Source organism: Notolepis coatsorum (assembly GCF_963971535.1).
Source record: "Notolepis coatsorum genome assembly, chromosome: 6".
Classification (NCBI taxonomy): domain Eukaryota; kingdom Metazoa; phylum Chordata; class Actinopteri; order Aulopiformes; family Paralepididae; genus Notolepis; species Notolepis coatsorum.
In genome coordinates, this window is record NC_140170.1 from 11,015,924 (window position 1) to 11,088,012 (window position 72,089).

The 72,089-nt window shown below is 42.8% G+C and overlaps 1 protein-coding gene across 1 annotated transcript; it reads right to left on the minus strand.

The window, feature by feature from the left end:
- Positions 1 to 8,205: 8,205 nt before the first annotated feature.
- LOC311229375 (uncharacterized protein) lies at positions 8,206 to 56,804 on the minus strand (the record flags this gene model as incomplete). The annotated part of the gene is made up of 12 exons (XM_084315462.1): positions 56,669 to 56,804; positions 45,819 to 45,896; positions 43,983 to 44,087; positions 42,357 to 42,470; positions 30,606 to 30,664; positions 22,400 to 22,950; positions 22,207 to 22,304; positions 21,875 to 22,104; positions 20,338 to 20,499; positions 19,769 to 20,161; positions 18,789 to 18,869; positions 8,206 to 8,616 (listed from the first exon to the last, which is right to left on the minus strand). The coding sequence occupies exons 2-12, from the start codon at positions 45,847 to 45,849 to the stop codon at positions 8,206 to 8,208; spliced, it is 2,235 nt and encodes a 744-aa protein (XP_084171588.1). The 5' UTR covers positions 45,850 to 45,896; positions 56,669 to 56,804.
- Between the last annotated feature and the right edge of the window lie 15,285 nt (positions 56,805 to 72,089).

The following is a 72,089-nucleotide window of genomic DNA, read 5'->3' on the forward strand; positions in this document are numbered from 1 at the left end:
ATCTCTCCTCCACAGCACCGTCGAAATCACACTCTGGTGGCCTGACAAGCCCAGCTCCAAATGGTTTAGAAAATACATTTGATTACCGACATCAACAGGGTCCAATGTGCCTAGCAACAAACATGTATGGACCCCATGCTTCTTTAGCTGTACAGGATAGCCTTGTAGCAAATGAACCGGAGGTAAAATCCAGAAATCCAGTTCTAAAAAAATATCGTCGCACCAAACTGTTTTATACTCTCAACAATTCCAAATTTGTTTGGGATCCACGATGCAATGCAAGCCAAAGGGACTTTTTTGTGGACACTTAAATATTCGCAGTCTTGGTAACAAACGTGAACAGTTAGAGCATCTATTGCTTGATTCCAACATTGATTGTTTAGGTATATCGGAATCCTAGTTAAAAGAGTCTTCTCCAGAAGCCCTTGTATCCATGCCAGGATACAATGTTTTCAGGAAGGATAGGATTAAGGGCAAAGGTGGGGGTGTATTACTCTATATCAAGAACACCCTTGCCTGCAAAGAAATTGTTTGGTCAACTGATGTTAATCTCGATTGTGTTGGTGTAGAAATCACTCTGTCAAATGAAATGTCCTTTTTTATTTGCCTCTATAGACAACCAACCGCCAAAATTTATTTCTATGGTCAGTTAAAGCTCCTGTTGAGCTCCTGTGACTCTAATAAAGAGACCATTATTCTAGGAGATTTTAACATAAATTGGGACGATAAACGGATTAGAAAGAACCTCAAGCAAACCATGGATGCCCATAACCTAGTACAATTAATTGAGCAACCGACCAGAGTAACCAAAACCTCAAAACCAGGATAGACCCATTATTCACAAACAAAGCTGACAGAATTGCTAAAACCTACAATTTTCTGACCGGCCTTTCTGATCATAATTAAAAAATGTTCGCTAGGAAATTAAATAAAAAACGGTTCCTTAATGCACCAAATAAAAACTCCTCTTCTAACTTCATCCCCAAAAACATGCAACAATGCTTTGGAGATGCTATTAAAAATATAAACTGGGATGAGACCCTTTCCTCTGCCAGCACAGAGACAAACTGTAGTCGGTTTACAGATAAAATCAAGGAAATAATGTCCTCTTTCTCCAAGAGGGGAAGCCAAAAGGCCAGGAAGGAGCATCACCTCCCCTGGTGGGACCAAAGCTGCAGTTCACTACTACGGCTTAGGGACTCGCTCCTTAAAGGGGAACTATCTTATAAATGGCCTTTTTGAGTGTTTAGCATTGTTTCCTAGCTATGTGAACTTATATTAATATGATCTATGTCTCAAAATTCTCATATTGGCGCATTCTTCCAATTATCCTCTCACAATATTCACCCTCACTGAACTGAGTCGTTTGAAAATGTGCCTATATGTGATGTCATATAGTCACTGCTGCATGTTAATGTGGCTCCTCAGGCACCAGCACCTGCACCCCAGTCCACATCATATAGTCACTGCTGCATGTTAATGTGGCTCCTCAGGCACCTGCACCTGCACCCCAGTCCACATCAGCTCAAAACGGCTCGAGATAGAAAAATGCTGTTTTTGAGGACTTGATTAGAAATACAAAACAATGAATAAAAAAAATATATATATTACAGAGGTGTTCCATAGACTCACAGGAATTGTGTAAAAGTGCCCAAATAGTGAAAGAAATAGTAAAATAGTTCCCCTTTAAACAAAGCCTGAAATCTGGACTGTCGACAGACAGGCAGAAATGTACCCATGCACGCAATAAGGTGACTCGGACCTTAAGAAAGGCCAAAGCCAACTTTTTTATCAGTGTAATTGAAGATGCAAAAGGAAACGGTAAAAAGGTATGGCATATCTTAAATAAATTACTAGGTAAACAGAACAAACAGGTAAATGACATCCTGGAATTAAAAGTCAACGATATCCTGATTAAAGACCCTACTGTACTGGCGTGTACTTTTAATAATTATTTTTTAAATAGTGTATTGGAAATAACAAAACTCTTTGCCCCCTCTGGTGCATCACCCAGCCCAACTGTGGAAGCCGAGCCCCTCTTTGAGCTGGAGGAAATAACAGAGGATGAGGTAAGAAAAATCATTGTGGCGCTGAAACGCTCTAAGGCCAGGGACACTTATGGCCTGGACACAGATTTTATAAAAACACTCCGACGCTCTAGTAAAACCTATCACCATATTAGTGAATCAATCGATCAGTTCAAAGGAGGTACCATCTTCCTGGAAGGTGGCCACGGTAACACCAATTTTTAAATCTGGTAGCAGGATGACGGTAGCCAACTACAGGCCAATCAGCATCCTATCCACCATATCTAAGGTTGCTGAAAAGTGGGTGTCGAAACTTGATTAAACATCTGGACAAAGGTCACACCCCACTCCACCCACTTCAATTTGGCTTCCGTGCTCAGCACTCCACTGAGTCGGCAAACTGTGTTTTTATTGAAAAGGTTAAATATATGTTGGACAAAAACCCATATGTAGGTGCTGTGTTCCTGGATCTTAGAAAGGTGTTTGACACCGTCAACCATCAAGTACTTTTGGCAAAGTTGTCTCATTTCAATTTCTCTGCAGATATAATTCAATGGTTTAAGTCTTACCTAACAAACAGAAAACAATGTGTCATGGTTGATGGTGTCAAATCTCCTTATCTTGACAATCCAGTCAGTGTGCCGCAGGGATCGATCCTTGGGCCATTGCTGTTTTCCCTGTACATCAATGACCTGCCGGACATATGCCCTGACTTCAATGTACAGATGTATGCTGACGACGCAGTCATTTTTGTACATGGTAAAAAAACTGACCTGATCTCATGTAACCTCTCAAATGCAATGAACAAGGTCCAACACTGGTTGCCAAACTCATGCCTACTGCTAAATACAAAAAAAACTGTGTGCATGATGTTCAGCAAACGACCAGTCAGAATCACAAGATCTAATGTGTTTCTGGGGGGGGGGGAGGAACTGGAATTGGTTTCCCATTTCAAGTACCTCTGCATCATCTTGGACTTGAACCTATCCTTTAAGAAACATGTCAAAAAAGTGAAACGCACAATTAATTTTAATTTAGTTAATTTTAGACAAATCCGGCCTTGATGCTGCAAAAACGTATCTTCATTGCATGATATTCTCACATTGAATACTGCTTCACAAACTGGTTATTTGCTGGTGTCACTGTCATGAAACACATCGAACAGCTTTATCATAGAGCCATCAAGGTATTTGCCAGGAAACCATTGGCATACCACCATTGATTGCAATATTTTGAAACAATATAGCTTTTTGAGCTTTGAAAATGTCAAAGTCTTAAAAAGCTCGTTTCATCTACAAATGCCTACATGGACTAGCTCCCCCTCCTGTACAGGAATTCATCTACAAAAAAATAAACACTGGACTCTGCACCAGGTCAGACACCAGAGGTGACTGCATGGTCCAGCGTAGACTGACCACGTTTGGCCAAAACATCCTGTCCATAAAAGGCAGTCAAACATGGAACAGTCTCCGCATTTCCATAAGGGAAAGTCCCACCCTTGCTTCTTTTAGAGGGCAACTAAAAAAAATTGCTGAAGTCCAACCAGTCATGTGAACACATGCTGTTATGTATTTGTACATTTCTTTACTGTTTTTATGTGTCCTGTTTTTATGTATTTGTACATTTCTTACCGTTTCTATGAGTCCTGTTTTTATGTTTGGGGACAACGGATGGAAATTAGCCTCGTGCTAAATCCGGCAATTTTTACACTCCACAGTGTTCATTAATTTTGCATTGTCCCGTCCAAATAAACGAATAAAATAAATAAATAAAAAATAAATAAATAAGAATATGCAAATGGCCTTGTAGAAGTGGAGCAATATTCCATTTACCTAGGTATATATTTTAGGCAGATTTTCAGAAAATATTCCACGGTTGGAACAGGTTAATATAAATAGCAAACATTCTTATTCTCCATGGCAGAAGCAATAAGAGTTACTCACAACGGTGTACTCACGGCAAGGTTCAGTGATCGACTGACGATCTGAATAGTACCCAGGAAGAACATGTAAAATGAACTTAACTATACACACCAGGTACCAATTAGTGCAATCAGGGCAGATAGATAGGTAATTACCATCGGGTAACCTCAAAAAGGGCAAATACTGCCCCCTATAGTCTCCCGGATGGTATTGCATCCATTGGATTGGAGTCAATGAAAATGCATGAGAAAAAAAAATCCGGATTCCACATTTTACTTCTGAGCCATGTAACCTGAGACTATTGCATTCATTGAGGCAACCGAAAGCAGCGTGGATTATCTGTTTCGAGGTCTAACGTTGGATCCATAAACGCAATCGATATTTGGAATGGCGATCAGGAATTGGAATAATCTTTTTGCAGAACATCTGATCTGAGGTAAGGAATCTATTTTACCAGTATTGGGTTAATCAGTTTTGTTTCATAGCGTTCACAATGTGTCCCCTATGTGTGTATGTGTGTATGACGTTAGCGCTGACCAGGTCATGGATAATGGATTTTTCAGCCCGCTTCTCTAAGTAAGCATAAGTACACATATACTATCGATAATCTAGCGTTTATTTGAAAACGATTCATAAATAGGCCGAAAAATTACAACGTGTTTTGTGTATTCCACTAAATAGCTATTATCGCGGATTTTTCTGGAATTACTAGAAATCTTCAAAACTATACTCTTATTCAAAACGGTATAAAATGGAAATGTACTGATGAAAAAACAATCCGTTTCGTACATGTTGACTGCAAGCAAGTCATTGATAAGCGACAGGCGTATTAGACACATAGCCATAATTTAAGATATAGTTTATGCGTTCACAAATATCCCACGTCCTCTCATTGACTAAAGCGCTGGCATACAAGCGATAAATAGCGCACCCCCTGTCGGCACACAATGTGTTAAGGGCTCGAAATTGCCTGGTTTTTGGTCATATGCTCCCGAAATGCTCCCGCTGTTTGACTGTTTCTATGTGCAGTGAAAACTACTCCAATGCTTTATTTAGAACCTAGTCATTAATTTAATTCGGTGTAACCTAAAGTTAACCGCGGAGCTAACGCTAGCTAACACACAGAGACAGAGCTCAGGTAGAAAAAGGGTGGGGGCGAGCGGGGACCGAGGAGGGGAGCAGTCTGTGTGTGTGTGCGCACGCTGGTCTTCTGAAAGACCAGAGACAGAGAAGTCAGAGGAATAACGACCTGTTGAATGCAACTACGGTTCAATAGATTAAATTGTGCCTTCCTTACTACCAGGGGCGTAGCTGGGGGGGGTGTAGATTAGGATGATTCTAAGGGCCCAGCACTGGGTGGGGGGCCCAGAGAACACTATTATTATCTTTTTATTAATATGGTTTTATTATTATCCTAAAGTAAGTTAATGTAGATGACTTAAAAGTATAATTGCCTGTATTAAAAGAAAAACGTCACAAAAGAAACAAACAGGTGCTTTTTTAAGTTTCCATAGATTGTGACACCCCTGCATTTCTCTAACAATGGTTTGATCTACTGCCTCACGAGTCCCTCCCACCATGAGCATGAAGCTGAGTGAGTGTCGGCTGAGTGAGTGTGTCACGGTGTGTTTAAAGACGGTATGTCATTGGTGGTGGTGGCAGGCAGACCTTTCATGTAAGTTACAATGCTCAATACAAAAAAACACATTTATAATCATCATCTCCTCTTAATTTTCGCTGCTTTGAATTACAGGTCACAGTCTTTATGTTAGCTATAGCTCAGCTGTTAGCTAACGGTGTTGTCAAGATCCAGACCCCCCCTCTCCCCCTCTCTCTCTCTCCTCTGATTACAGATGTGCAAACAGCTGCCACTCCTCCATCAACTCACAACTATAATTTTCCTTCAAGCATTGACTTTCATATTTTCCATCATATACCACTTTCTGATTTCATTTCATTGGAAAGAAAAGAATGATAATAAAATAAGAATAAAGTACTTATATCTGCGTTTCAAGATGCCAGCCTTCAAGTATCTTAAGGTACAACTACCTGAAAATAAAATAAAAGAGAAGAATGCATTATAGAATGATAGAAGATAAATTATGATAGAAGCCCATCTCCTACTGTAACTAACCTGCACACTGTATATATATATATATGTGTGTGTGTGTGTGTGTGTGTAGCCAGCCAACCAGGTAGAACATGGCAGAAAAAAGAAAAAATCATGTATTCAAACCAGTTCAGTGTATTCCTAAGTGTATTGCTCTCCTGTGTAGAATGATGTGGTGACTGCAGACTCAGGGAGGAGGCAGAGGAAGTGAGAAAGAGACCCAAGAGTTACAGGTAATGGGATATCAGACAGCTTAAAGTGTAGGATAACATCCCTAGTAAAAAAAAAATGCTATAGGAATCTCTATACGTTTTTGGAACCCTATAGCAATCCTTTAGGATCCCATATGATTAATTGAATAAGTCAAAGAATGTTGAGATTTTTTGTTTGTTCATTCCTATATTGGGTTTAATTTTCAATTAAATAGACAGAAGATAAAGTTGATAGTCATGTTGATTTCTTGCAGTCCATTACAGTTCATTAACTTCAACAGGGTTTTCAAGGTTGGGTATCATTGTGTCATTTAGGGGGTGAACGCAAGGTCATGACCCCACCAGTATCCAAGAATCCTGAATTGTCCCCACCAATAGCTCAACACTTGTCACTTGCGCCTCCTTGAATTACTTGCGCGTGTAACAGGTAGGGCTTTAGCACTCTGCTGAGAAAGGCAGCAACCCGGCCCCTACAGCAAAAAAGCTAGTGCTCCGCCCGCGACAGTTCAAAATCAAAATCTGCTTCGTAAAAGGTACACAGTTTACTCAGTTTGAGTAAAATGTACTCAGTTTGAGTCAAATTTACAGAGCACATAAAAATGTAAGTGTCTGTCAACCTAATAGTGTGCTTGAGACTTTGTGTGGGAGATGGGATTACAGAGAGACAGGACAAGTAACAGCTTTTGTATGTGGAGTATCAGAAAACATTGTCACAAGAATAGGGGAAAATATGCCTAGCCTAGTGCGACTCAAGGTTCTTTGGTAGACTATTGCATTGGTTCATTCATTGAAGATGAACGCAATGCGACATCCTTTACTAGGCTCACCCACCAACAGTTCAGGTGCTGAACTGCTGATCCAAATGTATAGGTAAAAAACATATTATGCGTTTATCAATAAATACATGGCCAAGTTTTTGAAATTTTTCGGACTTTTCAGAGTTTTTGAAATTGTTCGGGACTAAGGGGGTGTGGCCTAGGGGGCGTGGTCTAATGATCGGGAGAGTGGTCAACATCGACCAATGAAAGAGGATATCCCTACCGAGTACAATGGCACAATCCGCAAGTCTCTACGACAAACGTAATGTCGTTTGTCGCTAACGCGCGCTCGCTTCCCTTAGGGGCCCATAAGTCAATTATGTCAGGGGGCCCAGAATCTACAGCTACGCCCCTGCTTACTACATAGGGAGATCATGATGCTTAAAGCACGAAAGTGTGCATCAAGTTCAAATAATTTTACATTTTTTATATTTAAAAAATAAGAATTTCCACGATTACCACTAAGAGCCTAACCTCAAGATATCTATAAAAGATTACAAATATTTCCGAATTTTAACCACTTATATTCCCGTTTGTTGGATAATAACTGCCTTTTTATGAAAAAAAAGACACAAAACGGCATATTTTTTATATTTATATAAGTTTTCGACATCATAGTCCAGCATGGGAAACCAGCGCAAAGTCCTTGTGAATAAGCTAATGTCCTGGTTTAGAAAAATAATTGACTCATTTAGGCAAGAATAGCCGAAACGCTAACGTTAGTAAGCACTAGTTATTGCATATATTCACAGCGGGGATACAGTGCTCGTTCGCCCGCCATAATCTTAGATACGAGGCGCCCAGCCCCTCCCAAGCAGAGAGAGCCCTTCTTGTCTCACCAGTGAGCAGCCGGGAGCAGATGGGGGCGCGACCAATCAAAGTGATCCAGCTGGTGACACAAGTGGGCTCGCTCTGAGGGAAGTATATACATAAAAATATTCATTTCTACATTTTATACATAATATCCCAGCATTTCAACCAGCTGCATATTATACTCACATTATGTGCTGATTAGAGAAAAGAATTTACGCATATTGGTCAGGAAATGGCGAAACGCTAACATTTATGAAAATACCTGAATTGAAAAAAGACAAATCGATTTCTTTATAATTACTTTTATTTAGTGCATGTGTTGCACACAGGGAGGCTGTGAACCTTGCATATAGCCTGCTTGCATTTGTGACATTGCCTCTCCAAGCGGCTCCTTTTGCGCACGCAGAGATAGCACTGCTTCTTATCCGGCGTTGTCGCGGCTAAGGAGGCGGTGGAGTCCCTTGCCTCCTTGACCATTGCAGCAGCGCTTAGCCCGCGGGGTAATCTTTCTCGGAGGGCGACCTGTGGCATGACTAGTTTTGTTCCGAGCTCGTCCAGGAACAGCCTCCGTCTGTACTTCTTATTGCTGTTCCAGCCAGGTTCAATGGCCAGCCACAGCACCAATGCGTTATAGAGGGACACGTCCAGCATGTTTGCGAACATCTTCATCGGCCAGCGCCGCGTCCCCCTCCGGCAACTGTAGGTCCCCACAAGCTGAAATAAAAAATAACAGAAACCAAATAAAATTAGATAAAAGCAAATAAGTGTTAACTCACACACACAGGGTATCTGCAGGTTTAGCCCAGTCAGATTTAAGACTTTTTAATGCCACTCAGAATAAAATTTAATACCAATTTCACAATAACAAAATGGCAAAAATCATGCAACGACACCAATTAGTTTAGGTTTAGGGACACATTGGTCCAAAGATGTTTATTAAAACATAACTTGGAAACTTAAAAATCTTGAACTTAAAGGATTGGATGAATTTCAACAAAGGGGTGCCAAACATAAATAGCAAATATAGCTATACAAAATATACCAGGGGCCAAGCAGCAAGTACAACAGCCACATTTCTGTCAGAACACATACTACCATAGGACTTATACCTGTAAGATCACATGACTATCACCATAGGACTGATACCTGTCAGAACACATGACTATTACCATAGGCCTGATACCTGTCAGAACACATGACTATTACCATAGGCCTGATACCGGTCAGAACACATAACTATTACCACCCTCCCCAGGGTATCAAAAAAGTCAACCAACAAACAAGATTCTTGTGCCGGATCTCCTCTCTGGTAAACAAGAATACCCTGAAGACTCTGGCAGGGGCACTCATTCAAGGGTACTACGACTATGCTTGCACCTTCCTGACGGGCAGACCCCAGGTGGTAAGAGCCGGCAACTGCACCTCCTCATCCATCACGCTCAACATAGGGGCCCCCCAGGGCTGTGTTCTGAGCCCCCTCCTCTACTCCCTGTACACACATGACTGCGTAGCACAGCGGAACAACAACACCATCATCAAATTTGCTGATGACACAGTAGTGGTGGGCCTGATCTCTGCCAACGACGAAAGGGCCTACCTGGAAGAGGTAGAGAACCTGTCACAGTGGTGTCAGGAGAACTGCCTCTCCCTGAACGTCAGCAAAACAAAAGAGATGATTGTGGACTTCAGGAGGTCGGGGGTCAAGGACTACAGCCCCCTCAGCATCGACGGGGCACCAGTTGAGAGAGTGAACAGTTTCAAGTACCTCGGAGCCCACATATCCGAGGACTTGACATGGACCACACACATTGACAGTGTTGTGAAGAAGGCACGACAACGCCTCTACTTCCTCAGGCGCCTAAGGAAGTTCCAAGTCAGTCAGAAGATCCTTAGGAACTTCTACTCATGTACAATAGAGAGCATCCTGACCGGCAACATCACCTCCTGGTTTGGGAATAGCACTGCACAAGACCGTAGCAGACTACAAAGAGTGACACGTTCAGCCGAACGCACAATTAGAGGGGGGCTTCCCACCCTCCAGAACATTTACAACAAGCGGTGCAAGGGGAAGGCTAAGAGAATTATTAAGGACTCGAGCCACCCGAACAACTGCCTCTTTGAACTGCTGCCGTCAGGCAAGCGATACCGGAGTCTTATGGCGAGCACAGAAAGACTCAGAAGGAGCTTCTATCCCCAGGCCATCAGGCTGCTAAACGAACAATAATCGCTAAACGAACAATAATCACTATGCAACAACCATCAAATGCACACAGCACACACACCCACACGCACACACACACTCACTCAAACAAACAACACACTGCAGCACCCACTCTCCACACTTTAGATCACACAAACACACTTACACTTTATATTTATTGATAAAGGATTTGCACTACAACTCGTACACCTACTGTGAATTGTACCTAAACTGCACCTCGTCCATTTATGCCTTGCACTATATAGTATTGTATATTAGTACACTGCACAGTATTGTATATTGTATGGTAACTACGTCTACGAACATTGTACATATGTCTAAACTGAACACTGTGACCTCTTTTTTTTTTTTTTCTTCTAATTTTTACTATGTTTTTATTTCATACTTATCTTGTCATGCACAGTCTCTGGAGCGCAACAGTAAGAAGCATTTTGTACAAAAGTATTCTGTACTTCTGTATGACAACTATTAAAGAAACTTGAAAACTTGAAACTTGAAACCTCATGGTACCAAAGCACCTCAAAGGCACTAAAAACAAGATTACAAACATCACAAAACAAACTGGTCAGACTACTGCTTAACCTCACTCCTAAAACCCACTTTACCCCTGCCCACATTCAAAACCGCTCTTAAAGAGCACCTACGGGAGGCTGCAATTAGAAACTGGGCACCGTAAATGTCCAAACCACCCCCCCCCCTCCTAATGTACAGTCTCCTCCCCGTCATATGTATATATTTTCTGTTAGGATCTCTGGGTAACAGTACAGTATATTTGCATATCGTATGTCACAAATATAACAGTACTATATACCTGTATGCCATGTATGTCCCTATGCCATAAATGTCATGATGTCATGTATGTTGTGTATGTCATAAATGTCACTATGAATTGAAAATGGAGGACCCTGATGTAAACGAGACAAACGTCTTTCTCAGGTCTGCATCCCCTTAACAATTGTGTGTATTGAGCCGTACTGTATTGTACCCATTCTGCAGTCTGTTAAACAAAGTTTTCATTCATTCATCCAGTTGTTGTGCATTATTATTATTATATTATTATATTATTGTTTTGTTTTTGTGGTTTGGTTGAATGAATGAATGAAAACTTTGTTTAACAGATTGCAGAATGGGTACAATACAGTACGGCTCAATACACACAATTGTTAAGGGAATGCAGACCAGAGAAAGACGTTTGTCTTTAAGACTTTTTAACACTTTGGATGCCACGGACGACATAACACGTGTTAGCAGTCCGCCCCCTGAATGCCCACCACGGCAATTAGCGTGATTTTTTTTTTAACTTACATTTTTATTAACACTTATAGACAAACAGCACTTACAAAAAAAAAGAAACTAACAACACAATGAAAACAAAAAAAGCAGTGCACATATATGGTCACATGGGTATCACGGTTAGTTGTCTGGTTCCACTACAGTTGTTTTCCAGGTACTTAATACAAAGGCTGATTGTGTACCTCCCTTAAACAGGTATAAAAATATAATTCCTACTCAAAGATGTTAAATACTGACTAAGGCATGCATGTGTGATATGGGTCCAGAGACCCTCCTTGAGCTTCTTTCTTCCCTTATCCTTCGTCCTTTTTTTTCTGTTTATTAACTTTCACTTTGCCTTTTGATTCACCCATACACAAACCACATCATCCCAGAATATTAATATGACACTGTTAAACAGACATAAATAATAAAGTATAAAAACATAAAACAATTGTAATACCCCAAAAAAATTGAAAATACTAACTAAAGCATAGGTGTGTGACATGGGTTCAGAGACCCTCCTTGAACTTCTTTCCTCCTTTACCCTTCGCCCTCTTGTGTTGCATTTGGTTCTTCCTCTGTGATGTCGTTTTCGTTCCCTTTATAATCCTCCCACTTTCCCCATCTTTCCTCAAATTTCTCTTCCTGTAACCTCAGCATGTGTGTTATCCTCTCCATATCCTGTATTTCTTCCACTATTCCTACCCATTGTGCTATTGTCGGTGGGTCTTCCTTGTACCACAGTCTCGTTATTGCTTTTCTGGCCGCTATCAACATTATCTTTATTAAATATTTGTCCCCCCCTTGTATTCCCTCGTGTCAGGTCTCCTAAGTAAAGCACCAGTCCTGTTTGTGGTAATCCGTATCCTAATATTCTGATCATTGCCTCCCCTATCTCCTCCCAATACCCCTTCAGCTTCTGACATCCCCAGAATATGTGCGTGTGATTTGCCCCCTCCTTCCCACACATCCTCCAGCATGCTCTTTGTGTTGGTGCATATTTTCCCTTCAGCTCTGGGGTTATAAAGAATCTGATTATGTTTTTCCATCCAAATTCTTTCCATATCCTCGATCCTGTTGTTGAATGTTGCACCTCGCATATGTTCCCCCATTCCTTCCCCGTTATTCCCATCTCTAGTTCTCTCTCCCATTTCTCCCTTATATAATCGGTCGTGTGTCCCTTGCTGGTCATTATAGCCCGGTACAGTGCTGATATTACCCTTCCTTTCCCTCCTTCGTATGCCCTTACTATCATCCTAATTATTCCATTCTGTTCTTCTTCCTTGTCCCCTCTTATTTCTTTATTATAGTAATCTCTAATCTGTAGATATCTGAAGTGGTCCTTGTTTTCTAGTCCAAATTTCTCCTTTAATTTTTGTAGTGTTTGCATTTCCCCCTTCTCTATCATTTTGCATATCGCTGTTGCTCTCCCACCTTCTGAATCCATGGTCTAACCTCCCTGGTTTGAATCTCTTGTCATGTGCTACCCATCACAGGACCCCTGACTGCTTCTCCAATTTGTGTGTTTTTACTACTCTGTTCCATATGGTCAAGGTGCATTTGGTGATTGGATCTAATAGTCCCTCTTTTTCTTTAAATAGTTCCCTATCTCCCACCAGAGCTTGTACCTTGTATCCCTCCCCTTCTTTTTCAATGTCTTTCCATCTTGCCTCATATCTGTCGTTACACCAGCACGTCACTGCTCTCAGTTGTGCTGCATAGTAATAATCTTGTAGGCTGGGTACTGCCATCCCTCCCTCTTCCTTTGGTAGTTGTAGTGTTTTATATCTGACCCGTGGTCTTCTCCCCGCCCATATGAACCTCGATATCAGTCTTTCCCACTCCCTGAATTGATTCTGTGGTATTTGTATCGGTAGTGACTGGAATAGGTACAGTAACCTTGATAGTATGTTCATTTTAATGACCTCTATTCTTGAATTGAAGTCCAAGGGCATTACTGTCCATCTCTCTAAGTCTCTCTTGATGTTCTGATTTATCTGTGTATAGTTCGCCTCAAACAGTTTCTCCACCCCTCTCGTGATGTTCACCCCTAAGTATTTAATCTTGTCCATGTCCCATCTTATCCCGTACTGTTCTCTAATTTCCGTCGTTGGGGTATAGTTCCATGCTAAGGTCTGTGTCTTTGTCACGTTTAGTTTGTATCCTGAGTAGTGGCCATATTCCTTCAGTAGATCCATCAGTGCCGGGAAGCTCTTGCTTGGTTGCCTCATGTATACTATCACGTAGTCTGCAAATAGGCCTAGTTTATATTCTGTTCCCTTTATCCTTGCTCCCTTAATGTCTTCGGTCTGTCTGATCAGTTGTGCCAGTGGTTCTATGAAAACGGCGAAGAGCGTCGGTGAGAGACAACATCCCTGTCTGGTAGCCCTCTCTAATCTGATTCTATCCGTCAAGCTGCCATTCACCTTAACCCTCGCTGTCGGTTCTTGATATAGCGCCTTGATCATCTTCATCGCCCTCCCGTTCAGTCCGAACCTCATCAATGTTTTATATAAAAATGTCCAGCTCACAATGGAGTCGAATGCTTTTTCTGCATCTAGGCTAATCAGTACCGCGCTACCCCCTTGTTTTTGTATCTCCTCTACTATGTGTAATGTCTTTCTCACGTTGTCCTGTGTCTGTCTCCCTTTAATAAATCCAGTTTGATCTTCATCTATAATGTCTGGCATAAACGTCTCAAATCTCTTTGATATTATCGATGTATACATCTTGTAATCCACGTTAAGTATGGACACAGGTCTGAAACTACTACATAATTCCCTATCCTTCCCTTCCTTCGGTATCGTGGTGATTATGGCTTCCTTCCACGAGGGGGGGGCATTTTTCCCTCTTCCATCGTGTGTCTGAACGCCGCCCCTATCATGGGTGCTAATTCAGTTCTAAATGGCTTGTAGAATTCCGATGGGAATCCGTCGCTCCCCGGAGACTTGTTGTTTTTAGCTCTACTAATTGCCTCTTCCAGTTCTTGTTCCGTAATTATTTTATTTAATTCTTCATTCTGTTCTTTCCCTATCGATGGTAACTCTAGCTTCTCCAGATATGTTTCTATTTCCTCTTCTCCCGCTGCTTTTGGCTGTGTGTATAATTTCTCATAGTATTCTCTAAATGTCCTCTCTATTTCAGCTGGGTCCCTCAATATTTCATTAGTCTTTGTATCCCTTATTGTGTGTATCGTGTTCAACTTCTGTTGCGTCCTAATTCTCCTAGCCAACAGTCTGGTCGCTTTTGGTCCCCCTTCATAGTACGTTTGTTTCATGAACCTCGCTTTCTTTTCTATTTCCGTCAATAATTCCCTATTTATCCTGGCCTTTACTTCTTTGATTTCTCCGAGCGTTTCCTGTTCTTTTGATATCTGGTGTCTCCCCTCTAGCTTCTTCAGCTTCCCTATCAGATTGTGACATGTCTCCGTTCTGGCCTTCTTCAGCATTGCTGTCTTCTCCATCAATTTCCCCCTTATCACCACCTTCAGTGTGTCCCATAGAATGTTCGGATCTACCGCCCCGTTGTCATTTTCTTCCTTATATCTGGCTATCTCCTCCTTGATCTGACTCACCACCCCCTTGTTATTTAATATTCCTACATTTAGTCTCCAGATCGTGTTCCTCTGTCTCCCTTCTAGATCTACTGTCAGATATATGGCACTGTGATCCGATATGTCCGCCACTCCTATACTGCTCTCCCGTGCCCTGTAACTGTCCCCCGTCGTCATCAAAAAGTAGTCTATTCTCGCATATGTCACGTGTGGGTGTGAGTAATGTGTGTATTCCCCGTCCATGGCGTGCATCCCCCTCCAAACATCTGTAATTCCCATTTCCGTCATCTGAATATTCATATATCTACTGATGGGTGCTCGTCCTTTTCTAGTACTCGTGGTGTCTAGGTCGTGATTCAGTACTACGTTAAAATCTCCCGCGCATATCAATATCCCTTCTAGTTCCATCACTATCATATCAAAAATGGTCTCATATAAATCCCTCTCACTCTCTGGGGGTGCATAAACATTCACTAACGTAACCATTTGGCCCTCCATTTTCCCCTTCACCAGAACAAACCTTCCCTCCTTGTCTCTTACTTCCTTGATCAATTCAAATTTGACTGTTTTTGATTAACGTGATTACTCCTCGGGTTCCGTTTAAAGGAACTATAGTATGCATTTTCATATCCAAATCTCTTCAGTTTCTCATGATCCTGTGCTACCAAATGTGTCTCCTGCAGAAAAATCACTTCCATCTCACTTTTTTTACATTTCAACATCACTTTGCTCTTCTTTATCGCATTATTCATTCCATTAACGTTTAACGACATCATTTTTATACCTTTAACCATTGTCATCTTTCTTCTTCTTTCGTCTGTCAATCCCCCCCATGTCACATTCATTCCCCCCTCCGGTTGGAGCCTCCACTCTCTTCACCGAATACATATAATGATTAACATAAATAAAAAACATAAACTTTACATAAAGTGCTCCCAAGGCGTTCGGGGGGTCCCTGTGTCCCCCCCTGTCCCCTGCTGGTGGGTGAGGGGTAATTGCTCTCCTAGCGAGAGGCCAGCTCCTGACGGCTTGGGGGTTTGAAACCCTTACCCCCAATCGCTCGTCATATTTGTCCAGCTTTCTTACTGTTTTTTTTTTGCTGTCGAGCTCCTGGTCAAAAGCGCTCTGTCCTTCCTTCTGACCAAAGACCCTCTTTTCCTAGGTCCCTCTCAATGTGTCTCATATGTTTCAATGTCCCTCCTTCCTCCCAAACCCGTGTGCGGTGTCTCCTGTGTACCCCTTTTTACTTTCTTTTCCTCCCCTCTATTTTCTATGTGGTGTCCATTTATCCCCTTAATCCCTTCCAACTGTGTTACTCGCAGCGTGTGTCTATGCATTTGTTTCAGTATGTTCTGTGTCTCGTCTATCATACCTAGTTATATTTCCATTTATTTCCTCCATCAGCTTGTGTATTATGTGTCCATGTATACGTTATGTTCATTTCTATATCCTGCCTCTACCTGGGAATGTGTGTTTATGCATATGTTATTTCAGTTTCTATATTTTGTCTCTATTTGGATAGTTTTTTCAATCTCTTGTGCGTGTACTCATCCGTTCGCCTCCTCCCGCCTCCTCTCCCCTCCTTCTCCGTCTCTGGCCTCCTCGTCCGTCTCCGCCCTCGTTCTGTCACGTTTCACCTCGGCCTTCTCCTCTCTCCTCCCTCCTCTCCCTGGTTTCGGTCTCCTACTCTGGTCCATCTGCGTGCCCCCTCCAATCTCTGCTGCAGGCTCCGCGTCTGGTCCTCCTGTCTCCTTCCTTCTCCGTCCTCCGCCATCTGCATCCCCCGTCGCCTCATCTCCTGCGCCGCCTCCCGTGCCGTCGCGTACGTCACCGTCCCTTCCTCCCAGTGAATCCTTAGCGAGGTCATGGGTGATTGGAATCTCATTCAGTTTTCTTTCAGAGTTCTCTTCAGTCCCGCGTAGGACCTGCGTGTTATTGCTACCGCTGTCGAGTAATCGTGATCAAACGATAGTCTTTTCCCTTCGATTTCAATCTTCTTGGTCCACGCAGTTCTGAGTATCAATTCCTTAATCTCAAATCTCAGAAAGTTAATAATCACCGCTCTCGGAGGTCTGTCCGGTTTCGGTCTCGGAGCCAACGCCCTGTGGGCCCTCTGAATCTAAATTTTTTCCAGTCCCATCTCCTTCAATTGCTCCTTGATAAGCTTTTCTACATAATGGGTCACCGATTCCCCTTCGACTCCCTTCTTTCAATCCCCATATTCTGATGTTATTTCTCCGTGACCTCCCCTCCATGTCCGACATCTTTGTCTCCATCTGTTCTTGTTTCTGAATCGCACATGTTAATACCTCGTGTATCTCTGTGTTCCATTCCTCCGCTTGCGCCGTTCTAGTCTGTAACTCGGTCACGTTTCTGTCCTGTTCCGCCATCTTCTCCTCCACCCTTTTGATTTCTGTATTCATTTCACCTCTGAAGTCCTCCTGTTCCTTCCTCAATTCCTCCCGTAGCTTCCCAATATCATTCCTTATCGTGTCCGTGTTCAGTTTTATCGCCGCTGTTATGTTCTCCAGTATCCCGGCCTGCATGACCACGGCCCATCCTGGCATTCCTGAGTCTGCCTCAGCGGGACCTCCCCCTTCTTCCGCCTGTCTCTTTTCGGCTTCGCTTCGGGGACTCTGTTTCTTCAAATTCTCCTCTTCTCGTGTGTTCTCCATTTCTCTTTCCTTCACAATCGTTGTCTCTTCCTTACTTCTCGTGTGCATTTTCATTTTTAATCACTTTTCGGGTCCTTTTTTATCCGTTTTTTCGCTCATTTGACCAGGAGCTCTCTCGCACGTGTGTTACCCGTCTGCTCTCATACCGGAAGCTCGTGATTTTTTTTTTATTAGCGATCTGAATTCATATTTCATCAACGAGTCTACCGTTGGGAAACCAGCCCCACCAGGAGCTCAGATGTGAAAAAAGCGCCCCCTATCGTCTCCCAGATGGTAATGCACCCTTTTGGAATGGACTCAATGAAAATGGATGAGAAAAAAAAACTCCGGAATCCACATTTTACTTCTCACGCATGTAACCGGAGATGATCCCAGTCATTGTGGAGCCTCAGGAATGCGTGGAATATGTGTTTACAGTACGTTGCATTGGATCAATAAAAGGATCGATTTTTGGAATGGCGATCAGGAATTGGAATAATCTTTTTGGATACCATCTGATCTCAGGTAAGGAATCTATTTGACCAGTCTTAGGATAATCAGACCCGTTTTCACAGAGATATGAGCTTTTCTCCTATGTGTGATATGGCTGTTGGCTGTGCGAGCGATCAGGAACTAAGAGAATCGATTTTCAGCTCGCGGCACCAGCGTGCATACGTACACATATACTATCGGTAATCTAGAGTTTATTTGAAAACGATTCATAAATAGGCCGAAAAATGACAACGTTCTAGAATATTCCAGTACAGGGCGTTTATCACGGAATCTTTTTTTCCCCTTGAAAACGAGGGCTTTTCAAAATGCTATAAAACGGAGATGAACCGATAAAAAAAAAATCCGCTTCGACAATGTTGACTGGAAAATGAGTCATTGATAAGCGACTGGCAGATTAGACACACAATTTAAAACATAGATTAGGCGATATTAACGCTAACATTGAAGTGGATGGTGGGCATTCAAGCACTAAATGTGCGCCCCCTGCTGGGCACTGAAAGTGTTAAGGATCCACGGACACCCTGCACAGATTTAGACGGCACCCGTCGTACATGGAGAAATTACGCAAGTCTAAAAAAATTTAATATCTCCTCCCTAATTTTCACATCATATATCGATAAATAAACGGAATAATTACACCAGGCATGCACTATAAAATAAGAATACATACCTTATCCAGGTTATCCACCGCCCCCTTGCAGTAGTTATAATCAAGTATGATCTGGGGCTTCCTATGGGCCTCCACGGACACCTGTTTAGAAAGGACTTTTATTCGTTTTTATTAGGGCTGTCAGTTTATCGCGTTATGAAAATTAACTCAACATTAATTACAAAAGAAAAAATATATATATATATATAATATATGTAGAATGTAGAATACACATTTACAGACTTTTTTTAATATGGTCCATTTGCATGTTCTTGGTATCCGATTCTAGGGACATCTATGGATCTCAAGGAATGTATTCCCAGTGTCAGAAGTACTGTGGGCTAGATCCACAAAGAATGGATTGCACGGTGCAAGTTGCACCCTTACTTACAATTCATTATGAATTGAAAATGGGGGACCCTGATGTAAACAAGACAAGACTTTCTCTGGTCTGCATCCCCTTAACAATTGTGTGTATTGAGCCGTACTGTATTGTACCCATTCTGCAATCTGTTAATAACATTTTCATTCAATCAATCAATCTGCACGGTGATTGATTGAATGACATTTTTATTTTGAGTAAATTGTAATGAACCAAATGAGAATATCAATAAAAAATTTTTTATCTTTGACTGAATAACACCATGCTCAAATTGACCAGACCTGAAAAATCTAAGCAAATTAATAGATGGAAGATGATTAAACAGAAGGTTTTGTATGGTACTGAATTCTGCCATCCGGACAGATGCAATTTGAAATATGATTATAGAATATAGAATATCAGGCATAAAATGGTTATGCGATTAAAATGCGATTAATTACAAATCCTGTAATTAATTAGAGAATTTTTTTTAATTGCCTGACAGGACTAGTTTTTTATTGTCTTATCATGTTGTTCTGCTGTGTTCTTTTTTTTATATATCTATTTATATTTTATTCTTCTGTGGCACTCTGAGATTCTCAGGAATGTAGGGTGCGTTACAAATTAAATGTATTATTACCTCCTCCTCCCGGTGCTTGGTGCTCAGCATCAAGACATTTTTCCCCCGCTTCGGGACATAGCTCACGACCGTTGCCGTGGCCGTGAACCCGAAGCGGGAGTCGAGCACAGGCCTGCCACAGATGCTGAGCACCTTCGGAGGCAGCTCCAGCTTGTTGCGCCTGACGGTGCCCACCAAAGCCATTTTTCGCTTCCGCAGAAGCTCCATGGCCAGCTCATACGAGGTAAAAAAATCGTCGGTGGTGACAGTGTGGCCTGCCCCCAGGCCAGCCGTGAGGTCCGTCACCACCCGCTTCCCCAGATGCTTCTCCGGTGCAGCACCTGGGCGCGCTCTGCCCAGGTAGGGCTGCATGGCCCAGGCGTATGACGTCTGAACATCACATAGGGCCCAGACCTGGGGAAGGTGCAGAAAGACATTTCATCAGCGACTCAGTGCATTTGTGTGTGTGTGTGTGTGTGTGTGTGTTCCTGTGTGTTCCTGTGTGTCGCCCATCTCGCGTGTGTGTGCATGACACTGCATGACAAATAAAGACTTCTAGTCTAACCAATTATTATTATTATTATTATTACCTTCATCCCATACTTGGCCAGCTTGCTGGGCATGAACTGCCTGAAGGAACAGCGCCCCTTGAAGGCGACGAGCTGTTCGTCGACACAGACGTCGGTGCCCGGGTAGTAGGCCAGGGGAAGCCGCGCCACCCACTTATCCCACACATTGCGGATAGGTGCCAGCTATATAGTCAAACAAGATAAACCAAATAAAAATTAGATGAGGCCAATACAATTTGTCTCACATCATATATCATTAGGGATGCACCAAAATTTCGGTGGCCGAAAGTCGGCCGAAAATGGCCTTTCGGCCGAAAGAGTTTTTTCACCGAAAATATATCACCGAAAGTCAAAGAACATAAACAACCTGTAAGCTAACGCGTGTTGTTGTGATGACTTAATCAAAACGCGGCTTCAGTCATTACATGCGCAACGTGAGCTCTTCAGTCCTGCGTTCTGGCAGCCTGTGATAATTTTTATGTAGATTGGTAGCGAGCTGCAGCGCAGTTCTCCTCTCCGGTCTGAGACCAATAGGGTCCAGCTGCAACGCCGGAGAATCCTCTCACTGGGCAATCCTGTGGCAGCCACGAACCTTCTTTCTATAGAAGCAGCTCGGATGTTCAATCAATCAATCAATCCAATAACACACGCTCGTCGCTCACTTAAAACAGCGCACCTCCCAGCTGCTATATAGAAAGTAGTAGGTTCGTGGCTGCCACAGGCTTGCCCCTTGAGAGGATTCTCCGGCGCTGCAGCTGGACCCTACTCGCGGAGACACGCTGTGCTGTGGGGTGTTGCAGCCTGTGATAACTCCTCTTGGGACTCGGGAGTCGCGCTGTTTCTATGTAAACTCTGCGCGCAGCCCTTCCAATAAATGAGTCTTTAACATGCTTTATATCCTCGCCATTACTATATGCCCGTCGCGGTTAAAAACCTTAACTAACGTTAGCGTTAAGCTAGCTAACAACGCTTCAGTTCCTCTTTCAATCGTCTTTCTTAAGCTACGTCATCCCCCGCTAAGAGTCACGGGAGATGTAGTATATACAAGTCCTTCCATGTAGGCTAGAACGCAGTGAATTATGACAGTAGTTCAAGTTTCTTTATTAGTTGTCAACTTGTCATACAAAAATACAGAGTACTTTTATATAAAATGCTTACTGTAGCCACTACAGTAACATCATTAAGTCTGCTATAAGCTATTCTCCCTCTTGTGTGTGCAGATCTTTATGCAGTTTTAAAGCACCTTGGCTTTGTTCTGAATGCACTTGGTTGTAGTTATCCTACGGAGAAAAGAAAATGCACTTGACTTATATTAATATTATTTAAGTTAAGTTTTGCCATAATCATGTCTTTTGTCATAATCAGGTAGCTGAACAAAAAAAAATACATTATATATATATATTTCTATTAATCATTTTCGGCCTTTCGGCATTCGGTTTTCGGCCAACTGTTTCCTATTTTCGGTATCGGTTTCGGCCAAGAATTTCCCATTCGGTGCATCCCTACATAAATAAATAAATGCACAGATTAGCAACACGAGGCATGAAATAATAAATACCTTATCCTCATCCCTGGTCGTCCAGTCATCAAAGCGGAGGGTGCGGGATAAAAGGACAAACCTTTTATGAGACATGGTGGCCCGGAATAGCGGCCGGCCGGTTTTCTCGCCCCACAGACTCCGGGTGGCTTCGCCCCGGGAGCGGAACATACCAGCAAGGACTAACAGCCCAATGTAGGCCTTGACCTCCACCAAGTTGGTGTCCCTCCACTGGGCATCCACCCGGTGCCCTTCAATATTCAAGAGATTTATTTATTTATTATCACATAATACAGATGACATGATTACTTACAATAAAAGTAATTACAAATTACTAAGATAAAATAACTAACCGTGGAGGTTGGTCATTGTGACAATTATTTTGATGATTTCTTCAGTGATGAAGAATGTCACCGTGTCCTCCAGCTCCGAAATGCGAGCGGTGGCGTACCTAAAATGAAAAATAAAATAAAAATAGAATTGTCCTATTATCCTACACTGTATAGCACTCAACACTTTCGTACAGCTAAATGACCAAATGTATACCTCGTAATCCCGGACCGAGGTACGGCTTTCGGCAGGTAGCGATGGGTCAGGTCACTGACCGGAGACCACTCTATGCCGCTGCGGGAACGCCAGCCCGGAGCGGCGGCATCACCGCTGTCCTTGTCCTCCTCCTCCGCCTCGACCTCCACCTCGTCCGGGACCCAGTCGGTGTCGTCCTCCTCCCCTCCGCCCGACTCAGAGCTAGATGCGGGGCCTTCCTCCTCGTTCATCAGATCGAATAGGGCTCGGGGAGTCGACAACCTGCGGCTCCGACGCCGCATGCGGCTCCGAGGCTGCATGCGGCTCCGAGGCCACATGCGGCTCTTTAGCCTATCAGCTGCGGCTCCCTGGACGGCGGTCATGTCCTCATCCTCCTCCTCCGCCTCGACCTCCACCTCCACCTCGTCCGGGACCCAGTCGGCGTCGCCCGACTCAGAGCTAGATGCGGGGCCTTCCTCCTCGTTCATCAGATCGAATAGGGCTCGGGCAGGGGTCAGCAACCTGCGGCTCCGAGGCCGCTTGCGGCTCTTTAGCCTATCAGATGCGGCTCCCTGGCCCAAAAAAAAGACATTTAAATTTTTTTTTTTATTTTTTTTTCTTTTTGTAGAGATCGATGTCATACTGAAATGAAAAAAATATTTCATCAACTAATATATTTAGTCAACAAAAGGCCTACCTGTATGCCTGATATGTGGTGCGAAATTTGCGAACAACGAAAAATGAACTTTTTATTTTATAGATTTTCCACAAATAAGGGAAGGACTCTAATAGAGCTGCATAGTTCGGGTTTTATTTCAAAGTAGGTCTACAGATGCCAGTGTTTTTTCTCCTTTTCTGTGTTTTATTTCAAAGTAAGTCTACACATGGTAGTCTTTTTTCAAAGTGGACTACTTTTTATTTTATAAATGTTCCACAAAAAAGGGAAGGACTCAAATATACCTGAATAGTTCAGGGTTTTATTTCAAAGTCGGTCTACAGACACCAGTGTTTTGTCTCCTCTTCTGTGTTTTATTTAAAAATAGGTCTACACAGCCAGTATTTCTTCTCCTCTTCATAAGAGTTTGAGGTTTTCCTTTGTTATAACAGGTAAAAACAGCAATAAAAAGTCAAAATGTCTCTCCCATTAATGCAACAAACTGTGTGCAAACTGTATAAAGTATAATAAATCGCAAATTACTTTGGGTATGCAATTGTCAGGCGTTTTATGCTAAATGTGGGGTATGCTTGGGGATATATAAAACGTTATATATCCCTATTGCTGACCCCTGGGCTAGGGCCTGGACGCGTCTAGTTTTTTACCAAACGGTTCATGTGTTTTGCGAATCTGATTGGCCACTGACGTTTCCAATCGTGTGACGGCAAGTTCTTTCGACGGTTAAGCTTAGGCGCTCTTTCGAAGTTGGTTAAGGTTAGAGTTTCTGTTTGTCTTAGATAGAGCATGGCGATAGAACGCCAGCCCTGATTCCAAACTCTAACCTTAACCAACTTCGAAAGAGTCGCCTAAGCTTAACCAGTGATAAACTAGGCGTTAGGTCGTTTGCAGGCTGTTCGACGCGGAAATGGGCAAAGACACAGCTCGTCACGCGATTGGGCACATATGTCACATGACCAGAAACGTCAGTGGCCAATCAGATTCGCAAAACACATGAACCGTTTGGCGACCCTCCCCCGCAGAGATATCTGTAAATCAAGGCTGTACCAATCTGAGTGCTCCGCCTACATACTGACACTTGAATATCCCTGTTGTAAGGGGGAACATAGAGAAATTGCGCCATCTTCTGTACAAAAGCAGGTGATTGCTTTCTACAAAGTCTCTGTCCTTCAAAAAATCAGTTTTATATATATTTGAAATTAATAATTAGATGTATAATTACAGATTCAAGGAACAGCGTTTAACATGGGAGTCAATGGCACGAAAATTGCCACTAGGGTCCTCTTCAAAGCTAATATGTATAACTTTTTATTGAGAGAGATTCAAATGATAATCTTTTGACATATTGAAAATATATGTAAAATAACGACATGGACCCAATTTCATGACATAATCATCAACACAGCCACTGTTGTGCACACAAACACAAAAAGGCAAAAAGCACAAAAAAGGCACGAGGCCTGCACAAGGGTTAAATTAGTTTAAGAATAAAAAAAATAAAATAGTTTAAGAGAATCTGAAATACATCGTTTTATTTAAGTGTATAGTTAAAAAAGAATTACCGTTTTTGTATTTTTCTGACATGGGGCTCAACAATAAATGACAATCAGAAATGTCATGTTGCATGTTATTCTAACCAGCTTAGTTCTGTTGCATTTCCAATTTATTTATTTGAATTATAAATGTATCAGGGATCGATAAGGGAATCGATAATGGAATCGTATCAATAAAATCTTATCAATTCTATCCCTAATCCGAGGGGGAAAAAACTTTACATCGGAGGGGGTTGGGGGGGGGATTTGGACATTTACCAGGACCAGTTTCTAATTGCAGCCACCCGTAGGTGCTCTTTAAGAGCGGTTTTGAAGGAGGGTAGGGATTTACATTCCTTTTTACGGCTGTGGGTAGGACGTTCCACATTATTCCACATTATTATTATTGGACCAAAGCAGAGTAGACAGACACACAGACAGTGGAGCTGTTGGACATGCAAAGACGCTGCTTGTAGTGGATATAGCGGAGAATTCCGATTTGTTGCGTGTTGGCGCTGTCTCGCACATAATACATATGAAAAGTATAATTTGCTCCCGAGTCCAGAGACAGTTGTGGTTCGGTCCAGATCTGGACCAGAGTCCGGACTTTGAGAATGCCTGTGTTAGACCTACAGTATAATACTGCCAGCTGCTATAACAAAACCAAATCAGTATCGGCAGTGTATCGGCCGATATGGCTCATAGACGATCGGTGACAAAAAACGTGATCGGGGTATCCCTAATAACGACGGTTGGTATATTAGCTCAATCATAAGAAGGATCACTTTAGCCAACTTAGCGCCTCTTCCAGTCAAATCACACTGAACATTACATTTGCAGGTAAACAATAAACTGCAGCCACTTACTTTCTGTCATTGACTCAACAATCTGGATCTCAGACTGGATCCCACATGAAAGAAATAACTATATTAACGGTCAGTTTTCAAACTAGCGTATGTCTCAAACTGAACTTAAACTCTTGTTCTGAGCTCACAACACTAGCGAGGTACATACAACAAGATATCTTAAAGGGATAGTCCGCTAAATAATTTCCCAGCCTTTTGTACACAGGTAGCCAATTGACGGAAAGTCTGTTGCGACTAGGGGTGTAAAGGTACGTGTATCCGTACCGAACCGTTCAGTACGACTGAATACAACGGTATGCTAACCACTAACAACCGCCCACCGGGGGCTTTTTTTCACAATCTAATATAATTATTTAAAAAAAAAATTATTAACAAATCAATTATTAATTTCAATATAGAATATTCGTTGACAGCCCTACAAGTACAATTAGTTACTGCACACTACATCACCCCTGAGTGGAACATGGAAAGCCAAACTTTCCCCCACTGTAGACCCGTACCGAACCGTGACTTCAAAACCGAGGTACGTACCGAACCATGGTTGTGTACCGTTACACCCCTAGTTGCGACTCCGCAGGACGGAGCGCTTTAATCCCTGTGTAAGCTAACCCTGGGAACGCTCAGAGGCATAGTGAAGGGGGGGGGGGGGGGGGGGGGGGCTGAGAGTCTCTGGGGCCTTTCTCACTCAGGTTTTGGGATCGAATCACCGCCCCGGAGCACGGGGGGGGGAGTGTTCTCACTCACCCCTTTTGGGAGCGAAACGGCGCCGATTCGTTTTACCCCCCGCTGAACGGGGCCAGTTGGATTAGGTGGTCTCGGAATCGGCCGTGGGAGCGGGGGGCGTGACACACACAACGTCGTTACTGTCATGCTTGTTTGAATTTTGGGCAGATAACACCACACAGCAACAACTGGAGAATACCCACAAAAACGATATTTATGGGCAATTTGAGAGTTCAGACCTCAACCAAAAACAAGTGGATGAAAACATGAAGCCACGTTACAAGCGCACAGCACTTCCCTGGCTCGCATTAGGCCTGGCAATTTTTGTTTGCCATGCTATTTTCTATACATTAGTTTCTTGTTTGAATGCATTTATTTCTATTAGACCAGTGGTGCCCAACCAGTCGGCCGTGGTCGACCAGTAGATCAATGACATGTAATATAATTGCCACGAGCGACGGGATAATGTTAGCTGCTGGACAGGCTAAGCTAACTAGCGTTAGCCGTTAGCTTAGCGTTAGCCATTGCTGTATACTATACTTTCTTGTTCGAATGCATTTATTTCTATTAGACCAGTGGTGCCCAACCAGTCGGCCGTGGTCGACCAGTAGATCAATGACATTCAATATAATCGATGCAGCAATGTTACTAGTAAAAGGCTAAGATAACTAGCGTTAGCCGTTAGCTTAGCGTTAACGTTAACCCTGCAAAACGCTCAAAAGCGGACTCTACAACAGAGTTCCATTCGTGAGAAAAGAGGCAGAACACACAGTGAATGTATCCGTTTTGTTTATTGCACGTTCTTTGCTGAAAAGAAAAAGTGCTACAGGCTATACTAGACTAGGCTAAGCTAACTAGCGTTAGCCGTTAGCTTAGCGTTAGCCCTGGGAAACGCTCAAAAGCGAACTCTACAACACCATCCATTCGTGATAAAATGGGGTGGGTTATATTGACAAGGCTTGACAACAGAGGTTCAAATATAACTTCATATTTATTGCTTATTTATTCATTTTATATCAGCATCCAGTCTCCAGCGCCATGTTAACACTTCCTGTGTTTACATTTTCGAACGTGACATCATCGCCTACGGCAAGCGTAAACGCTCAAAAGGCAAACCGTAAACAGAACCCGGAACGAAACAAGACTGCAGTGTGTACGCAAACTAGAGGGGGGAGAGGGGGGGAGTTCGCATCAGATCTCGGAACGGGCTAGAACGAAACGGAATGGAACCGAATACCTGAGTGAGAAAGGCCCCTCTGTCTCTCTCAGTCTATCTGTATGTGTGTCTCGCTCCCTCTCCCTCTCTCTACATCTCTCTCTCCTGAACCTATTTCATTCAAAAGGAAGATATTGATGGACAGTAACTAATATAGTATATAGCTAAGCTCAGCAGCTGTAACAGAATCATTTTATTAATTACGTTTCAATAGCATTTAAATTATAATGAATTAAAGAATTGTATAAAGAATTTTCCATGTTCTGTCATCTAATAATATATTCCATTACCTTTCCTATCTGTATCGAAGTCAAAATGTTGGTATCGTGACAACACTACAACATACAAATTGCAGCTTGACAACCGATATACTTTGCGTCTAGTAGGCATGGGCCAATGTGTGATTTTGGTGGTATGTGCTATTGGACAGATGTTTGTCCCTTAGTATGCACACGCACACAGTATAATATGCATGTAATAAATAGTTTGTTAATAAACTCTGTTACTTGAAAGATTTTCACTGTGCTCCTAAATTTCTTTGTGTGCTCCTAAAGTGCTCCTTGGGAAAAAGGTTAGCGTAGAGCCCTGCGGTCACATAACATTCTAACATAACTAGGGATGTTCGCTATTGGATTTTTACCGATATACCGATATTGTCCAACTCTTAATTTCCGATACCGCTATCAACCGATACCGGTATATGTGGGTCCCCCCCCCCCCACCAAAAACACAACATTATGCATACGTTTCCCAATAAATAAAATTATAATTTGTTCTTACTTGCTTGCCTCTGTAAATAAATGTTAAATAAATGTAAATAGATGCCGATAATTTCCGATATTACATTTTAATGCCAATATCGGTAGGCCGATAATATCAGACATCCCTAAACATAACATATATGACTTTTCCCTTTAAACAATTGCCTTGAAAGGACTATTTTTTACCCATAGAACAAGTATATATTTTTATAAGAAAACAGTAAATTATTCTCCCCCATTTTGGATTTACAACAAAGAAACTCGGCGTGAACTGGTCACGTGACGCCTGTATAGACCACAGCACTTATGCGTTACATTGAGCTCAGGGAGAGAGAGCGGGGGAGAAAATGAATGAATGTGGATGATAGACTTGACATTAAGGCTAAGGTTACACGAGGGGAAAACAACAATGTCGCATTTTCACTCGTGAAAATGTCAGTCAGGTTAGACGACGTGCTGTCTCCTGAGCTCTCTCGTTGTCAGAAGAAGCCTAGGCGTAGTCAGACGGCAACAATCTCATTACTGAATTCAACACTGAGCAGGCGCAGGCAGGTACTCGTCGCAAACAGAGCCATAGCTGTCAACATTGGGATTTTAAAATAAGGGATATTTTCTATACAACTGATTTGACAAAAAAAATGTCAAATCAGTTGTGCAATGGTCACTTTTGGTGAGTTGTTTCTATACAATTAACTTATGACATTTAGGTATGACACAGGACTACAAAAGCATTTAGTATAGAAATGTGTCAACAGACTAAAGCAGGGAACCACAATATTTTGCATACAAATTATGCTGAGCAGAATGTAATATCATAACTGTCTATTATTTTTCTTGCAATTGAGCCAATTTTCCTTAGGTACGGTTTTGAGGTGTGTGTTCAACAGAATGTAGTATCAAAAACACGTTAACAAAAAGTATGGGTTACTGCTTTTTTATTCTATTTTATTATTTTCTCCACTGTACTATAATTATGTCACCTGTACCATGTCTTATACTACCTGTACACCCCCTCCCCCATGCTGCTATGATGCCTGCAATTCCCCAAGGGGATAAATAAAGGAATATCTTATCTTATTCATCATAGCTTAAAATGACTAGAGCAGCTACAGTAGCTAAGTTAATAATATGCTCAAGTCACCAACAGTGTTTATGAGCTTTTGAAAGGCAAAGTGCATATTTTTCACAAAATGAAGCAATGAGACCCTAGACGATTGCATGTTAGTGTGAAAAACATGATAAGAGTGTCCCTGTCCTTTACAGTTAGCTAGCTAGGATAACTGAAAATAACGTGAGACCTAGCTAGATAGCTAATGTTAGCTGGAGAGTTTTAACTATCTCACCCATTAATTAAGGCTATACCATTACTAAACAGTAGCTTTTATGCTCTACTTACCACTGTATTTCTTTCTTTTATCCTCCTCATCTTTTTTTTTGCTCTAGATGGATAAATCCTCTTCATTTTGCTTGTTTATTATACATAGGTATTGCTGGCTCAAAGTTCCATTTACACGTGAAGATTTTCTTTCGTTTTCTTTCTAAACACAAGTGCCATGGGGCCCCTAAGGGGGTTTCCTACAGTTGTTTCATTGCATATCATCCATTTGAATTGTGGTCGCTTTTGTTGAGTACAGTCATTGTGTCAGCCCTCTGGGGGGTCCCTACTGGCGGGGGCTCCAGGCTGCTGCCTGTCGTCTTCACAGCAGGTAATGTAGCCTTTTTAGTAAGAAGGGCAAAATACGGGAAATCTACGGGAAAATATTGAGACGGGAGGACGGCGGGAAAGAAGGGTCAAATATGGGAGAATCCCGGGAAAACGGGAGGGTTGACAGGTATGCACAGAGCACGCGTGTGAGCAACTCGAGTCGCGAGTGTGTGTAAAAGCACAGCAGAGCCCCGCTCCTCGTGCAGACAGAGAGAGAGAGAGAGCACAGAGCGCGCGTGTGTGCATGCGTGTGCGATTCGCGTCGCGAGTGTGTGTAAAAGCACAGCCCCGCTCCTCGTTCAGAGAGAGGAGAGATAGATTAGAAAATGATTTAGTTTAGTTTGTGACATTTAAATTCCTCGAAAAAAAACTCTATAACCGATAGCACAACGGTTAAGTTAAAATAGTATTTTTTCTCAGTGACGTGAACGTGTACGTTGGTGTCTAGGGCATGCGCTCGACTACAGCAACAATTGCGCGAGGTTACATGCTACCGTTCCAAGGGACTTTTGACAACGAAAACACCTTTTGAGCGTTGCTGCTGCTGGGCAAACGAAGATGCCAGCTAAAACGCTGTTGCCATTCGACTTGGACGTGCAAACGAAATCATTCGTAAATGCAACGTTGTTGTTTTTCTCTCGTGTAACCTTAGCCTAAGTGATGTAGCTACAGCGGTGGGGGTGCTGGAGACATGATCCTGAACACGGAGAGACCAATCCCATGTCGATCGGAATATGCTCCACATTCTTACCTGCGTAGGGGGAAGTGCAGAATCACTCCAACAGGACACGTTGCTGCTCTCGTTCACGTCTGTAATGAATGAGAAGCAGGCAGTGAATCATGTGGCTGGTTTCGACATAGCACGACAATAGCATCGACTGTTTCGTAACGCAAGACTTTGTTTGCTCTGCATTCTACTCTGCATAAATGCCAAAACATGTCACTCTGTGTGTGGGTTTGTAGTAGGAGTGTGCGTAGTCGTTATTGAGAGTTGTTTTGATCACCATGGAGCCAGCTAAGAAGAGAAGCCGTTCTCAAATGTGGGAACACTTTGATCTGATCAGTCCTAATAAGGTATGTGCATTGTACTCCTTAATAATGTGTAATTCTGAGAGTGTACAAATTAGAGTAGCGTTCGTTTTCTATATGATTAGACATGTGTTGTGTAGCCTATTTATTATGCTTTCTAGATACCAGTTTGGATGCAATTAGATTTTCTTACGGGTCAAGTACTTGCTGTGTCATCAGCAATTGGCCTATAATAACAATACGTCCTCAATGCTGAGGCACTTCAGAGCCAAGCATGAGAAGGAGAACCAGCAGGACTCAGATCAAGGTAGGTTTAATAATAATAATAATAACTTTATTTGTACAGCACCTTTCATAAAGGGGGTTGCAGTTCAAAGTGCTTTACATCAGTAAGAAATAAGACATAAAATCGGTGTAAAATGAACAGCAAGAGCAAAGCATAAAGTGGGATAAAATAATGCAGATATATTAAGCAAATCATATCAGAACCTAACGTTCCAATAGGCTTCTGTAATCTGTTACAAAACAGGATAAAGGTCAGAGTATGCACCCAGCGGATAGTGGGGCGTGGAGATAAAAAGTTAATAAAAAAATATTTAAAGAAAATAAAAATATCTGGTAGGGGACTCCACTTACTACAGCTTGCCCTCCCTTTGATTGATTGATTGATTGATTGATTGAAAACTGTATTAACAGATTGCAGAATGGGTACAATACAGTACGGCTCGGGCAGCGCAGCGGAGATTGCGCTTGTCACCAATGCAAGAGACTCCGGTCTCGAATCCGGGTGTCGGCATTGCCTCCGGCTTGGGCCGGCCGTCATACTAACTCGATTGGCAGAGTTAGAGGGTGAAAGTCGATGGGTGGTAATCTGGACGTTGTGGACAGCGACTCCTACAGGTCGGTTGGTGGACGCCTGCACAGCAGAGACAGGAAATGGTGGGGGTAGTGTGAGCCTCCCACACGTTACACCTCGCTGAATGAGAGTCCGCGCTGGCAGGTGAAAAGATGCGACAGACTGCCTCCTCGTGTATCGGAGGGGACACGTGATGCAAGGCTTCTATCCTCCCTACAACCGGCCAGTGGGGGGCATATGCGAGCAACATTCAAGACAGGGGAGGGGAGAATTGGCACAGCGAAATTGGGACGAGAGAAAAATAGAAAAAGGAGAAAAAGTGGATACAAAAAAAATATATATACAGTACGGCTCAATACAAAACAACTGCTAAGAGGATGCAGACCACATCGGGGTCCCCCATTTTCAATTCATCATGACATTTATGACATACAAGACAAACAGATGTACAGAACTGTGTAGTAAAAAGAGATCATAAAAAATATATACATCCAAAGGGGAAGAAACTGTACATTGGTGGGGGGGGAGGTATTGGACATTTACAGGGGCCAGTTTCTAATTGCAGCCACCCGTAGGTGCTCTTTGAGAGCGGTTTTGAAGAAGGGTAGGGATTCACATTCCTTCATGGTTTTGGGTAGGGCGTTCCACATTGTTGTGGCATAGTTGCGAAACGTGTTTAGTCCCATGTTTGAGCCGAATCTGGGTTGAACATGATTTGTGGAACTCCCTCTGGTGTTGTGGGCGTGGAATTCACTGACCTTTGGGAAGTATTTCGACATGTACATGGGTATCCCAGTGGTGTAGTGTATATTGTAGACCAGGCCCATTGCAAGTTGCTGTACTCTGTCGTCTACTCTAAGCCATCCTAGGTTGTCAAAATGTGCAGGGGTGAGGTGGGTTCTAGGAGTAAGGCCAATAGGGCTGTCTTAAATACTTCAATGCTTTGTTCGATGGGCACGGGATTTGTGGGAAAATAAAATTTGAATACACATTTCTTTTTATAATATATATATATATATTTTTTTTTGTGTGCAAAATCTTGCGCCTTCAATTCCAATGCAACGGACGTCATACACCTCATTAACTCTGCCTCTCTTTGTTAACTACAACAAGCACATGGAGATTCCTCATTAACTCTTCTCCGTGTTGAATACAACTTGCTGCTTTTATAAAGCCTCAAATGACTGCTTACAATATTTCATAAAAACAAAGTGTTTCGTTTGTCTAAGATTAAAACTTTACAGCACTGACAATTCTCTATAGTATTTTTTTGTTTTACCGGTGTTTGATAAGACACCCAGTCAGCAGCAGTGTCCCGACCCATATACAAACCATTTTTGCTTTATAGACGAAGGTTGCAACATAATATGTAATGTAATGTCATTGGCTGTGTAACGGAGAGCAGCCGCAGAGGCAGCGCAGCTCTGAACTCATTAATTTAATTAATTAATCCAATCCACTTTATTTATAGAGCACATTTAAAAACAACAAAGTTGACCAAAGTGCTGTACAAGTCCCACAACATAAGAAAATAAATAAATAAAAATTATAAATTATTATAATTTTTTTTAATCTCAAAGCTTCAAATTAAAATCAAATCTCGGCTCCGAAGCTTCGAAGGCCAAAAAAAAGCTTTGAAGGTCAGCCCTTAGCAGTAGTCTGACCAGTTTGTTTTGTGATGTTTGTAGCCTTGTTTTAAGGGCCTTTGATGTGATTTGGTACCATGAGGTGCAAGAATAGTCGTAGTACCCTTGAATGAGTGCTCCTGTTAGAGTCTACAAGGTATTCTTGTTTACCAGAGAGGAGATCCGGTACAAGAATTTTGTTAGTTGGTTGACTTTTTTTTATTACATTGGTTGCCATTTTGTCACAGGAAAGATTTGCCTCTAGGATGGAACCCAAGTAGGTAATTTCATCTTTCCTTGTGACAATCATGTCACAATAATGTCACCCACTGTAACAGAGAAGCCGTATTACCAAACAGAATGTAAAGACGACTTTGAACTGTTAAATAGTAATCCAGAAAAAAAATGTGCACTCATTTCATCATTCATGTCTTTTCTATTCTACTAAAACGGAATCAAAACAATAAACAAGGTGGCCTGTTGGGATCTGAAAAACAGATTTTTTTACCCATCAGGGCTGTACGCTAAGCTTTTTCACTAGGGGCACAGGTGCCCCTAAATGAAAAATGTAGGGGCACAGAATATTTTTTATGGGCACTTTTTTAAATAACAAAACCCAATTTTTTTTAATGAAAGTACTGTATATTTGTATGTCTCTAAATGTTTTGATGGATTGAAAATAGAGGACCCTTATGTAAACAAGCCGAAAGTCTTTTTCTGGTCTTCATCCTCCAGTCTTAGCAGTTGTTGTATTGAGCTGTACTGTATTGTACCCATTCTGCAATCTGTTAATAACGTTTTCAATCAATCAGACAAATGTATAGAAAAGCTTTTATTATAACATTCTTTCATATAACAAAAAAATATATTATTGTTTAAGAAAATGTTTTAGCCCTATGCTTGAATATTATTTTAGGCATGGCAACAAATAAAATAATAATAAAATAAATAAATAAATAAAATAAATAAATAGGCTACACGTCTCTCTTTTTGTGTTACTAATTGGGCTCACCGATATGAACATAGGCCTCTTTACTTACTTAAAAAAAGGAAACATCAACAAGTATGTTTATGGTATTCCACCATGCCATGTGTTTTATTTTATAATGCTCATGATTATTGCTGAAGTCTGAGTCATGCATTACTCACTGGCTTTCATAACGAAGGTTATCCTATAACCCTAGTTATATGAATACTGGCTGAGCGTCTCGCTCTGCAATTATGAGATGTCATCTCCTGCCCCTACTGTACGTGACCACGCCTACTCCCGTGCGTGCCTACTAGGGCTGTCCCCGACTAAGGATTTGGATGGTCGACTATGATTGGCCAAAATGTCCCGTTAGTCGACTATTGGTAGACAAAAAAAAAAAAAATATATATATATATATATATATATAATTATATATATTTTTTATTCCATTTGGGCTGTGGGGGGTGCTTAATGTCTGAACGAGTCGACTGAAGGCTTCTTGTCCTGAAAAAGCATGCAATTGGTCCACTGATGGATACATCTTGATATTTGTCTAGTCTAGTGTGTTCATTAGATGGGTGAAATCCTCTTTCAGTGCCTCTGTGCCTGTTTTCTAGGGCTGACCTTCGAAGCTTTTTTGGCAATCGAAGCTTCGGGGCCGAGCTTCGATTTTAATTCGAAGCTTCAATTTTTTTTTTATCTTATGTTGTGAGACTTAAACTTTGTTGTTTTTAAATGTGCTCTATAAATAAAGTGGATTGGATTAATTAATTAAGTAGCCCCTTTCGTGACTGTGACGCAGCCAACAAGGTTTCACTCGGCTGCGCTGCCTGGGTGCAGTGGGGCTGCTCTCACAGCCAACGACATGACATTACATAATTATGTTGCAACCTTCGTCTATCAAGCAAACAATTATATAAATATTTATATGTAGTTGATAGAGACAAAGGCAGAATTCGACTTAATTAAGCACGTTTTATTACGAAATTTTTTTATATGGGTCGGGACACTTTAAAAAAGCAGCACAATGAACACAAATCTGTCCGACATACCGGTAGTCTTAAATAACAAACGGCATTGCTTCGCTTCTTCATCGACATGTCTGCTGCACATGTCCTTGTTTTCAACACAGTGCTTGTTGTAGAGAGGTGGAGTCGAGGCGCCGCTTACTTTCGTTTAATTGGAATAGAGGCGGGAAGGCGCCGCTTACTTTCGTTTCATTGGAATGGAGGCGCAAGATTTTGGAGGGGAAATTATTTTTTTAAATTAAAATAAATGTAATTTTATTTTTTATTTTTTTACTTCGATAATTTTTTTACGTTCAAAGCTTGTGCCATCGAACGAAGCTTAGAAGTATTTAAGACAGCCCTACTGTTTTCGTAGGCAGTTGGCCTCTGGTATGCGTGCCATTAGCGTTAGCCACGCTTCTAGGCCTCTTTTCTTTTGGAAAGAATGTAAAAAAATAAAAAAAATAAAATATTATTCGACTAAGAGGTTGGCAGTCGACTACGGCTCCTTTCGACCGATTAGTCGACTAATAGGGGTCAGCCCTAGTGCCTACAAGACACAGGAAGTGGTCACGTCCACGCCCTTCCAAGTTTGAATTAGATACGTGAAAAACATCCAAGAGACCTCAGGGCGCTGAAGAGCGAGACGCTCAGCCAGTATTCATATAACTAGGGTTATAGGATAACCTTCGTTATATATTCATACTGGCCAATCGCGCCATTATGAGATCAAAAGGCGCAGAGCGGACACGTGGCCACGTCAAATGCACCCCCTGAGGGCCCATAAGCCCCTGCCAGGGAGGAGGGGAGTCCCGTCCACCCGCCCGTCCTAACGAAGGGGGGGAGGCAGTCAACTACAACCAATGTGCGAAAAAGGGAACCAGGCACCCTTGAAAGCACAGTGCAAGTGGGGCCACGTGTGACACAGCACTCCGCGGTCCACACCCACCTGCTAGCCCACCTGATGGCGGGATGCAGGAGAGGTCCTGGACCTCAGGACTGCCTGGGAGACAGAGCCCCCAGTCATGTCCATGAGGTAAAACCTAACAAAAGGACCCGGGGAGGACCAGGAGGCCGCAGCGCAGATGTCCTCCACCGAGGCCCGCCCAAAAGGGGCAGCAGAGGCCGCCACTCCACGAGTAGAGTGTGCCCTGGCGCCCACAGGGGGAACCTGTCGAGCCAAAGTGTAGCAAAGGGCAATGCCCTCGCACAACCAATGTGACAGGCGTTGCTTGGACAGCGCCTTACCCGCGTGTGAGCCACCGTAACAAACAAACAGTTGATCGGTAGCCCTGAGATCCTGCGTGCGACTAAGGTAAACCTTCAGCACACACAGGACACAACAGGTGAAGGCTCGCCTCCAACTCACTAGCGTGAGGAGGGTGAAACGCCTGAAGCACAATATCCCTGGAGCGATAAGAGCTCCGGATATTCTTTGGCACGAAGGCCGGATTAGGTCTCAGAGTCGCACTGCTATCGGCCCGAATAGACAGGCACTCTGACCGCACCGAGAGAGCACACAGCTCACACACACGCTTAGCGGAGGTGATGGCCAAAAGGAACGCGGTCTTAAAGGACAGTCGATCCAATGGCGCCTGCTCAAGAGGCTCAAATGAGGCCGCCAACAACCGTCCCAGGACCAGTTGGAGGTCCCAACTCGGAGACAGTGCACGTTCCACAGGCTTGGGACGCCATGCGCCAAGCCGGAAACGTCCCACGAGAGGGTGGCTGAACAGTGTTCTGCCCTCAAAGCCCACATGACAAGAAGATATAGCTGTGGCGTATACCTTCACCGTCGAGGCCGACAGCCTATTCAGGATAGACTGGAGGAAGGAAAGAACCGAGTCCAGGGGGCATGACACCGGGTCCAGGCCGGCAACCTCACACCACTCTTGAAACATATGCCACTTCCCTGCGTAAACCGCCGTAGTGGACGGAGTGCGCGCGTTCTGGATGGTGTTAACCACAGTAGGGTTAAGACGCATCCCCTCCAGATTCACCCTTTCAGCAGCCAAACCATCAAAGGCTGCCCCAGAACAGGAGGCAGAAACAGTGTTCCGCGTGCCTGAGAGAGGGCCCGCGGTGACCACGGAACAGGCCACGGCGGGGCCACCAAGAGCTGAATCAGGGCCGGGAACCACACAGCTGTGCCCCGGTCCGGCGCGACCAGGATCAAAGTCCTGCGCTCCCGACGTACCAAGGTGAACAGCCTCTGGCATGTTAGAACAAGGTAGATAAGGGAAGTCGGCAAATCAGATCCGTAACTTCGGGATAAGGATTGGCTCTAAGGGCTGGGTCGGTCGGGCTGAGGTGTGAAGCGGGGCTGGGCTTGTGCCGCGGCTGGAGGAGCAGTCGACCCATCGCCCTCCTCTCTCCGCCGCCGGAAGCTCGGAAGTCGGCCCGTTCTGTGTCGTCTTCGTGGGTTCCGCGCTTCGGCGTGGTTCTCGCGGGGGCTCTGCGGGGCGGTGTCCGGCAGCCGGGTCGATGGAGGGGTTGGGGTACGGTGGTCGTCGGCCGTGACTCTGGACGTGCGCCGGGCCCTTCTCGCGGATCACCCCAGCTACGGTGCTCGTCGGTGCCTCCTCACGGGGTGCCGGCGCGTCGCCTCGGCCGGCGCCTAGCAGCTGACTTAAGGTGCTTTCTCACTCACCATTCCGGTCCGGACCGTCCTCATTCCAGGTAGGGTGCGAACTCGGTGCAAACTCCCCCCCCCCCCCACCCCCCTCTCCCCCCTCTAGTTTGTGTACACACTTCAGTCTTGGTTCGCTCCGGGTTCTGTTTACGGTTTGCGTTTTGAGCGTCTAAGCTTGCCGTAGGCGATGATGTCACGCTCGAAACTGTAAACACAGGAAGACACGGCGGTGGAGACTGGATGCTGATATAAAATAAACAAATAACCAATAAATATGAAGTTATATTTGAACCTCTGTTGTCAAGCCTCGTCAATATAACCCACCCCCCTTTTCTCACAAATGGAACTGGTGTTGTGGAGTCCGCGTTTGAGCGTTTTGCAGGGTTAACGATGACGCTAAGCTAACGGCTAACGCTAGTTAGCTACTAGTAACATTGCTCGCATCAATTATATTGAATGTCATTGATCTACCGGTCGATCACGGCCGACTGGTTGGGCAGTTGGGCACCACTGGTCTATAGAAATAAATGCATTCGAACAAGAAAGTATAGTAGATATAATAGCTATGGCAAAAAAAGTTACCAGGCTTAATGCGAGCCAGGGAAGTCTTTACCCCCTTCCGTGACTGCTATGTGCAAGCCAGGGGCTTTATATCCGATATATTTCAAAGATATATAGAAGATATAAATATCGTTTTAGTGGGTATTGTCCAGTTGTTGCTGTGCGTTTTTATCTGCCCACAATTCAAGCAAGTAACGACGTTGTGTGTGTCACTGGCGCGCACCCAGAACCACCTATTTCAAGCGTCCCAGGTTCAGCGGGGGGTAGTATGAATCAGCGCCGCTTCGCACCCAAAAGGGGTGTGTCCGTCTGAGTGAGAACACTCCCCCCCCGTCCCCGGGGGGCGCTGATTTGACCCCGAATGGTGAGTGAGAAAGGCCCCTTAGAACTGGTGCGGACCAGGGGAATCCGACTGTTTAATTCAAACAAAGCATCGCGAAGGACCGAGGTGGGTGTTGACGCGATGTGATTAGGGTCTATTCCCTCAGCCATCTTTCCAAGCAGTCACATGAAAAGTAAGCATCAAGCCTGTGATGTTCTCAAATCAATAAATACTATCAGTACTATCAAAATAATCAACATACCTGTGTTGTATAGACAAAGACCCTACAGCCTTAACACTTTCGGGGCCATCCACGTATATATATACGTTATTGGGCGCCAGCTGTTACTGGATCGTTTTCCCTTTTTTTACGATTTTAATATCCTATTCAATGTCAGGGACCTGTATGTTGCCGTTAAAAGGCATACTGGGACTCCGAAGGTGCAGTACCGGCCAGATCCTGCTAGTAGGCAGTATCGAGAGTGCAGTAAACCCTGTTCCAGACCGGGTGCTACACTTAACACTTTGAGTGCCACGGACGCGTTTTGTCGTTAGTTCATGCCGCCAGTTGAGTGCCAGCAACGCTATATAGCGTTTGTTTGTAATTTTTTTATTTATTAGCGAGTTGAATTCATATTTCATCAATCGAGCCTCACGCTAGTGTTGCAGACTCTCTCTGAGCTCAATTGGGAAAATACCGCCCCCTATCGTCTCTCCCTGTGTAACTGCACCCCATTGGTTTAGACTGATGGGGGGGGGGGGTCCAGCCTCCTCATGTTACTTCTCCGGCGAGGCATCTGAAGAGACCCAAGTTGATCGCAGAGCCGGAAAACGCGTGGAATACATATTTACAGTACCCAACGCTGAATCAATAAACGCGATCGATATTTAGAATGGCGATCAGGGTGGCGGTTAGGTGGCCGAGCGGAGATTGCGTTCGTCACCAGCCCCGGAGCTGAGCTGGATTTGCCTGTTCGAATCCAGCTCACAGCTCCGGGGTTGTCACCAGCTTGGCTGGCCGTCTGCACTGATACAATTGGCTGTATCAGAGGGTGGGAGAAGCTGGCGGGGTGGGTCCGGGTCGTTGTAAACAGCGACTCCTACAGTTCGGTCGGGGCGCCTGCTAAGCGCGGATTGGACGTGAGGGGGATAGTGTGGTCCTCCCACACGCTACGCCCTCTCAATGAGAATCCGCGCTGCCAGGTGAAAAGAAGCGGTGATTGGCTGGACGTGTGTCGGAGGAAGCACGTGGTAGCCTCCACTCTCCCAGATGATCTGACTGTGGGGGGTAAGTGCGCAGCGACCAGGAAGGGACTGGGAATTGGCATACGACTAACATTGGGATGGGAGAAAATCGGCGGAAAATGGAGGGGGAAAAAGACCAATAAAAAAATAAATAAAAATAATGGCGATCAGGAATTGGAATCATCTTTTTGGATAACATCTGATCTGAGGTAAGCAATTTATTTTACCAGTCTTGGGGTAATCGGATCTGTTTTTACCTATATATCAGTGTGTGCCCCATGTGTGTGTGTGCGCGCTGATCAGGAAATGAGAGAATATATTTTTCAGATCGCTTCTATAGCGTGCATAAGTACACATATACTATCGATAATCTAGCGTTTATTTGAAAACTATTCATAAATAGGCCGAAAAATTACAACGTTTTTTGTGTATGCCAGAATATTCCAGTAAAGGGCGTTTATCACGGAATCTATATATTTTCCTGAAAAACGAGGGCTTTTCAAAATGCTATAAAACGGAAATGAACCGATTAAAAAACAATCCGTCTCGACAATATTGACTGCAAACAAGTCATTGATAAACGACGGGCAGATTAGACACATTTTAATTAATTTAAAACAGAGATTATGCGTTCACAACGCTATCATTGAAGTGGGTGGTGGCATTCAACCATGTTTTACCATGTTAACAGTGGCAACCAAAGTGTAATGTCTCCGGACGGACTTTTCTAGTAATGGGAAACCTAGGGCTTCACCCGATCACATTGAATCGTTTTCGGGACCCCTGATCCATATGTTGTGGTGGGTTATGTCGTGGACCAGATGGACATAGGATGGACCAGATGGCGATCAAATAATTGGAATATTATTTTTGGAATACCACCGACCACGGGTAAGGACCATCTGACATCAATTTCAGCTTGATCGTGCAAGGTTATCATACCCATCCCCCTGATCGGCGTGTGTTGTGGTAATAACGAATGACGTTACTGGCAATCAAATAATTAGAAACGACCCCCCCCCCCCACTATCATGCATGCATGATGAAACATAATACGCATCATATGCATTTGATTTGAAAATAGTAGCGTGTCCAGGGACGAAACGCTAATGGTTTTAGTAGAATTCACGTTGCGCCCTATAGCCAGCCTCCCAGGAATTAGCCTGGATCATTCTGAAATTATACTCATTCACCACAGGATAACGCGTGAACGTATTCATGAAAAAATGTATTCTTTTTTGCATCTTGAAGTAGTTAGTCAAAATTTTATGACCATGGTATTGTATCCATAGCTATAATATAAAATATAGATTTAGCTCTACAAACAAGGTGACGCAGTGAAATTATGTAATGAAAACCTGGCCGTGCTAGCACATGATGGGGAAATCGAATGGCCCCGAATGTGTTAATCAATAGGTGACAGAATAAAAATTCTCAAATTAATTTTCAAGAATTCACATAGTAAAAAAAATATTCTTAACCTCACATCTAGAAACTTAAAAAGATTGTATCTACGTTGCACAGAGTCTTCCATCTCTGGACCTAAAGATTTCCCTATGGATTTATTCTAGGGATGTCCGATATTATCGGCCTACCGATATTGGCATTGAAATGTGATATCGTAAATGATGGTTTTTCAAATATTATTTGTTTACATTTATTTAACCTTTATTTACCCAGGCAAGCAAGTAAGAACAAATTCTGATTTTATTTATTGTCAAAAGTATGCATAATGTTGTGTTAATTCCACAACAAGAGATATGTAATGTTAATTACCTGAAATTATTCCGTTTGGGGGGGGGGGGGGCCTGCATATATCGGTATCGGTTGATATCGGTATCGGAAATTAAGAGTTGGATAATATTGGTATAGGTAAAAAAGCCAATATCGAACATCCCTAATTTATTCCCAACTGTATTTGACCAGGGACCAGCCATATACAGGAGCAGTGATGCGTTGCTCATGGGACGGGGCTCCGTGCAACTAAAGTTTTGTGAGCAGAAGTGCGTGCACACAGGAATGCGCTGCACTCGACTGATGCGCCAACTCGCAGTACCCACCTGGCTACTTTGCATATCAATAGCGCCGGTCGTCAGGCGTTACATTCCATTCGTAGAGGCAATTAGGCATCGTCTTTAGTCTTCCTTATGCGAGGGAACATTTATGCGCATGCGCGGGAGCGTGCGCACAACTGTGCTGCAACAGAGGAAGGACAAGAAGAGAAAAGAAAGACAAGAAAAAGAAAAGTAACATACTGATATCCTGATGGTCTGTGGGCTCCTCCTTCAGCCCAGTGGACATATCCATGGGTGGGTCTAGTGTGTCCTGAGCCTCTTCTTTCTTAATCATCAGTGGGTCACTGGGTAGATCTGGAGCAGAGGGAGACAGAAACTAAGTACTTACAGTGGCATGAAAAAGTATTTGCCCACTTTCTGATTTCCTATGTGATTACATATTTGTCAAAATATATTTTTTTCTTTTAGCGGCTGGGTGGCGCAGCGGTCTAATCGCTCGTCACCAACGCGTGATACACCGGTATCCAATCCGGCTGTCAGCGTTGCCTCCGGCTTGGGCCGGCCGTCATATTGACTCAATTGGCAGAGTCAGCGGGAGGGGAGTCGATGGGTGGTAATCTGGTCGTTGAGCGACTCCTACAGGTCGGTCAGGGCGCCTGCACAGCAAGGACAGGAGATGTCGAGGGTAGTGTGAGCCTCCCACACGTTACACCTCGCCAATGAGTCCGCGCTGGCAGGTGAACAGAAGTGGCTGGCTGACTCTGCATGTATCGGAGGGGACATGCGATAGTATCTATCAACCCTCCCTATGACCGGCCAGTGGGGGGCACATGCGAGCAATGATCAAGACAGGGGAGGGGGGAATTGGCACGACTAAATTGGGATGGGAGAAAAACAGAAAAGGGAGAAAAAGTGTATCAAAAAAAATATATATGTTTTTTTTTATCTTTATAGAAAATCTAAGACGGGATGTAATCGAGTCCTGAGCCTCTTCTTTCATGATTGATTGACGGAGGTAGATCTGGGGCAGAGAGAGACAGCAACTAAGGAAATACTCCAGTATTTACAGTATATTTTACAAATTATTATATTTACGTATATACCGAACTGTATATAAAATCAAACATACTTCCTTTTCCTCCATTACATTTATTAAAATATATGAAAGAAAATTGGTAACTTAACAGGCAGCAAATCAGAACAAGCGAAGCAAGACCACTGACCCCTTTAGATAATAATACATCACAGTTAGGCCTAACAAAAATAATGGTTGGTTTCCGGTTGCCGACCGACCCTGCCGATTTAGGTGCGACCCAATATATTTTATGAGTTTTTAAAAAAAATTATATAAAAAAAAAGAAAAAAAAATCAGATTTTTTTTTTTTTTTTGAATAAAGTTTCATAGAAATCTTAGTCAAACATTTAGTATTATGGATATTAAACATGCTGGCAGAGTACATGCATCCATGTTGTTGTGAACATTTTAATTAAATAAAGAAATTCCCTATCCATAGTCGCCGTGGGAAAGAATAAAATAAAAAAAAATAAAAAATTCCCTACCTACCCATGGCCAAACTGACAACCAACAGGAAACCAACAATATTTTTTATTATGCCTTAGGACCACTTCTATCAGCTTAGTCCTCCTGGTTGCAAATAATTCAATCCAACAGGGGAACAGGACAAAGGTGTTCCATTTATAAAAGATACCAGAAGTGCTCCAAATAGTTGGGCTAATGTGAACAAGAGTTTGATCAAATGAAAGAATGAGAGGAGAGAAAGCTATGGAGACAAAGACTGAGACATACAAACATGCTGGAGCAGAGGAAGGAGAAGACTAAATCCAGATAAGAGAAAAACAACGTACTGATCTCCTGGTGGTCTATGAACTCCTCCTTCATCTTCATCTCTTGCTCTTCTTCTTTAATAACCAGTAGGTAGCTCTGGGTGGATCTGGTAGCTCTGGGTGGATCTGGGACAGAGGGAAACACAACTCAACATACTAGTCTTTATTTACTTCTGGGTCTGGAGCAGGGGTGTAAAAAGTACCCAGAAATTATACTTAAGTGAAAGTATGGGTACAGTCTCAAAGTATTACTCAAGTAAAAGTCAGAGTATCTGGCTTAAAAACACACTCGAGTAAAAGTAAAAAAAAGTTTCTACTTTTAAATGTACTTAAGTACGACAGTCTATTCTTCTGATAGCAGGTGTTTAATCAAAGATCCCCACTTTCTAGTCTTGCACAAGGACCAATAAGCATGGCATGGGTGGGTTCATTTTCAATTGATGGGGATTTGATTGGCTGTTTTTAAATAAAGTGCAGCCGCAGGATTAATAACGTTAATGTTAGTTCGGCCAGAGAAACAAATATACTAATTAAAATGGTTGGACCTGCGAGATTTGTACTTTGTAGGTCTGCATTTTAAATGTAAGGAGTAAAAAGTTTATTTTTATTTTCTCTGAAATGTAATTGAGTAAAAGTACAAGTATACAAACTGAATAATACTAGAGTAAAGTACAAATCCCCATAAACAGTACTTAGGTATTGTAACGAAGTACAATTACTCAAGTACTTTACACCCCTGGTCTGGAGTCTAAGGGCCCTTTCTCACTCAGGTATTGGGATCAAATCACCGCCCCGGAGCACTCACCCCTTTTGGGATGCGAAACGGCGCTGATTCGTTTTACCCCCCGCTGAACGGGGCCAGTTGGATTAGGTGGTCTCGGAATCGGGCCGTGGGAACGGGGGGCGTGACACACACAACGTCGTTACTGTCATGCTTGCTTGAATTTTGGGCAGATAAAACCACCTCAACCAAAAACAAGCATGTGGAACCTCACAGCTCAGTGGATGAAAACATGAAGCCACATTACAAAGCACAGCACTTCTGGCTCGCATTAGGCCTGGCAATTTTTGTTTGCCATGCTATTTCTATACATTAGTTTCTTGTTTGAATGCATTTATTTCTATTAGACCAGTGGTGCCCAACCAGTCGGCCGTGGTCGACCAGTAGATCAATGACATGTAATATAATTGCCACGAGCGATGGGATGTTAGCTGCTGGACAGGCTAAGCTAACTAGCGTTAGCCGTTAGCTTAGCGTTAGCCATTGCTGTATACTATACTTTCTTGTTCGAATGCATTTATTTCTATTAGACCAGTGGTGCCCAACCAGTCGGCCGTGGTCGACCAGTAGATCAATGACATTCAATATAATCGATGAAGCAATGTTACTAGTAAAAGGCTAAGCTAACTAACGTTAGCCGTTAGCTTAGCGCTATCGTTAACCCTGCAAAACGCTCAAAAGCGGACTCTACAACACCATCCATTTGTGATAAAATGGGGTGGGTTATATTGACAAGGCTTGACAACAGAGGTTCAAATATAACTTCATATTTATTGGTAATTTTGTTCATTTTATATCAGCATCCAGTCTCCGCAGTAGCGTTAAGACACTTCCTGTTTACATTTTCGAACGTGACATCATCGCCTACGGCAAGCGTAAACGCTCAAAAGGCAAACCGTAAACAGAACCCGAAGCGAACCAAGACCGCAGTGTGTACACAAACTAGAGGGGGGAGAGGGGGGGGGGGGTTCGCACTCTGACCCGGAATGAGGACAGTACGGGACCGGTACGGACAGAATGAGTGAGTGAGAAAGGCCCCTAAAGTGTCTTCAGTAGGAGGTCTTGTTCTGACTTACAGAGGTCCTGCTGCTCGGATTCCTCCTTCATTCTAGCAGGTGTGATCTTGGACGTCTTCTACTGGAACTGGAGTTTTGCTACAACAAGGATACATGTAAAACGTTTAGTAGACTATTTAGGCCTAATGCCACAATCTAAATCGGATGTTCTTCTTCAGACAAGAATATTCTTGAAAAATGTCACTCAGATCACATAGTGAAGCCCTGAGCTTAAGTACTGCTGACTTGCTTCTGGGAGCTGGGAATAATGTTAGGGAGCAGGAGGAAGAGGCTACTGGGAGCTGGGAATAATGTTAGGAAGCAGGAGGAAGAGGCTACTGGGAGCTGGGAATAATGTTAGGAAGCAGGAGGAAGAGGCTACTGGGAGCTGGGACTAATGTTAGGAAGCAGGAGGAAGAGGCTACTGGGAGCTGGGAATAATGTTAGGGAGCAGAAGGAAGAGGCTACTGGGAGCTGGGAATAATGTTAGGGAGCAGGAGGAAGAGGCTACTGGGAGCCTGGGAATAATGTTAGGAAGCAGGAGGAAGAGGCTACTGGGAGCTGGGAATAATGTTAGGGAGCAGGAGGAAGAGGCTACTGGGAGCTGGGAATAATGTTAGGGAGCAGGAGGAAGAGGCTACTGGGAGCTGGGAATAATGTTAGGGAGCAGGAGGAAGAGGCTACTGGGAGCTGGGAATAATGTTAGGGAGCAGGAGGAAGAGGCTACTGGGAGCTGGGAATAATGTTAGGAAGCAGGAGGAAGAGGCTACTGGCTACATGGCTGATTTGTGGGATGTTTCTGACAAATTCATGCAATTCCCCAAAACAGTCAATTACAATTCAATTCAATTAAAAAAATGTATTAGTCCCGCAAGGGGCAATTTAAAGCATTATACGGCAAACAGCTGTATTTCTATGTTCAAGACAAAACAGGACAAAACAGGGACAAGAGACATACATGACACTTCAAAGCACAAGAGACATGACACTGCCAGAACGGGATCCATACACCGTTGATCTGTCAGTCCAATAAATAAATAGATTCGGTCAGTATAAAAAAAGTGCACTTTCTTCAAAAATATTAAAATCAAGGGGTCAAAGGGTGCACATTAGTAAACGCTCAATGAGAGTTACACACATCTAAGACAAAACATGGATGTTTTAACAACACATAATAAAATACGATATATTAAATAAACAAAGCATTTGAATTGTTCAGCTCAGCATTGGTATTCCTTTGTTTTAAAAAGCGGGAATCGTTGTGCAAGAAATCAATAGGATCATTAGAAGAAATCAAACAAGTGTATATTAGTAGTATTATTAACACAACTCAGTGTGAAATGTTTTACAATGTCACAATCCCCACTCCATTATCTTCACACCTGTCTAGCCCTCATCATCTCCACTCCTGTCTAGCCCTCATTATCTTCAATCCTGTCTAGCCCTCATCATCATCACTCCAGCCAGCTAGCGACCAACATGCTAACCTCCAGTCAGCTAGCCACAAGCATGCTAACCTCCAGTCAGCTAGCCACCAGCGCACTAACCTCCAGTCAGCTAGCCACCAACATGCTAACCTCCAGTCAGCTAGCCACCAGCGCACTAACCTCCAGTCAGCTAGCCACCAACATGCTAACCTCCAGTCAGCTAGCCACAAGCATGCTAACCTCCAGTCAGCTAGCCACCAGCGCACTAACCTCCAGTCAGCTAGCCACAAGCATGCTAACCTCCAGTCAGCTAGCCACCAGCACGCTAACCTCCAGTCAGCTAGCCACAAACATGCTAACCTCGTCAGCTAGCCACCAACATGCTAACCTAGTCAGCTAGCAACCAGCGCACTAACCTCCAGTTAGCTAGTCACCAACATTTGAACGACCACATCAAGAGGTGGACGCGGGCAAATACTGCGGCATGGTCATGCTGGACCTACAAAAGGCCTTCGACACCGTCAATCACTCCATTCTGATTGACAAGCTAAAAGCAATTTTTTTATATAGTTTATCAGTGAGCTGGATGCAATCCTACCTGGAGGGGAGAGAACAGATGTTGGAAGTAAACGGTACTATACCCCCCTCCTCCCAGTGAGCTGTGGTGTTCCACAAGGAAGCATACTAAGAGCACTACTGTTCCTAATGTATGCAAATGACATGTCGTCAGCTTGTGACTGCAACTTGTTCCTGTTCGCGGACGACTCAGCCCTGCTGGTCTCTGACAAGAACAAGTTACAGGTTGAAAAAAACCCTCAGCTCTGAACTCCGCAGAATCTGCACCTGGCTCACTGACAACAAACTATCATTACACCTGGGTAAAACAGAGTCCATTCTCTTCTGATCAAATAACAAACTCAGCAAGACCAACGGCTTCTCAGTTACAGTGGGTGACAATATTGTCACAAGGAAAGATGAAATTACATACCTAGGTTCCATCCTAGAGGCAAATCTTTCCTGTGACAAAATGGCATCCAATGTAATCAAAAAAGTCAACCAACGAACTAGATTCTTGTACCGGATCTCCTCTCTGGTAAACAAGAATACCCTGAAGACTCTGGCAGGAGCACTCATTCAAGGGTACTACAACTATTAGGGGTGGGAATCACCAGAGGCCTCACGATACGATACTATCACGGTACTTGAGTCACGATACGATAGTATTGCGATACTAAATATATTGCGATATGCTGAGTCAACATGTTTTATCTAATAAAATAAAGTTCAGTCTGTTCATCTCACTTCAATCATTTTTATTGCAGAACATGGTATTTTCTCAAGCAGACGGATGTCAACACTGTAATATGTGTTGCATGTACCTGACAAACTGAACTGTTTGTATTACAGTCATATTCCAACTTAACTGAATGCATACTGTACTATTACAGACATGAACAATGCAACTTCCTTATTAAATTTTTTATTAATAAAAAAATTGTATATCGATACTTGGCGTCCCTGTATCGATACAGTATCGCCACGCAAAGTATCGCGATACTACTATGTATAAAAAAAAATGTCCACCCCTAACGACTGCTTGCACCTCATGGTACCAAAGCACCTCAAAGGCGCTAAAAACAAGATTTAAACATCACAAAACAAACTGGTCAGACTACTGGAACCCACCTCACCCCTGCCCACTTTGACAACCTAGGATGGCTTAGAGTAGACGACAGAGTACAGAAACTTGCAATGGGCCTGGTCTACAAGATACACTACACCACTAAGGTACCCATGTATAGGGCTGGGCGATAAAACGATAACGATAAATATCGCGATAAATTATTTCCTCGAAATAAACATGAAACGTGGTCGCAAAGTTTCGATATATCGATTTTCCAAGTTTGGCTCCGTTCAGCCTCGGCTCAGCACACTCACTAACAACAACCAACGTTACGTGATGACGTGCTTACGCACCACAGCTCAGGACTCAAGGCTGCTAGGATACTTAGCTTGCACGGCGCTATTTTATATATTTACGTGCCGAGTATGTATGTGGCGTGAATTCTGATGCCACGGTTATAGTAGTGTGTGGTATACGGTGGACGTCGTTGCAATGTATTGGCGGAACAGAGTATTTTATGGTCATATTTTAGTACATTGTCATGGAATACATCGCTTGGTAACGAAGATGGCTAGGATACTTAGCTCGCACGGCGCTATTTTATATATTTACGTGCCGAGTATGTATGTGGCGTGAATTCTGATGCCACGGTTATAGTAGTGTGTGGTATACAGTGGACGTCGTTGCAATGTATTGGCGGAACAGAGTATTTTAGGGATATTTATTTAGTACATTGTCATGGGATACACAGTACTGCTCGCTCTGGCTAACTGCTAACGTGCGCGGACTGATGACGACATCAACTCGAGACATTCGCAGCAGAAAAACAAGTCTAGCCCGTCCATCGGCACCGGGCATAAAAAGTTAATTAAACTTGACAGACATTATATCGACGATAATTATCGATAGAGTTATATGAAAATAATTTTATAATTTTATCGCGATAACGTTTTTGGCCATATCGCCCAGCCCTACCCATGTACATGTCGAAATACTTCCCAAAGTTCAGTGAATACCACGCCCACAACACCAGAGGGAGCTCCACAAATCATGTTAAAACCAGATTCGGCTCAAACAGATTCGATTCCTCCTACCCAACCCACCCAACCACCTACAATGTACAGCCCCCCCCCCCCCCCCCCCACCTACCCAACCTCCTCCAATGTACAGTTTTTACGTCAAATGTATATACTCTCTTTTCTGGACTCTTTTTGTATCACAAACAGTACTGTATTTGCAAATCTGGTATGTCATAAATGTATAGATGTAGCAGTACTGTCTATCTGTATGTCATATGTCCTGATGAATTGAAAATGGGGGACCCTGATGTAAACAAGACGAAAGTCTTTCTCTGGTCTGCATCCCCTTAACACTTTGAGCGCCGGAGGTTAATTCCGTATTAGTCCCTTGAATGCCACCATCGGCGCCAATGTTAACGTTAATATCGCCTAATCTATGTTTTAAATTATGGCTAAGTGCAGGGCTGTACAGTGCGATATATATGTCGCACGTGCGACACTGACGTCAGTCTGTGCGATGAAAGGATTGACTTCAATAGCACTGGTGCGATGGCCCGCGATGGCCCGCTATCCACTTGGTACTTGTAATCTTGTGCGATTAAATACAATGTCCCTTCTGCGTAAGACTCCATATATCAAACACCAAATCCCATAATCCCTAGCGAACAATATCCCCGCGAGTTGCGAGCAGTGACTCATATCCGCTCGGCTCAGCTCACAACACAGCAGCGTTTGGAACGCGGACATTGAAACAGAGCTAGTGGATAGTGTTGTCGCGACCCAAAACAAATCCCTGCTGTTTTATTCGGCAACGGGTCAAATGCATATAACATGCTTTGCAATCCTCGCGTCATAAAGTCCGAAATGAACGTTACGTTAGCATGAGCTAACAACAAGCTGTTCATAGCCATATAGAGAGAACAGCAGACGGGCAGAGTGAGGAGGAGGGGGCAGACATTCTCCCTTCTCTGTGTGTGTGTGTGTGTGTGTGTGTGTGTGTGTGCGTGTGCGTGTGCGTTTGGAAAGATCACATGAAGTCAGACGAGTATATTATATTTATAGTAAATGTACTGAGGGTGGACAGATAATGTTGATATTTAAACATAAAAAATACAATACAAAATAAATGTATTCATGATCATGCAACATAAAACGGTTGCGTGTTGTGAGTTCCAAAACATTTAACTTAAAGTTTAAAGCTCAATATATCAAAACGTGGCACTTTACAGTGAACAGGAGGTCTATGTGTATTAAAAACAATAGATTGTTTTTCCTTTAAAAGTCTGGAAGAGGTCAAAAATAAAAATGTCAAATGATATTTCCGTTGCCTTTTTTGAGTTGATCTAAATGTTACTGATTGTGTTAAATGGGCTTATGTTATGATATCGTCTCATATCGATTGCAGGCACCTGCATCGTATCATATCGTGGCATATATAAGCAAATATCGTATTGTTGTCCAAAGAATCTATATCGTATCGTATCGTGATGAAACTGGTGATTCCCACCCCTAGTAGAGTCCATACACCCAACACCAAATCCCATAATTCCTTACACGTAACGTGTCTGGCTGTGTGACGTCAACTTGTCAGCATAAAATGACAGCCAAACATGGCACTGCAACTAAATAACACAAATACAATAGGCACATTTGTGACTGTTACAAATATAACACATTTTATACTTGTGCTACAAGATTTTGGCCTGTGCTACAAAACGATCAACCTCTGTAGCACCAGTGCTATGTGCAAAAAAAGTTAACGTACAGCCCTGGCTATGTGTCTAATCTGCCCGTCGCTTATCAAAGAATCATTTTCCAGTCAATGTTGTCAAGGCAGATTATCGCTTCATTTCCGTTTGATAGCATTTTGAAAAGCACCCGTTTTCAGGTGAAAAACAACCCATTCTATGATAATTCTATAACGCTAGATGATCGATAGTATATGTGTGCGCACGCACGTTCGAGCCGCGCGCTGATAATAGCTGCTCTCATTTCCTCATGGCTTTTACAGTGAAAACATCTAGATCACATATCACAAAAAAGCTTATATCTCTGTGAAAACGAGTCTGATTATCCTAACACTGATAACATAGATTCCTTACCTGACATCAGATGGTATCCAAATGGTATATTCCAATTCCTGATCACCATTCGAAAAAATCGATAAGTGTATAGATCTAACGTGTATACAGTAGGAGTCGTAGGACTCATGATCCACGCGGCTCAGAGGCTCCAGGATGAACTCTGGTATACCCCGGCTGCATGAGTGATAAGTAAAATGTGGAGTCAGAAATCCGTTCTCCCATTCACTTTTCATTGAGTCCATTCCAAAAGGGTGATTTACCACCTGGAAGACGATAGGGGGCGCTTTTTTCAGATCCGAGCGGCGGCGGTCCCTGGATATCCAACGGTAGGCTTGCGTGATGCAATATGATTTCAGATCGCTAATAAAAAATCCGAGAATAGCCGTGAGTGGCACTCAAAGTGTTAACAATTGTGTGTATTGAGCTGTACTGTATTGTACCCATTCTGCAATCTGTTAATAAAGTTTTCAATCAATCAATCAACCTATTTGCGCTCAGTCTCTATGGCCTTTCAGCCCCCCCCCCCCCCGCTTCCATGCTCACCCCTAGAGGTGCTTGGCTTATCATTCTAAACACCTCCGTCACCATGCATACCATAAACCAGGGGTGGCCAACCCGCGGCTCGCGAGCCGCATGCGGCTCTTTGCCCGTCAATGTGCGGCTCTTCCATCCATAAAAAAAAAAAAAATGAAATATTTTTTTAACCTTTTTTTTTTTTTTATGTCACTCATTCCATAAGGACGTAGAATAAACATTTACAATTTTTTTTTAAATGGTCCATTTGCATGTTCTTGGTATCTGAATCTAGGGACATATATGGATCAGTGTCAGAAATAGTGTGTCTGTTACTAGGCTTGAGTAAATTGTAATGAACCAAAGGAGAATATCAATTCTATTTAAAAAAAAAATTATCTTTGACTGTAAATAACACCATGCTAAAATTGACCAGACCTGAAAAATCTAAGCAAATGAATAAAGGGAAGATGATTAAACAGAAGGTTTTGTAGATACAGTACTGAATTCTGCCATCTTTTTTATAATGTAAATTTCTCCACCATTTTTCATCATATTGCAACACCGTTTTTTGCAAGACGTTCACAGAAAGGTAGAGAAACTAACTGCGTTCTGTTTTATGGCAATAACGTTCAGGTTTGTGGGAGATAATCCCAAAAAATAAGAGAAATTAAAAAGTAAATCCAGAAGTCAGATGATTGACAGGGGCTGGTGTGAGCTGGGTAGGGTAGTTTTTCGAAATTTGAAAGCCCTGAGTCTCTTCCTTCAAAAGACTACTCACTTTTGGCTGTGCCACTTCCTCCTGTCAATATGCGCCGGTTTCCGACTCAATGCCCTGAGATTTCTATAATCTTATATTTCACTAATAACAGTTAAAATAATTGGTAAACAAACATAATGCTGAAAATATACACTTTTACTGTATATCTCGGGCTTAAGAGGTTAACCCTGTGAGGCCCAAATTAAAAAGAAATTAGCAACTTCAGAGGCCAGAGGGTGGGACATATAAACACATTTACTATCAAATAGCATTGTGAGGCTGAACAACAGGACCAATTGACTATACATGTGCTTAAAGGGGAACTATCTTATAAATGGCTTTTTTCAGTGTTTACCATTGTTTCTTAGCTATGTGGACTTATATTAATAGGATATATGTCTCTAATTCTCATATTGGCGAATTCTTCCAATTCTCCTCTCACAATATTCACCCTCACTGAACTGAGTCATCTGAAAATGTGCATATCTGTGATGTCAGAGATTTCTCAGCTGCATAATAATGTGGCAGTTGATACCAGGCCACACAGTGGTTGGAGCCCAGCCTCAAAACGGCTTAAGATCTTGAGGTAGAAAAATGCGGTTTTTAGTACTTGATTAGAAATACAAAACTATGCATTTTTTTTGAAAAAAACCTAGGTGTTCCATAGACTCACAGGAATTGTGTAAAAGTGCCCAAATAGTGAAAGAAATAGTAAAATAGTTCCCCTTTAACATTTTTTAAATAAACATTATTTTTTTAAATGGCTAAAAGTGATTTTGTAATTTTGCAACCGTGGGTCTCACAGGGTACTTTTAACCCTGTGAGGCCCAAATAAAAAAGACATTAGCAACTTCAGAGGCCAGAGGGTGAGACCTATAAACACATGAAGGGTGCCGTGACTGAAAAAAAAGGTTGAGAAACGCTAGTATATGGTGTGGCTCTTTGTGGTACCACAGTCATTTTTTTGTGGCTCTTAGTCTCTGACTGGTTGGCCACCCCTGCCATAAACCATCCCCCTCACCATCCTCTTACCAACCATCCCCCTGTAATTAGCACAACAAGCACAATGGCTGCGCAGACAGAAGGCTGCTGGCTGTGATTCAGGCTGGTCGGGATGAGATGAGCATTTCACCCATCATGAACTTTTTTTGCCGAGACCTCTTTAAAAAGGAAAACGCCAACATTTTGGGAAATTAGCTTATTTGCCATCTTCCCTGGAGTTAGACAAGAAGATACATACATACCCTTTTCTTATCTGTGCATGCATTTACGCATTTCATTGTATACTCCCGCATTTCATTGTATACTTGTATGCCGTGACAAATAAAACTCTTGACTTGACATTAGGGAACAGCCGCTCCGTTAGCGTAGCTTCATCACTGGAAGTGGGTCAGACCTGTACCCTGACGTTCCCTACAGTGCCCTAAAGTCACGAAATACAACTCCAAAACGTTCCTGTAAACATGTTGTGACCTGTGTATTTACCATGTGGAGAAATAAAAAATAATTGAATTCGACAATTACGTTTTCTAAGCAAATATACTCTGAACTATTTTTTGCCGAACCACTCCTCTCGGGCCGCAGTCAGTGATTTCACGCAACGCAGTGATACTTACTAACGTGGCGCCGTGTTTGTTTACATTCTCATTTCATTCAAAGGATCCGAACCGATTGAAGTTTATGGATACCATGACTTAAAATCCTCTTACCTTGACGATTAAAAGCCTCCCCAATTTAGAAAACAGTATTCCCATGGCTGGTGTTGATATGCTGCTACTGTAGCTAACGAAAACCAACAACCGGTCACTCAAGCAGATAACGAGGGTAATAACTTCCGGTCGGGGAGTTCCAAAATAAAAGAGTGACGTCTATAGCAGCGGAAATACGTTTATTTTGTACATTATCTAACGTTAACACGAACCTAAACTAACTGTACATTGGTGGTGGGGGGGGGGGTTTGGACATTTACAGGGGCCAGTTTCTAATTGCAGCCACCTGTAGGTGCTCTTTGAGAGCGGTTTTGAAGGAGGGTAGGGATTCACATTCCTTCACGGTTGTGGGTAGGGCGTTCCACATTATTGTACACAGGTATCCTTCTGTCGTTTGCTAGCTGACCAAAATGACAAGAATGGGTCACGGCTCCCCCTCCCACCCACCCCCTCCTAATGTACAGTTTCCTCCCCCTCGTATGTATTTTCTGTTAGGATCTGTTTAACAGTACTGTATATTTGAATATCTTGTGTATCACGAATGTAAAAGTACTGTATATCTGTATGTTGCGTATGTCATTATGAATTGAAAATGGGGGACCCTGGGCCTGATGTAAACAAGACGAAAGTCTCTCTCTGGTCTGCATCCCCTTAACTATTGTGTGTATTGAGCCGTACTGTATTATACTCATTCTGCAATCTGTTAATAAAGTTTTCAATCAATCAAGGAACCATCACACAATAAAATGGAGAGCGATGGAATGTTTCCCCCTGTGTGGGCGGGACCTATAAGTCTCTGGCCTTTCAGCACCTGAACCCCCCCCCCCCCCCCCCCCCTCCATGATCTCACCCCCTAGAGCTGCTTGGCTTATCATGAATGAATGAATGAATGAAAACTTTATTTAACAGATTGCAGAATGGGTACAATACAGTACGGCTCAATACATACAATTGTTAAGGGGATGCAGACCTGAGAAAGACGTTTGTCTTGTTTCCATCAGGGTCCCCCATTTTCAATTCATATAGACATTTATGACATACATAACATACATGACATTTATGGCATAGGGACATATAGGTATTTAGTACTGATACATTTGTGACATAGGCGGTATTCAAATATACAGTACTGTTACCCCTAGATCCTGACAGAGTATATACATATGATGGGGAGGGGACTGTACATTAGGAGGGGGTGGGTGGGTGGGAGGGGAATCATTGTAAACACCTCCGTCACCATGCAGACCATGCTGCTGGCTGTGATTCAGGCTGGTCGGGATGAGATGAGCATTACACCATCATGAATTATTCAGCTGTTCAGGAGAAACGTTGTTCAATGATGCACCTCTATGGTTTTCATATCACATCATGAAGCGTTGGGTACCTAGGTCTAGTCCATAGACTTGGCCAGGATCGTTAAGATATGAATGTTGTGTCTCAAAGAGGTCAAGTAGCACTTTTATTTGTATACAACCAGTCAGCTTGTGACTAACTTACACATCTACTAGCTAGCTAACGTTGGTAACAATACTTCCAGTGAAACGTGAACATGTGATCACACTCTTCAACGAGTGGCAGATGAAACATAACTAATAACTAGCTGCTCCTCTCGTCTTTGTTCCAAACCTCAGAGACACACAAACCTCAGGACAAGAAACTAGCAGCCGTTAGCCGCACAGCGTTAGCTCGTTAGCTAAGAGAACGTTATCTAGAAGGAATATTGCTACAGTCTCACCTTGAATGCCTTGGTTGAATCCGCAAACAACGTTTAATAATCCCCACAGAAATGTCCAACAGAACACACTTGTTTACTTCTTGTATTTCGCACCTCGTTTTCAACTCTGGCGGAGCGACGCTGCTTCCTGTTCGAGACATCCAGCCTGTCAATCAACATGACGTAACAAGCCAAGCTCCTCCCACAATAACTCATCCCAGTCAGTGATCACGTGATGCTCATTGCTCATGTTGAGAGTAGGGTCCAGCTGCAGACCCGGGGAATGAATGAATGAATGAAAACTTTATTTAACAGATTGCAGAATGGGTACAATACAGTACGGCTCAATACATACAATTGTTAAGGGGATGCAGACCTGAGAAAGACGTTTGTCTTGTTTCCATCAGGGTCCCCCATTTTCAATTCATATAGACATATATGACATACATGACATACAGATAGTCAGTACTGCTACATCTATACATTTATGACATACCAGATTTGCAAATACAGTACTGTTTGTGATACAGAAGGAGTCAAGAAAAGGGAGTATATACATTTGACGTAGAAACTAGAAGCCTTCTTCTTCTTCTTCTTCTTCTTCTTCTTATTTGAATTTCCGGCAGTGTAGACGCATCGTGGCGTATTACTGCCCTCCACAATGCTTGCTTCGCCCACACTTGAGAAAGTTTACACTCCTCTTCTTCTTCTTCTCATCTTCAAAACACATTTCTATCGTCTCTGTCTCCTTCTTCTCTGCTCCTCTTGTCATACAATCACCCTCTTGGAGGGCCCCCCCAAGAGGGGGAACCCTCCATCTCATCGCCCGCCTGCTTATAGCTTATCCGCAACAGTAAGTTACTTCCGGGGTAGGCCTGATTGGCCCCGACAGGCACGTGACGCGCAACTTTCTCTGCCGCGCGGCACGCTCCGCGGAGCCGAGCGGCAGAGCTTGCGGAATTACGTAACCGTCCAAATACGCCATGACTTTCATTCGGCGCTTCAGCTCACCTGGCAGAGCAGGGCCAGCCGTGTATAGGTGTAACAGACTGACAGCCAATGAAATGGGGTGCATTTGTCACGCTGTCCAAGGAGCTGAACTGCTCTCGTGCAGCCGTGTTCGAATCCCGGTCGGGGCAAAAGCCTGTCATACATTATCAAAGATAAACAGCTATGTTGAATCAATAAACATGAATATCACTAAATAAACATGAATATTGCACAGATTTAGATTATAATAGTAAAGCTATTATAATAGTTCAATGGTTGTGATGGCAAAGTTCGTGTCAGGTTCCTTACTGTATATTTGCATATCGTATGTCACAAATGTAACAGTACTATATACCTGTATGTCATGTATGTCCCTGTCATAAATGTCATGTATGTCATAAATGTCACTATGAATTGAAAATGGGGGACCCTGATGTAAACAAGACAAACGTCTTTCTCTGCATCCCCTTAAACATTTTGTGTGTATTGAGCCGTACTGTATTGTACCCATTCTGCAATCAGTTAAATAAAGTTTTCATTCATTCATTCTGTCCATCTGTCTCTCTCACTTGTTTAATCTTTGACTCCAACACTGGTTCTCTCGCAAAACCCCAAACATTACAATGCCCGCTACGATTGTGCAATAAAACAATAGTTTCGTTTGAGTTTACTCAGTTTATTTGATCAGGGACAGTGCATATCAATCAACAGTTTATACATTTATAAATTAATACAAATTACAGAAGAAAAAACATTATTATCAAACCAGATTGGAGGAGTGTAAAGGGAATAGTAAGAGACTATGGAAAACATTGAATGAAGCTGGGTATAAATAAAATGGGCAAAACGCCATCATTTATTGAGTCAGATGGTATATTCACCACTAAACCATTTGACATTGCAACTCATTTCAACAATTACTTTGTTTCCAAGGTAAACACAATTATAAATCAAATGTTGCCAATGAGTGGTAAGCGGTCAGACTCTGTAATTAAAAAACATATAATGTATGACAAGAAATGCCGATTTAAATTTAAATGCACAAGTCCAAATGATATTGAAAAGCTCCTCCTAGCCCTTAAACCAGATAAACCATGCGGTGTTGATAATCTGAATGGAACACTGCTACAAATCTCTGCAAAATGTGTGGCTAAGCCACTATCACATATATTTAATTTATGTTTTGAAGAGAGGGTCTTTCCTCAGCCTTGGAAAATAGCCAAAGTAACTCCACTACCAAATAACTGTAAATAGCCATTTACAGGTTCAAACAGTAGGCCCATTAGTATTTTACCAGTAATAGGTAAGTTATTGGAAGGAATTGTGTTCAAGCAGATTCAAAAGTATTTCAACGAAGTTGAAGAAGGGATGGAGCTGGAAGTATTTGGGTGATGGCAGCTCAGAAGTGGAATCAATGAGTTCAGGCTGAGGTGGATGACGCCACAAGGACACCATATTCATAAGATGCCGGACCGGTCGGGACCCTGGCCATAGACCCAAGGCTTCCAGCTCAGTCTTTGTCCAGATGCGCTGTTGGAGAGAGCAGTTCCATTGGCTGACATCCTGGTCAGAACTGGGGGCAGAGGCAGGCTGGGCAGGTGCAGAGGAGGCTGCAGGCACATTTCAGAAACAGTAGTTAGTAAAGAATTGTGAGTAATATTATTGGCAAAACTTAGCCTGAAGTATATAATTAGGTTGCTGTTTATCAAAAAAAATAAAAAATAAAAATTGTTCTTGTTACTGACTCGTGTCAATCTTCCATGTTTTCGCTATAGTGTGTAGACCTTGCTACACATGTATTTCGTTCATATTGTTTATGGACAATGAGATGGGAGTGGAACTTTGTACATGCCCTTTGGGCTTCGTTCCCTCCTAGCACTGTTTTTTTTAAATAATGTGCTAAATAAATAAAATAAACTAAACATATGAAGCTAAATACTCTGCTCTCACATTGTAGCTTCCTGGGGGCTTGTTCAGAGGAGGCTGCAGGTAGACGTGCTGCAGGTAGAGGTGCAGATAATTAGGTTGCTGTTTATCATAATGAAGCTAAATACTCTGCTCTCACATTGTAGCTTCATGAGGGCTTGTTCAGAGGAGGCTGCAGGTAGCGGTGCAGCGGAGGCAGGCTGGGCTGGTGAATGAATGAATGAATGAAAACTTTATTTAACAGATTGCAGAATGGGTACAATACAGTACGGCTCAATACATACAATTGTTAAGGGGATGCAGACCAGAGAAAGACGTTTGTCTTGTTTCCATCAGGGTCCCCCATTTTCAATTCATATAGACATTTATGACATAGGGACATATAGGTATTTAGTACTGATACATTTGTGACATAAACGGTATTCCAATATACAGTACTGTTACCCCTAGATCCTGACAGAGTATATACATATGATGGGGAGGGGACTGTACATTAGGGGGGGGTGGGTGGGAGGGAAATATACATACGGCGGGGAGGGAATATATACATGCGGTGGGTAGGAGACTGTCTATTAGGAGGTGGTGGGGGTTTTGGGCATTTACGGTGGCCAGTTTCGAATTGCAGCCTCCCGTAGGTGCTCTTTAAGAGCGGTTTTGAATGTGGGCAGGGATTCACATTCCTTTACAGCTTTGGGTAGGGCGTTCCACATTGATGTGGCATAAAAGTGAACTTGGGTCCATCCATTTAGAATGTTTATGTCCTGTTGAAACCATCTATAAATGTCCTGAGGGTGTAATTATTATAAGACGTGTGTGTGTGTGTGTGCGTGCGTGCGTGCGTGCGTGCATGCGTGTGTGTGTGTGTGTGTGCGTGTGTGCATGCGTGTGTGCGTGCGTGCGTGCGTGCATGTGTGTGTGTGTGTGCGTGTGTGCGTGACACACACACACACATGCACGCACGCACGCACGCACGCACGCACGCACGCACGCACGCACGCACGCACGCACACACACACACCAAGGATAAGGGTCGGCAGTGATTTGAACAGGTATTGTGATATGACAGGATATTCATACTTCCTGTATGTCTAGCTGTTTGATTGATTGATTGAAAACTTTATTAACAGATTGCAGAATGGGTACAATACAGTACAGCTCAATACACACAATTGTTAAGGGGATGCAGACCAGAGAAAGACTTTCGTCTTGTTTACATCAGGGTCCCCCATTTTCAATTCATCAGGACATATATGACATACATGACATACAGATAGTCAGTACTGCTACATCTATACATTTATGACATACCAGGTGCAGAGGAGGAAGAGAAGAGGAGAAGATCTTTGATCCTCCTTGCTTCCTCAGCGGGGTCCTGCCGTAGATGTCCAGATGGACCCTTCCTGAAAGAGACATCCTTCCTTCCAGGGAACTTCTTCATTATTGCCTGTACAAAGTAAAACATCATGCATATTATAATTAAAATCACGTCACGTCTCAGTCCAGCCCCTGTACACTTGCCCACTAGTCTGACTGTCCTGATATGATTATGATGTGTGTGCCTGCCTATACAGTGCGTATATACATGTATGGGCTTTTATTTGTCCCTGTACACTGTTTTTATTTTTTATATTATATAGATGCATGAATGCCTAGTGAAGTGAATGTACAGAATATGTTTTAAATTGTTTTTAGATTAGCTTTAATGTCCTTCTATTTTTCTGTTTCTTTCTGGCTTAAACATCTAGCCCAGGTACTACAACTGAAAACTAGCAACCCTGCTAATGTTGGCATATTTACAGTTCTTTTTATTTGTATTCATTTATAAATGTTGATTGATATGCACTGTCCCTGATCAAATAAACTGAGTAAAAAAATAAAAGCATAGCAGATATAGTGAGATAGATAGATATGAGGACACAATGTATTGATCATGTAACAGCTAATAATATAATACAATTTAACTTTGCAAACTCCCATCTTACATGGTAACGTTATATGATAGATCTGCTGTAGCAGATACCGTGTCTTTATTCATTCTAAATGTACACTACGGACAAAAAAATAAACTGAAAACTAGCAACCCTGCTAATGTTGGCATATTTACAGTTTTTAATTTGTATTCATTTATAAATGTATAACTGTTGATTGATATGCACTGTCCCTGATCAAATAAACGGAGTAAAAAATAAAAGCATAGCAGATAGATAGTGAGATAGATAGATATGAGGACACAATGTATTATCGTTATTAGATCTGCTGTGCAGAAACAAAACACGACTCAGTCAGCTTCACCGAGTACATCCAACTGTTGAAACTGCCAACACAAACTCAAAAACAGAACCTATTGGTAAACAAACGTATTGTTGAAAATATACAATATGACTGCTGTTGTGACAGTGTTTAGGAATCGGATCTTATTTAGTAGTTTAAACTCACCTTCAAACGTTAACAGGTTTTAAAAACGCTACTTTCTCCAGCTCTGCTCTTCTTCTGTTCTTCTTCTCCTAAATGTGGATACAGCAGCGCATCCACAAACTCGCAACAGCGCCACATATGGCCAAAATAATACATGGTTTTGTAAACAGGGAGTGGATGGAAGTTAAGGGAATGGAGCGTTGTTAAGACACGAGTGAATGGACGTTAAGGCCAACTACTCCAGGGTGCCGCGCGGCAGCGGTCCTGCGATCCTGCGGTCCGTTGTTGGTGAGTTCGAATCCCATCAAATCTTTTTTTTTTAACGTGATTTTTTTTTAACGTGTATTCTTTCGCCGGTTAAGGTTAGGCATGGTTAAGGTTAAGGTTAAGGTTAGGCATTGTTTCGGAGTTGGTTAAGGTTAGAACGGTTAAGTTTAGGCGCTGTTAAGGAGCTGGTTAAGGTTAGAGTTTGTCTTAGAGAATGGCAATATTCTTTCTATGGTTAAGGTTAGGCATGGTTAAGGTTAAGGTTAAGGTTAGGCATTGTTTCGGAGTTGGTTAAGGTTAGAACGGTTAAGTTTAGGCGCTGTTAAGGAGCTGGTTAAGGTTAGAGTTTGTGTTAGAGAATGGCAATAGACAGCCTATTTCCGCGCGACAGCTCTCAGCAGCCTCGTTGCGCGTCCTGAGTTTGCCACGTCACGTGCCTGTCGGGGCCAATCAGGCCTACCCCGGAAGTCACTTACTGTTGCGGAACAGTTACAGGCCGCCCGCCTCTTCCTATCTCTTCTCACGGACCAAGCCTATAACGTGCCTAGCAGGGGCGGGGCTAGGGGGTGGCTACTTGGGCTCAAGCCCCAAATGTTTTCTGAAAAGCCCCGAATCTACTTTCAAAAACGTTTTGACAATTAATCATTGTTACATGAAAATATGTTTGGACCAGATTTAGCAGAAGCTAATTTCCATCTGTAGTCTATCCAGCTACTAACTGTATTTGAGTGAGTTAAGTGGTGTTATGGACACACACACACACCTTCGATAGCACCTGTGTAAACAAAGTAGCCCCCCTCCCCACCATTGTTTTTGGGTCACTTTGGGTGCACGGCTTTGATCTCTGTGCATGATGGCACACACACACGACTTCATCCACCTGAGACAATTTAGCAGTATCGGATTTCACAAAAGGACTGCATTGTAATGTGTGGCTGCAAAATGAGCGACCACACACACACACATCGCTGATTGGTCCCTGACCAGAGCTCATTTGGTATGCCACGCCTCTTGTTTTCCTGAAAGAGCTCGCACATGGCGACGCGAGAGGCGTCTATACTTTCCGTAGCCGCATTTCTGCAGGATGCTCTCTGATTGGCCGAAGCCAGTTTCTACATTGGTTGGCTTAGGCACTCTTTTCCTGCTGAAATTTCTCTGATCCTTCTAAAGGCCCAATGCCCCATTGTATGGACAGACCTAGGATAGAAAAAATATATAAATGTATGTCTACATGTGAATGGGCTCGAGGCATGTGCAATTCTGTACAGTGCCTGTCTTGGTTTGCTTTCCTTTTTGCTTGTTTTTCTTTTCGTTTTTGCTTGCTTATGGTGTGGATGATGGCATAGATGACCCCCCGTCCCCCCCGTCCCCGTCCCAATGTGTTTTTTTTTAGAGGTGGGCATAGATTAATTTTTTTAATCTAGATTAATCTATCTGCAATCCTGGATTTAATCTAGATTAAAATGGCTAAAAAAAAAAAAAAATGCCGAAGGCATTCAAAATATGTGTGTTCTACCCAAATAATGACCAGAAGTAAGTCCTTACTTTTTCTTTCCTCCTTATGTTTCTCAGGCCAGGTGGCCCATTACACCATGAGCCCATCTCCCGTTTCCAAAATGCATTACAGACTGTTTGAAAAAGCTGTTTTGCTATGATAATTGGTAATGAAATATCAAAATAATGTTCAATAAGATGTACTTGTGTTTAATAAGTTGTTTTATTCAGAAGTTAACACAAATACATAATATTACCAGTACAGTACAGTATCTAGCACACTCTCAGGAGCAAAACAGAAAGAATCATTTCAAACTTGAACTATGTGACATGGCTTGAATCAACTGCTCCATTGGAGTTGCTCAGTGGCCAATGGTGTCAACTGTGGTTGTACTGGGCACAGACCAGGCTGCAGAAACAAATTAGTGGGGGGGCATAAAATTTTCTCGGGGGGGCACAATGGTTTTTCAACACAGGTTCCCTTTTATACGTTTCAGCTGGGACAACGGCGCTGTGGCTTGCTTGGCGTTGCCCACGGTGCTGAACTAAACAGCAGAGAGGCAATTGAAAAATAAAATTTCTCTATCTTAAGAACATTCACTTATACAAAAACAGACTGAACGGAAATATATAACAGACCTGCTGGGGCAGCGGACTGAGAGCAGGGGACACAGACAGGCTGGATAAGATGGTCAGGAAGGCCAATAGCGTGGTTAGGGTGTAGCTGGACGCCCTAGCGAGGGTGGCGGAGAGGAGGAGCCTTGCTAAGCTCCAGGCCATCAGGGAAAACCCCTCCCACCCACTATACACAGACTTGGCTGACAGGAGGAGCATGTATTGTTATAGGCTCACACTACCTAAATGCAGCACTGAACGGCACAGGAAGTCCTTCATCCCGACAGCCATCAGACTATACAATGCATCACTGTGCCTCACTGCATCACTGAGCAAAGAGTGACAGTTACCATCTTCCTGGACTCTTACTTTTTAAACAGCACTGTGCAATATTACACCTACTGTAGACTTCAGTATATTTTTACTGTATTTATTTACTGTATCTTTTATTCTATTTTTATTCTATTTCATTTTATTCTATTCTTAGGCCATTTGTTTTGTTATTCTTATTCGTGACTTGTTCTGTCTAAATGTTTAATGTTGAGTGATTTGGAGTGTCAAATTTCCCTCAGGATAATACATTTCTATTCTATTCTATTCTATATCTTTGAAAAGTCTCCATTTATTCATCACTGACAAACTGAACTGAACTGACTAAAATAAAGTGCATAAAAAAGCAAACAAAATTCCTCCACAGGCTACTCACCATCATTAGTAGAGCGGCAAGCGGCGTTTGGGGACAGAGTGAAATCTTCTTAAAACACTGCCCCTCCACTCATTCCTGAACTTTTTTGTTAAGTCCTTCTCAAATGCCAACTGAATTAAATTGGCCTTGCGTCGATGAAGCATACTAAGGCGATGTTCTGTAAAGATGTTCTTGAGGGTAGAAAACGAATTCTCACAGAGTGCCGTGCTAGCTTCAGCAGTGTTGTTGTTGACATCAGTGCCCACTAGGGCTAAGCATTTGGATAGTCTACTTTGATTGACAAAAAAAAAAAAAAAAAAAATCTCAGGGTGGGCACAGCTGACTCAGTGGGCGGGCCAGGCCCCCCAATGCCCGCCCATGGCGCCGGGTCTGACTGGGCAGCTCCCAGGTGTGAATGGAACTGAATGTGAATGTGAAGCAGGGCGTTCCTGAAAAAGAGCATCTGTGCTCAGCGAACCTACCCTGGGTAAATAAAGGTAAAAAAAAAAAAAATTATAATAAAATAATAAAAAAAAAAAATAAAAAAAATCTTTTCCTGCTGAAATTTCTCTGATCCTTCTAAAGGCCCAATGCCCCATTGTATGGACAGACCTAGGATAGAAAAAATATATAAATGTATGTCTACATGTGAATGGGCTCGAGGCATGTGCAATTCTGTACAGTGCCTGTCTTGGTTTGCTTTCCTTTTTGCTTGTTTTTCTTTTCGTTTTTGCTTGCTTATGGTGTGGATGATGGCATAGATGACCCCCCCCCCCCCCCCCCCCCCGTCCCAATGTGTTTTTTTTTAGAGGTGGGCATAGATTAATTTTTTTAATCTAGATTAATCTATCTGCAATCCTGGATTTAATCTAGATTAAAATGGCTAAAAAAATTAAAAAAATGCCGAAGGCATTCAAAATAATGTGTGTTCTACCCAAATAATGACCAGAAGTAAGTCCTTACTTTTTCTTTCCTCCTTATGTTTCTCAGGCCAGGTGGCCCATTACACCATGAGCCCATCTCCCGTTTCCAAAATGCATTACAGACTGTTTGAAAAAGCTGTTTTGCTATGATAATTGGTAATGAAATATCAAAATAATGTTCAATAAGATGTACTTGTGTTTAATAAGTTGTTTTATTCAGAAGTTAACACAAATACATAATATTACCAGTACAGTACAGTATCTAGCACACTCTCAGGAGCAAAACAGAAAGAATCATTTCAAACTTGAACTATGTGACATGGCTTGAATCAACTGCTCCATTGGAGTTGCTCAGTGGCCAATGGTGTCAACTGTGGTTGTACTGGGCACAGACCAGGCTGCAGAAACAAATTAGTGGGGGGGCATAAAATTTTCTCGGGGGGGCACAATGGTTTTTCAACACAGGTTCCCTTTTATACGTTTCAGCTGGGACAACGGCGCTGTGGCTTGCTTGGCGTTGCCCACGGTGCTGAACTAAACAGCAGAGAGGCAATTGAAAAATAAAATTTCTCTATCTTAAGAACATTCACTTATACAAAAACAGACTGAACGGAAATATATAACAGACCTGCTGGGGCAGCGGACTGAGAGCAGGGGACACAGACAGGCTGGATAAGATGGTCAGGAAGGCCAATAGCGTGGTTAGGGTGTAGCTGGACGCCCTAGCGAGGGTGGCGGAGAGGAGGAGCCTTGCTAAGCTCCAGGCCATCAGGGAAAACCCCTCCCACCCACTATACACAGACTTGGCTGACAGGAGGAGCATGTATTGTTATAGGCTCACACTACCTAAATGCAGCACTGAACGGCACAGGAAGTCCTTCATCCCGACAGCCATCAGACTATACAATGCATCACTGTGCCTCACTGCATCACTGAGCAAAGAGTGACAGTTACCATCTTCCTGGACTCTTACTTTTTAAACAGCACTGTGCAATATTACACCTACTGTAGACTTCAGTATATTTTTACTGTATTTATTTACTGTATCTTTTATTCTATTTTTATTCTATTTCATTTTATTCTATTCTTAGGCCATTTGTTTTGTTATTCTTATTCGTGACTTGTTCTGTCTAAATGTTTAATGTTGAGTGATTTGGAGTGTCAAATTTCCCTCAGGATAATACATTTCTATTCTATTCTATTCTATATCTTTGAAAAGTCTCCATTTATTCATCACTGACAAACTGAACTGAACTGACTAAAATAAAGTGCATAAAAAAGCAAACAAAATTCCTCCACAGGCTACTCACCATCATTAGTAGAGCGGCAAGCGGCGTTTGGGGACAGAGTGAAATCTTCTTAAAACACTGCCCCTCCACTCATTCCTGAACTTTTTTGTTAAGTCCTTCTCAAATGCCAACTGAATTAAATTGGCCTTGCGTCGATGAAGCATACTAAGGCGATGTTCTGTAAAGATGTTCTTGAGGGTAGAAAACGAATTCTCACAGAGTGCCGTGCTAGCTTCAGCAGTGTTGTTGTTGACATCAGTGCCCACTAGGGCTAAGCATTTGGATAGTCTACTTTGATTGACAAAAAAAAAAAGAAAAAAATAAAAAAAAAATAAAAAAAATTCTCAGGGTGGGCACAGCTGACTCAGTGGGCGGGCCAGGCCCCCCAATGACCTACCCTGGGTAAATAAAGGTAAAAAAAAAATATATATAATAAAAAAAAAAAAAAAAAAAAAAAAATTAGATTAATGCGTTAATTATATTATCGCGCGATACTAGTATAGCGTTAACGCAGCACGTTAACGCCGTTAACGGCCCAGCTCTAGTTTTTTTGTAATGCAAGTAACTGTACGTGATTTTTTCTTTAAAACCAATAAAAATAATAAAACTGACACAATATTTCTGACACTGTGAATACATTCCCTGAGGTCCATAGATGTCCCTAGATACCAAGAATATGCAAATGGACCTTGTAGAAGTGGAGCAATATTCCATTTACCTAGGTATATATTTTAGGCAGATTTTCAGAAAATATTCCACGGGTGGAACAGGTTAATATAAATAGCAAACATTCTTATTCTCCATGGCAGAAGCAATAAGAGTTACTCACAACGGTGTACTCACGGCAAGGTTCAGTGATCGACTGACGATCTGAATAGTACCCAGGAAGAACATGTAAAATGAACTTAACTATACACACCAGGTACCAATTAGTGCAATCAAGGCAGATATAGGTAATTACCATCGGGTAAACTCAAAAAGGGCAAATACTGCCCCCTATCGTCTCCCGGATGGTATTGCACCCATTGGATTGGAGTCAATGAAAATGCATGAGAAAAAGAAATCCGGATTCCACATTTTACTTCTGAGCCATGTAACCTGAGACTATTGCATTCATTGAGGCAACCGAAAGCAGCGTGGATTATCTGTTTCGAGGTCTAACGTTGGATCAATAAACGCGATCGATATTTGGAATGGCGATCAGGAATTGGAATGTTTTTGCAGAACATCTGATCTGAGGTAAGGAATCTATTTTACCAGTATTGGGTTAATCCGTTTTTTTTCATAGCGTTCACAATGTGTCCCCTATGTGTGTATATGACGTTAGCGCTGACCAGGAAATGGATAATGGATTTTTCAGCCCGCTTCTCTAAGTAAGCATAAGTACACATATACTATCGATAATCTAGCGTTTATTTGAAAACGATTGATAAATAGGCCAAAAAATGTCAACGTGTTTTGTGTATTCCACTAAATAGCTATTATCACAGATTTTTCTGGAATTACTAGAAATCTTAAACTATACTCTTATTCAAAACGGTATAAAATGGAAATGTACTGATGAAAAAACAATCCGTTTCGTACATGTTGACTGCAAGCAAGTGTAGCAGGGTGGATTATCCCTGCTTCGTGGGAACGGTTGCTGGCAGTCACAAGGTAGCTGGACACAGTAGAGCTCCGTCTGACTGCACCCTCGTCTTTGGGCCTGGAGTGTCGACTGGAGGCTGGTAGTGTGAGTGCACAAGCCAAGTCCTGGGTGGGGGAGGTCTCCCTCACACGAGGCAGCCGACAGTGCAGCGCCAATGCAGAGGAAGGGGGGGGGGGGGGGGGGGGGCGGGGACTAGGGATTGGGGTTGTGGGACGCCGCTCGCCACTCTTATCTCCCAGAGAGCCTTCGACTCCAGAGCTCTCGGTTCGACCTTGGTCCAAGAATTTGTTTTGGCTGACTGACTGGCACAATTTATCCCAGCCACGTCCCTTTAAATTTGATTTGAATAGAGTGGAATATAACTCTATTGATTTGAGTGGAGTGAGTTTTAACAACTCCGTCCAAATGACTGAATGCATTATTAGTCCAAGTGTCCAAGTGTCTTATCAGTTCATTTTGGTAGATCCTGTGCGCGGTAAACAGATCCAAAATCTTCTTATTGCAGTCCAAAAGCTTCGATAATCCAAATAATACCACGTCTTCAAGTTTGAAGCCCAATTATGATGTCCCAATAGGCAGAGAGGGTTAGCCTTATTCTGCTTCTTGAAGAAAATATGCAATCCACTGATTAGATCCATTTAGAGTTGATTTGAGTATAGTCCGGCCACCGGCACGAAGCAGGGCATAGCAGCGTCAGGCTCCATGGTGCAGTAGAGGCGGCGGTAGGAACGGCCTTGAAGGCCTTGGGAGAGAGGAAAGAAATGAGACTTGTCTCTGCAAGAGGTGGGAGGTGTGAGCGTCTCCCTTCTTCCGCTTCCATATATTTCCTTCCATCTCTCTCCGACACTCTCTGCCTGCCACCACCCCCTGCTGGTCGCCAACTAGTCACACAGGGAAAAGACTGATAGAGTATGGTCCAGTAATCCTGTTCATAATCCATATTCCAGCGATAGAAGAAGGAGGAGCTCGCATCATTGTTCGTGAGAATATCAATGGAAACTAGTCAACACGTCACAAAGGGGAGATAAAAGGCAAGTCAGCACATCTGGATAATAGGCATATTTTCCAGGTTGCTACACAAGTCATTGATAAGCGACGGGCGTATTAGACACATAGCCATAATTTAAGATATAGTTTATCTGTTCGCAAATATCCCACATCCTCTCATTGACTAAAGCGCTGGCATACAAGCGATAAATAGCGCACCCCCTGTCGGCACACAATGTGTTAAGGGCTCGAAATTGCCTGGTTTTTGGTCATATGCTCCCGAAATGCTCCCGCTGTTTGACTGTTTCTATGTGCAGTGAAAACTACTCCAATGCTTTATTTAGAACCTAGTCATTAATTTAATTCGGTGTAACCTAAAGTTAACCCAGTTGTACAATAAAGACCAAGCATGGCTTTGTCAGTATTCCAATGTACAGCCCCCCCCACCTACCCAACCTCCTCCAATGTACAGTTTCCATGTCAAATGTATGTCAGTATTCCAATGCACAGTTTCTATGTCAAATGTATATACTCTTCTGGATTTTTTTAGTATCACAAACAGTACTGTATTTGAAAATCTGGTATGTCATAAATGTATAGATGTAGCAGTACTGTCTATCTGTATGTCATGTGTGTCATATGATGAATTGAAAATGGGGGACCCTGATGGAAACAAGACGAAAGTCTTTCTCAGGTCTGCATCCTCTTAACAATTGTATGTATTGAGCTGTACTGTACTGTACCCATTCTGCAATCTGTTAATAAACTTTTCAATCAATCAAATCGCGGAGCTAACGCTAGCTAACACACAGAGACAGAGCTCAGGTAGAAAAAGGGTGGGGGCGAGCGGGGACCGAGGAGGGGAGCAGTCTGTGTGTGTGTGCGCGCACTGGTCTTCTGAAAGACCAGAGACAGAGAAGTCAGAGGAATAACGACCTGTTGAATGAAACTACGGTTCAATAGATTAAATTCGTTTAAGATATTGAACTGTAGTTGCATTCAACAGGTCGTTATTCAATAGATTAATTGTGCCTTCCTTACTACATAGGGAGATCATGATGCTTAAAGCACGAAAGTGTGCATCAAGTTCAAATCATTTTAAATTGTTTATATTTATATTACCACTAAGAGCCACTCAAGATATCTATAAAAGATTACAAATATTTCCGAATTTTAACCACTTATATTCCCGTTTGTTTGATAATAACTGCCTTTTTATGACAAAAAAAGACACAAAACGGGATATTTTTTATATACGTTTTCGACATCATAGTCCAGCAAAGTCCTTGTGAATAAGCTAATGTCCGGGTTTAGAATTAGTAAGCACTAGTTATTGCATATATTCACAGCGGGGATACAGTGCTCGTTCGCCCGCCATAATCAAGCAGAGAGAGCCCTTCTTGTCTCACCAGTGAGCAGCCGGGAGCAGATGGGGGCGCGACCAATCAAAGTGATCCAGCTGGTGACACAAGTGGGCTCGCTCTGAGGGAAGTATATATTTGACGTTCATAAAAATATTCATTTCTACATTTTATACATAATATCCCAGCGTTTCAACCAGCTGCACATTATACTCACATTATGTGCTCATTAGAAGAAAAAAAATTACGCATATTGGTCAGAAAATGGCGAAACGCTAACGTTTATGAAAATACCTGAATTGAAAAAAGACAAATCGATTTCTTTATAATTACTTTTATTTAGTGCACGTGTTGCACACAGGGAGGCTGTGATCCTTGCATATAGCCCGCTTGCATTGGTGACATTGCCTCTCCAAGCGCCTTTTGCGCACGCAGAGATAGCACTGCCGCTTAGCCGGCGTTGTCGCGGCTAAGGAGGCGGCGGAGTCCCTTGCCTCCATGACCATTGCAGCAGCGCTTAGCCCGCGGGGCACTCTTTCTCGGAGGGCGACCTGTGGCATGACTAGTTTTGTTCCGAGCTCGTCCAGGAACAGCCTCCGTCTGTACTTCTTATTGCTGTTCCAGCCAGGTTCAATGGCCAGCCACAGCACCAATGCGTTATAGAGGGACACGTCCAGCATGTTTGCGAACATCTTCATCGGCCAGCGCCGCGTCCCCCTCCGGCAACTGTAGGTCCCCACAAGCTGAAATAAAAAATAAGAAACCAAATAAAATTAGATAAAAGCAAATAAGTGTTAACTCACACACACAGGGTATCTGCAGGTTTAGCCCAGTCAGATTTA